This window comes from Alnus glutinosa, chromosome 11 (assembly GCF_958979055.1).
Source record: "Alnus glutinosa chromosome 11, dhAlnGlut1.1, whole genome shotgun sequence".
In the NCBI taxonomy this organism is placed as follows: Eukaryota; Viridiplantae; Streptophyta; class Magnoliopsida; order Fagales; family Betulaceae; genus Alnus; species Alnus glutinosa.
In genome coordinates this window covers 22,983,536-23,052,555 of record NC_084896.1, presented here as the reverse complement: position 1 = coordinate 23,052,555, position 69,020 = coordinate 22,983,536, and the positions used below count along the sequence as shown (strand labels likewise).

General features: G+C 36.0%; 9 protein-coding genes across 11 annotated transcripts in view; 4 read left to right on the top strand and 5 right to left on the bottom strand.

Moving 5' to 3' along the window:
* Nucleotides 1-40, top strand: part of LOC133881236 (F-box protein SKIP22-like) — a 5,041-nt gene extending 5,001 nt beyond the window's left edge. Inside the window, exon 3 of the mRNA XM_062320171.1 lies at nucleotides 1-40. This exon is cut by the window's left edge and continues 434 nt beyond it. The gene's annotated coding sequence lies outside the window, so the exon portion shown is untranslated.
* Nucleotides 41-3,949: 3,909 nt separating this feature from the next.
* LOC133880894 (protein SHORT HYPOCOTYL IN WHITE LIGHT 1) lies at nucleotides 3,950-8,001 on the top strand. Its single transcript, XM_062319851.1, has 4 exons — nucleotides 3,950-4,264; nucleotides 4,355-4,570; nucleotides 4,668-4,733; nucleotides 7,529-8,001. The coding sequence occupies exons 1-4, from the start codon at nucleotides 4,097-4,099 to the stop codon at nucleotides 7,682-7,684; spliced, it is 606 nt and encodes a 201-aa protein (XP_062175835.1). The 5' UTR covers nucleotides 3,950-4,096; the 3' UTR covers nucleotides 7,685-8,001.
* Nucleotides 8,002-19,493: 11,492 nt separating this feature from the next.
* LOC133882625 (tubulin alpha chain) lies at nucleotides 19,494-22,654 on the top strand. Its single transcript, XM_062321834.1, has 4 exons — nucleotides 19,494-19,723; nucleotides 20,573-20,807; nucleotides 20,901-21,271; nucleotides 21,768-22,654. Exons 1-4 carry the CDS (start codon nucleotides 19,631-19,633, stop codon nucleotides 22,419-22,421), a joined length of 1,353 nt encoding a protein of 450 aa, XP_062177818.1. The 5' UTR covers nucleotides 19,494-19,630; the 3' UTR covers nucleotides 22,422-22,654.
* A 209-nt stretch (nucleotides 22,655-22,863) lies between these two features.
* LOC133881235 (F-box protein SKIP22-like) lies at nucleotides 22,864-23,506 on the bottom strand. The gene is made up of 2 exons (XM_062320170.1): nucleotides 23,455-23,506; nucleotides 22,864-23,396 (listed from the first exon to the last, which is right to left on the bottom strand). The coding sequence occupies exons 1-2, from the start codon at nucleotides 23,504-23,506 to the stop codon at nucleotides 22,864-22,866; spliced, it is 585 nt and encodes a 194-aa protein (XP_062176154.1).
* A 2,216-nt stretch (nucleotides 23,507-25,722) lies between these two features.
* LOC133882624 (F-box protein SKIP22-like) lies at nucleotides 25,723-27,659 on the bottom strand. The gene has a single exon (XM_062321833.1). It carries the CDS (start codon nucleotides 27,583-27,585, stop codon nucleotides 26,056-26,058), a length of 1,530 nt encoding a protein of 509 aa, XP_062177817.1. The 5' UTR covers nucleotides 27,586-27,659; the 3' UTR covers nucleotides 25,723-26,055.
* Nucleotides 27,660-28,845: 1,186 nt separating this feature from the next.
* On the bottom strand, nucleotides 28,846-31,041 carry LOC133880981 (uncharacterized). Its single transcript, XM_062319951.1, has 2 exons — nucleotides 30,909-31,041; nucleotides 28,846-29,238 (listed from the first exon to the last, which is right to left on the bottom strand). The coding sequence occupies exons 1-2, from the start codon at nucleotides 30,953-30,955 to the stop codon at nucleotides 28,956-28,958; spliced, it is 330 nt and encodes a 109-aa protein (XP_062175935.1). The 5' UTR covers nucleotides 30,956-31,041; the 3' UTR covers nucleotides 28,846-28,955.
* Nucleotides 31,042-31,455: 414 nt separating this feature from the next.
* Nucleotides 31,456-37,140, bottom strand: LOC133880967 (probable zinc metallopeptidase EGY3, chloroplastic). Its single transcript, XM_062319938.1, has 6 exons — nucleotides 36,438-37,140; nucleotides 35,110-35,307; nucleotides 34,105-34,329; nucleotides 32,822-33,060; nucleotides 32,204-32,358; nucleotides 31,456-31,909 (listed from the first exon to the last, which is right to left on the bottom strand). The coding sequence occupies exons 1-6, from the start codon at nucleotides 36,999-37,001 to the stop codon at nucleotides 31,554-31,556; spliced, it is 1,737 nt and encodes a 578-aa protein (XP_062175922.1). The 5' UTR covers nucleotides 37,002-37,140; the 3' UTR covers nucleotides 31,456-31,553.
* Nucleotides 37,141-38,588: 1,448 nt separating this feature from the next.
* On the top strand, nucleotides 38,589-67,391 carry LOC133881539 (pre-mRNA-processing protein 40A-like). 3 transcript variants are annotated; one of them, XM_062320486.1, is made up of 30 exons: nucleotides 38,589-38,758; nucleotides 41,506-41,572; nucleotides 41,939-42,007; nucleotides 42,104-42,439; nucleotides 42,526-42,717; nucleotides 42,848-42,924; nucleotides 44,207-44,276; nucleotides 47,579-47,631; nucleotides 47,736-47,793; nucleotides 47,901-48,253; nucleotides 48,342-48,414; nucleotides 48,489-48,611; nucleotides 48,703-48,771; nucleotides 48,852-48,929; nucleotides 49,112-49,198; nucleotides 49,298-49,332; nucleotides 49,466-49,571; nucleotides 52,420-52,500; nucleotides 52,593-52,685; nucleotides 52,755-52,808; nucleotides 52,922-53,038; nucleotides 53,144-53,242; nucleotides 57,191-57,238; nucleotides 57,318-57,410; nucleotides 59,803-59,910; nucleotides 60,010-60,074; nucleotides 60,608-60,710; nucleotides 62,821-63,102; nucleotides 63,225-63,344; nucleotides 66,781-67,391. In XM_062320486.1, exons 2-30 carry the CDS (start codon nucleotides 41,540-41,542, stop codon nucleotides 66,790-66,792), a joined length of 3,087 nt encoding a protein of 1,028 aa, XP_062176470.1. In that variant the 5' UTR covers nucleotides 38,589-38,758; nucleotides 41,506-41,539; the 3' UTR covers nucleotides 66,793-67,391. The 3 variants fall into 3 exon arrangements, with proteins under 3 accessions (XP_062176470.1, XP_062176471.1, XP_062176468.1); XM_062320487.1 differs by having other exon boundaries at nucleotides 41,469-41,572; nucleotides 63,225-63,339; XM_062320484.1 differs by having other exon boundaries at nucleotides 41,469-41,572.
* On the bottom strand, nucleotides 65,303-66,936 carry LOC133881540 (uncharacterized). Its single transcript, XM_062320488.1, has 3 exons — nucleotides 66,442-66,936; nucleotides 66,233-66,326; nucleotides 65,303-66,126 (listed from the first exon to the last, which is right to left on the bottom strand). The coding sequence occupies exons 1-3, from the start codon at nucleotides 66,934-66,936 to the stop codon at nucleotides 65,624-65,626; spliced, it is 1,092 nt and encodes a 363-aa protein (XP_062176472.1). The 3' UTR covers nucleotides 65,303-65,623.
* Nucleotides 67,392-69,020: the final 1,629 nt, after the last annotated feature.

Sequence of the window (69,020 nt, the reverse complement as noted above, 5' to 3'; positions counted from 1 at the left end):
GTGCCAACAATGGAGTTGTCAAAAGAAGTTTCACATATGAGCCTCCAAATTGTTTTAGTGTCAAATTATGATTAAGAGAGATGGGAAAGACCTTTAACCTGTTAGCATTGTAGCTCTGCTTTCTATTGGGCCTGACGATTGTGATATATATGGATATGACTGTAGAAATTAGTTGATAGGGGTTCTAGTCGGTTAGTCAATTAAAATAACCCGATTTTAAAAAGTTAAACTGTGATTTAATTAAACACCTAAGGATTACTTTTTTCAATTTAATTTAATTCCCAAGACCTCTTTCCTTTGTTTTACGTTCCTATCCTTATATAATGAATTGAGTTCGAATAGGTATTTTGGATGCCACTATTGAAAGAGCCTTTTTGGGCTACATTTTCTACTACTCTGCCCATTCATAAAGTGTTTTACCCAGTTTAACAACTTTATAAGATAAAATAACATGACATGATGTAACATTGTGATCCTCTGCAAATTATTTGAATAAACAATAAATGTTTTACATGCTAAATGCTTTAGGAATTGGGAATAATATGAGCTATTTTCAATTTAATTTATAGCCATGTTAAATTACTAGTTATCCAAAAATTTTAAATTATATATATATATATATATATATATATATATATATATATATATATATATATATATATATATATATATATATGAATTTATTCATTTAATTAATACTTTAATGAGCCCCCACCAAGCAACGTTCTCTCACTTTTGCACTTTCTTTCCAAGTAAATTAACTTAGATGAGGCAAAAGCTTTAATTGAGGCAATTATGCCTTTTGATCCCGATGCAATGGTGTGGAAGACTTTTCTTGGTGCCTGTAGGAATTTTGCGTGACATTGAATTAGCTAGTCAAGTAGCAAGCCTTTTGCTAGAGCTAGAGCCGGAAGAGCACTGCACAGTCTGCACTTATGCTCTCCTCTAGAGCATGTATGGGAGCCTTACGCAGTGGGATGAAAAGATTTTGATGCATGATTCTGATCATTTGAATAAGTGCAGTGATTTAAGACTAATGTTTATTCAAATCCTATTGTTTGAGTTAGTTGCTGCTCTCAATGGTGGAAAATTTGTCTTTACAAAGATGCAAATTCTTCTTCTGAATGGGAAAAAATATTTCAAGTTCAAATTTAAAAGCTGTAAATCTTGCTTGATTGGGTAATGCAATACTGTGCATGATATCATAATTTTTTTAAGCGTTTCAGGGTGGTAAAAACGTGCATGTTTGAGGAGGATTGCAAATCGTGCTTGAAGCACTAAAAAATGCCCGCACTGTGCCATTCCTTGTCAACTATTGAGCTCCAATTAAATGTTCTCTTATTTCATTGTGGAGCATGAATTGTTTTTACAAATATTGCTCACGAAGGATATATATCCTTCGACGAGATAATATCCCATTGTATAGTCATGACCATTGATTGAGTTAGTTGACCAGAGGAGTACGACCTTCAACCAGATTGGTAAATACATAAGACCGTTCTTACACATTAATGTCATTGTGAGACCCTGGTAACTCAAAAAACGCATGCCATATCCATATATCGTAGGACGCCATGACTTCGAAAAAGCATTTTTTGTCCATAGACCAGATTATATACCTCTCCAAGCATTTGAACAATTCTTCAACTTTCAATGTATGCAATTGATGCTCCCCAACATCTCTGAAAAATTCATGGCTTTCGCCAATTGCTAGCAATCTTGCAACGTCTTCCTAGTTTGGTGACCTCAAGTATTGGTGCGAAAAAATCGAAACTAACGCTTTAGCAAATAGTTTAAAACTCTCCATTACGGTGCTTTCTCCGATCAATTGATATTCATCCATAAAATCTGTTGTTACTCCATAAGCAAGCTTCTTAAGTGCTGCAACTATCTTATGTAGGAAAGAATGCCTAAGCCTTCCAACAACATTTATTCCTTGGAAATTGGACAAAATATGGTTTATGATCTTCTACTGCAAAGTAATTGCTAAGAAAAAGTTCACGACACATACGAACCCTCCTCCGAAATACATTGGAAAGATATACAGGTGGTTCAACAAAATAGGCACGAAAGAGGTTTTTTTGGTCTTGCAAAGAATTACTCCATATAGTGTTGCAGCGTCGATCAGAACCATAACAAGATCTTGATCCTCTTACACAATTCAATCATTCTTTTTTCATAGCAAAAGTTAAAATTATTTTCAACTCCTCATCAATGAGGAGTCATTTAGCAGGTCGTTGAATTCAATAATATGATCTATAGAATGACAACAAATAATGGTGAAAGAAAAATTTGGATTGAGATGGATGAAAATTAGAGAGAAAATAATTCTATCTATATTGAAAGTATATGATCGTTGGAGAATATAGCCGTCGGAAAATACGATCGATGAAAAATATGACTATTAGAAAGGTGACCATTGAAAAAAAAAAATGTTTGAAAAGTAACGGTTTGAAAAATATGATAGTTAGAAAAGAAATAATAAAGTAATTATAAAAAGAAAAAAAAATAAATAAAAAGTAAATAAAAAATATTTAAATGATATATATATATATATGGAGTGCATAATAGAAAAGTATAAAGTAATTTGATTTTTTTTTTTTTTAATTTGGATTGAAATTTACGAGAGTTACTTGAATGCTTATGCTTATATTCCTTTTGTTGTTCGAATTAGAAGTGTCTTAGATAATTATAATTTATTTTGTGTGTTTTAGAGCACTAGAATTTCTGCAAACTACAAACCCTTGTACACCCTACTTCCCAGCCCTAGGCTATATATTCTTGTTACTTGAATGCAGCAATATTTTACGGCTTAATATCTCAAGCACGTACCAGATAGATTAAGGGTAGTCCGAAAAAATTTGTTACTTTCAAAATCAATTTAAGAATTGAATATTAATAATTTTTGCCTTTTATTTTTTATTTTATTAATGAACTTATGGTTGATTTTAAGGAAAAAAAAAATAGTTAGAGTTATACAAAAATTATATTACATATTATGACTAACATTTAAATCCTAAACTTAATCTCAATGTTATCAATAAAGATAACTTATTACCTTTAAGTTATTCTAATTTAAATCCTAAGAAAATACTACTGCAAGACTCCTTCTGTCGTAAGATGGAGACCCGTAACACAACATTGACCGGATTCTTTCAAAAAATCTCCATCGGTAACCCGTGTGACCTTTAATATGAGCCCCTATAGAAATTTTAGTAGATATGTTTTCAAACCCTCCAATCTTGTTCCATGCAAGTTTTGTTAATGTGTTTTTATTTATATTTGAAAGATATCATGACGTGGTAAAAACTATTTTTATATTTTGAGACGTGTTAATTGTGTTCCAAGCGGTGTTTTGTATTTTGGATTTTTTTTTATATAATATTTTTGTTTTAAAAGTAGAAAAATAAAAATAAAATAGTAGTCGTCTGATTCATCGTTACATAATAGAGAAAATTGCACTATTGATCTCTATGGGTGGCCTAAATTACAAATCACTCCCTCTGATATCAAAATGAATTCAGAGATTCATGCGATTGGCTTAATTTATAAATCACTCCCTAAAGTCAAATTCCGTTAAAATTTTTGACTGATTCTGTAAAAGACCACACCATAGCCTCATCAGCGACAATAAAAAAATAAGTTTTATTTATTTATATTTTTAATAGATTTATATCTTTATATTAAGATTAACATGTGTCGTCATTTTATTGGTGCTGAAGTGGCGTTTAACAGAATCTGTCAAATTTTTTAACGAAATTTAACTCTAGGGAATGATTTGTAAATTAAGCTAATTATAAGGATCTCTGAATTCATTTTAATACTAAAATAAATAATTTATAATTTAAATCAACCACATAGACTAATAGATCATTTGTTCCACCGTAATACAATATGTTCTTTTGGTCGGAAATGCCCGGCTGAAATGGGCGCGTGACATGTGGTTTTTGACTTTGCGAGTGTATGTTGTGGGAGAAAGGTCATGTCGTATCTGGGACACCCAGAACTAAACGACATGCCCTTTCTTCGGCGTCACAAACTAACCAGAGCCACCAACCTCTCACTGACCCAGTGAGTGCACAGGTCCGTCACCGTCATGTCATTGTCGGTGACTCTCTCGGCCCCCTCGCTCTCCTCTTTCCCTCGATACCAACGGCGAAACCTTCCAACCAATTTCTCTTTCAAATCCTCCCTCTGTCAATTCCGCTCCTTGGAAACCCTCCCTCGTCTTCACGCTTCTAGACGGAACTCCAATTTCCCGCCGGTTCCTTTCCTTTCCCTCCCTCTCTGAATCCATTCCTTTCTTTCTTTTCTTCTTAATTTGTAACTAATTATCTAAATTTTTGGGTTTTAGGGCAGTGAAGGTCTTGGAGATGATCCTCGCAATTGGAGCCGTTCGATCGTGTCCGAGTTCGACGATGACGAGGATGAAGAGGAAGACGAGGACGAGGACGAAGATAGGAGTTTCGATCTGCTTGTTCGGTTTGTTCAGAACGTCTTCAAGAAGATCTCCAGGCGAGCCCGCAGGGCCGTACGATCAGTTTTGCCCATTGCTATTTCTACCAAACTGGTAAAACTCTCTCGCTTGGCCCCTTTAGCTCCGATTCTGCTCTAAAAGACAGACAAATAGAAATCTAAAGTAGCGATGTGCTTTTTTGTTTACGCAGGTCGGGTTTTCTGTCAATGGAGTCTTAGTTCTGGCATTTCTGTGGGTCTTGAAGGCATTTCTTGAGGTAATGATATCTCTGTATATATATGAATGTATTGCTTCGTTTTGTTGTTTTTAGTTCAGAAGTGGAAATTATGTAATTGGCATTTGGTGCTTGTGATTTGTTCTTATTACAAGTGCTTCTGTAGTCTACATTAGGCAATGGTTCTACTTGGTTTCAAGCTACTTGTGAAAATTTTACTGATTCTAACTTAAGTAGTAATTGCCAATTCTAAAAAGGAATTGAAGTAAGAAAAGTAAACAACTACATATGTGTGTGTGTGTGTGTGTGTGTGTGTGTGTGTGTGTGTTTGTGTTTGGAGAGGGGTTAGTGTTGGCTTCAGGACAAAGTTGTACAAGCTTTGCAAACACTAATGTATCAGTTTTATAGGTTGGATTGATAGATAAAGAGAGAGTTTAAATGCAAATCGGGACTGTGGAGGAATGACTTAGAGTCAGATGTTGCTGAGGTATGCCAAATCTAGATGGAAGGTGCAACTTTTGTAGTAGGAGTATGAGTCTAGAGTAGTGCTATTTATTAGACTATCATACAATTTGATGATATGGCAGTGAAAATCAGCCATTGAATTAGTAGCACTAGTAAAAAACAGAAAAACCAAGGGTTGATTTTCACTATTACGCATCTCAGTTGTATGACAACCGTATAACAGTCTATTAAATAGCATTACTCATGAGTCAAATTTGAGTTATGGTTATGGTTGGTGGGTGGAATAAATTTTTCATATCAACAACATTGTAGTAGCTAGCTTCTTAGAACAAGAGAGAGGTTGCTGGAAGGTTGCCCACATACTAAGCAGGGGTATTGATTTTAATTTTCAGTTTCTGCTCCTCGTGGGTCAGGGAGAGAGTTTACAGTACAGGAAAAAAAAAGTGGTCACTGCCAAATTTTGTTCAATGACCCAAATTGTTCATGTCTTTGATACATTCACTCACGTGCATGTGTATTAGGTTCTAGATTAATCTAGTCCACATTTCTGCGGACATGGGGTTATGACTAAATTTTGGTCTCCTTATCTTGTTCCTAGGGCTATATGGTGACAATGCACCATAAATTCCATTCGTATTTTACTTGTTTTTTTGTTTTTTTTTTTTGTTTTGTTTTTTGTTTTTTTGTTTTTGAAGTTTTTCAAGTGTATTATTTTCTGTGACAGCACCATGTTACGATGTGGCCATAAGCATGATCTACATCTTCGGTATAAAATGCAGAGTTGTCACATATGCCTCCAAATATCATATTTGTTCAAATGCATCAAGAATTTTCTGGCATTGCTATCGGTGGTGTCAATGTTGTTCATCAGCAGAACCAAGAATTTTTGCATGGAAGTCTGAACCTACGTAAATAAATAAATACGTAGATATAAATAGTAGTAGAGTAGAAAGCTAAATCATCTAGCCATCTAGGGGGTGAAAAAGTCATCATTGAGGGGCCAAGGTCTAGAAAATAATACTTTTATGAGGATTTTTTTTTAACAAAAATTGGGATTGCCAAAGACCCCCCCAACTGCTAAGGTAGGTCCGCCCCTTCTTCATGTTTATTTGGCCTATCTTACTTAGGGATTGTTATTTCTATCACTAAAAGGCATTTTTATAATTATTCATGAAGATTTTATTTCTAATTATTTTTTTATAAGTAATAAATTTTATAAGAAACGTAAGGCACCCCTACATGTACAGGGAGTATACACAGGAACATACGAAAACTGCCCACAAAAAACAGCCCACAAGAAAAAATCCAAACAAACCCAAATAAACCTTCATCCCTAAGACCCTCAAACCCGAAGAAAACACGAAACTGCCCGCTAGAGAAAGCCCAAAAAAACCCTCAACCGTAGGACCCTCAAACCTAGAAAACACAAGGAGCATACACGTTACAGTGCGTGAGCCTTGCTTTTCCTTCGCCGAGAAGACACGCTTGCATTACCATAATTAATGGAGCTATTTAGATTCCATAACTCCCTCATAGCTTTGTTCTTTGGACGCCCAAGCTTAACAAGCATCCGTAAACTCCAAGGAGGGATCCTTGACCTCTTCACCTTTCGACACCAGCGGGAATGTCTGAGGAGCTACAGCCCAAATAGGAGTGAGAAACAGCCTTCACTGCAGACACTGCAGACAAGGGAGGATCATCCACAATGGATAGAATAATCTCTAATAAACAATGGTCTGAGAGCTCATGTAAAGTCTTAGTAGTATGTATCTTGCCTGTTGTATAAGGTTGGGAGATTCTTGGCTATGCAGGGGAAATTTTTTTTATTTAATTTATTTATTGTTCCCGGTACTTTTTGTCATTTCCAATCATCTAAATTTGATTATGCATCCATGAATGTCTGGGCTCTCAAGTCCAATGTAGGAAGTAAGCAACTGTTTAATTTTATATCCTCGTCTATGCATATGATGTGGGTAATAGTCAACTGTAGGATAAGCTTAAAGAATAATGAATTTGTTCTTGTGATGCATTCCACATGATAACGGAGGCAGCAATGGGGTTAATGCAAGTATATGGCTTTTGTGGAAAGCTCAGTGGCGCCCTATGGTCTCTAAGATTGTGCTGCATCTAAGTTATGCAAATATTGTCATATTCCTGATGTGGCTTGAGCTGCAGTTATGCATACCGTTAATAAGATAAGAAACATGATATCCAGAGCTTGGTTTGTGGGTGAATGCTGCATTTCCTGTTTTTGGTATTTTTCTTTGAAGTAATCTGTGGTACTTTTTGTTGTTTGAGATTGATTTGGTCCCTGGACTTTTTTTAAAAAAAAATATAATTTGTTATTCATTTTCGCCGTGTGTGAAATCCAGGTTATTTGCACTCTTGGAAGTGTAGTGTTTGTAAGCATCTTACTTATTCGTGGGATATGGACTGGGATAACTTACTTACAAGAAGGCCGCCACCAGAAGGTGAATGAATTTGATGGTGATCACCGTGCATGGACGGGTACACAGCCTTCAACTTGATTTGTCCTTTCTAGGATTAGGAAATGTTAAAAAATGTCACACCGCACAACAATAAAGACATCCTTAATAAGAGGAGCTGTCAAAATCAAGGATGTTGGAAATTACTTTTGTGCTTTTGATGATACAACGATGGCGTTGTGCATGAAGATCTAGAAGAATTCATTCTCATTATCTTGTATCATATAGAGGAGATGAATAAGAGCTAAAATTATAGGTATGGATGCCAGGCAACCCCTGTATCATCACACATCAGATATACATGTATCTCATCAAGCTTGATCCTTGTGATTGGGTATTTATAAAAGAAATTTTGGGTCTGTTTAGTTTCTCAAACTTATTTAGCTACTTGGTCTTCATGTTGACCAGATGTTCTTTTATAATTCTATCCATTCTTAGTTGACTAGAGCAGCAACCCCAATTAAACCAACAAAGTGGCTTTCCAAGTTTTGCTTCATGGTTTGTGCTTTGTTTACTTTCACTCTGCTTTTGACTCTTCCCTGAAAATCAAGTGCTTCAATGTCTATTTTGCTTAGCATTTGACAGTACCACTTGCTTTGTCAGATTTAGCTTAGATGATGTAAAAAAAATTACAGCACATGCAGTTTTTTTAACGATTCAGATTTAATTTTAAGTTTTTTATGAAAAAGAGGAAGAGAATGAAATTAAATATTGACCGTTGAAAAAATTACGCACGTGCTGTAGTTTTTGTTTACAGCACCAAAGCCAGATCTTTCATTGCTCATTTGATGCCACTGCTAATGGGAGCCATCCCATAATTGATTCTCTAGGATAAAATTTCTTTCAAACTATCTATAAAAATGTCATGTGCCTATTTTACATGTAAGAAATTTTATTAAAAAAGTATGTGCCTATTTTAACTTTCTCCTTGCTATTTAAAAAATATGTGAGAGTGATTCTCACATGAAAAATGAACATGTGACATTTTTATAGATTGAGTTGAAGGAAATTTGTCATTTTCGATCGGTTTAAGAATTTACTCAAGTGATTCACCTGCAATATTCTTTCTTTTGTGCTGATTACTTTCTGTTTTGGTAAACGGATTCGTTCGCAAAGATGGGTTTTGCACAGATTGTTGCATCAAACAATATGGAGATTGGAGGGGCTCAGTATACATGAGACGCCCGTTAATTCCTTAATTAGTCATTAATCCTACTAAATGCTAAAATTATTTTAGCTTTTCTATCTGCCAAAAGTTCCACGTTCGCATTTACATAATTTGAAAACTGTTAGATCTATTACAACTCATTTATAACTTGCTGAAGTGTGTTAGCTAATTGTAAAAGAAGTATAGATCAGTTATAAATCTAGCATTATTTTATGTACTTATCAACAACTATCAAATTTAGGACTGATTATTTTTTACATGACTTGCAAATTTGGTACGAACTATATATGAAATTAACGAGTTAAGATTGAGAGGTCTGATCCGTTTAATTAAATAGGCTATGTTATGATTTACATATATAGTTTTGTTACTTTTGTGCGTCTCGGCCCAAATTCGATACGCCATATAATTTTTGATATAATTCACTAAACTAATATAAAATTAGCAGGTTAAGATTGAAGGGTCTGACACATTTAATTAAATACGTTATACTTCGAATTAAAATTGATCTATATAATTTTATATCCATAACTCAAAACACCAAAACGAATTAACACCTGTAAACTTCAGAAATAAACCCTTGGATTAAATTCTGTAAAAAAAAATTTACAGCAATGAACCACCACTGTCGAAATGAGACCCATGATGCAATGGTTTAATTTTTGCGGTGCTGTGAAATGTCATGAACTCATGGTTGCTTGCATTGGTAAAAGTGATGATATCCTGCTTTATCATTTGCACGTAAAACGCACGTCACAATTAGGAGTGTACAAGCGGATGGTTATTAACTAAAAATAACTAGTAATCGCTAATAATTGCTAATAAAAAAATTAAGAAACCAAGAAACTGAAAATAGCTGCAACTGGATAACCGAGTAATCGAGAACCTTGTTGCGGTTTCCAGTTATAATATTTTAAAAAATCGGTTAATAACCAAGTAACTGGTAACCAGTTATATATATATATATAGATTAAAAGTTTCACAAAAAAGGATATGGTTTGTGGTACAAAATAAGAAATAAAAGGAAGAAGATCCGGGCTGCACTGGAACTGACAACAGTAAAATGCAACTTACCAAAACTAAAAAGCTACATACACAACCAAACCTACAAGTATGGCCCTGGGCCAAAATAGACTTTTGCAATTCCAATTTTTTTTTTTTTTTTTTTTTTAAAAAAAAAAAAAAAAAATTGGTTTTTAAATGATGTGTCACACATCATTTGAAAAATTTAGCATTTCTCATCACAGAAATGGCCTTCATTAGTAAACATGAATAAGGTCTTACAAGGTGAGATATGAGATCTCCATTTGAAGTAGGTAATGAAGCAACTCTTGAATCTAGTAGGGTAGTAAATTGTAGGTCGTTGCTCTGTTTACTTGGGCGACAACAATAATGGGTTATATACTAACCGTTACTAGACATCATGATGTCTTTCTTAGAATGGTTTGATATGGTACGCTTCTCCGTCCAAGTGTATTTGCATGAGGGATTTTTTCTTTTTTTTTTACGTGAGGGTTAATATATTACTGGTTTTCAATAACCGGATAACTGGTGATAGACCAGTTAATATATAGCCAGTAGACCAGTTGTGATTATTGAAATGGATATAAACGGGCACCCCGGTTGTGGTTTGACCAAATAACCGCAACCGGCCAACCGCAACCAGTTGTAACTGCAACCAGGTGTGCTTGGTTTTAAATTTCTACAATCTTATCTTTAAACAACAAGAGCTTGCCTTGCTTGATCACGAACCAACGGTGAAAAAATCAAACCATGACATTCTTTAAATTTAATGTTAGAATTAAAACGTTTTGAATTTGAAAAAATTGTGACCCCTTGTGTGCGTGTGAACAATTAACCAAACACCAAAATATGTAAATATGTGGAATATAGAAGACACAGATATTTTGGTAATGAAGTGGAAATTCAATTAAGAGAAAAACCACTTCAGAACAGTCAAATCCAGGAAATCCACTATTAGAAAACAAAGCTAGTAATAAGACAGTAACACTCACATACGCCCAATGCAGTGGTCGTATCTTGCACTCTAACATGTATCTATACACGAATGCTTCCCAACCAGGTCTCCTACCTGAAGGGGTCTTCTATGGATTCCTTTACATTAAGGCTCCTCCCTAAGATAGACTTCAAAGGTTGATAACACAACACACAAAATAAACTCTAAGAAAGCTAGCACATAACACTGTTTCTGCCTAAACATCATCTCTTAGCACACTGGAGTTTATATGATATTCCTTACAAATAAACACCCCTTAAGCCTCTATATTTAGGCTTCAAAAATCCTAGTTCTAAAAGAATTCGGAATTCCACGGGTGGCGTTCGAACGGACTGCTGATGTGTCCGGACTGAGAACAGCAACCGACTTCAATAATGAAAATCTGGAGAAGCACGTGTCAATTCTGGAGAAGCGTGTCCGGACAGAGCAACATAGCGTCCGAACGGTTGCTTTGGGAAGTCCCACCGTTTGCACCTATAGCATTAGCGTCCGATCTCCTTGGTGATGGGAACTCACTGACTTTAGCGTCTGCTGATCGGTCTGGACGCCTTCTGGACCCTGAGCTACTGACTTCATCGTCTGGTGTAGCATTCGAACCGTTTGGGGACTCTGAGTTTTCTGAACTTGGCATCCGGACAGCTTCTAAGGCAAACTAACTCTCTGAATTGTAAAGTCTCCAAAATCTTTCTTTCAGCATGAACTTGCCTTCTTGAAAGATATTCTGTACAGATATTTGTCACCATCAATCATTTCCATAAAGGAGAATATATTCTATAAATATTCTTCTAAAAGCTTCTTTGTAATTACGGTGTCCCTGTTAAGTCAGTGTCTAGAAAAAGAATCTTTTTGTCAACAAAATAAGAACCAATTAGGAACAATTAAATATGCATAATATTTTTCACATCTCATATATTCTGCAATATTTTTTCTTACTCGGCTATTTCCTTTCTTAAAATAACCAAATAAATTTTGACACCGAATTTGCCAATATTAAAAAACCAACGGAATTCATCCTTGAAATTCTTAATTTTAATCATAGTACCATTCAAAGTAATTATCTTATATTTTAGAAACTAAAAATATATATTGTTCAGCCAAAAATTAAAATGTGATAAGAATACCATCAAGAGTAATAGTGAGAACAAATACGAGGAAGGCTTCTAGTGAATCAAGGAACGTACTACTAATGATGAAGGTGTTGCGACGAGAGAGCTGGAGAGGTGCCTCTAAAGAAATTACGCCCCCCTTGAAAATGCTCCAATTGGTGTTAGCGTGGCCACATGAATTTTAACACATGCCCACATTGCCAAGGAAAAACCTGAACTTGATGCGTTGCACGCGTGCTGCTTGAGAAAAGATCCAAATGAAATTTGGTTTCGGGAAATGGAAGTCCTTTGAGGTTGCACAAAGAAAGAATAAGAAGAATTGGGCTCAGAAAATAATAGCTCCTCGTTATTATGATGTGAACCAATTAATACAAAATACATAAAAGAATAGATTGGCTCATTCGAGGGAATCGTAACTTCCAATTAAAGGTTGTTTCAGGTGAACAAGGAACTCTAAAAAACACAATAAACTGTATTTACCAAACAATATTCAACCTGCTTATTATTTCATTGTTTGCTTCCTTAAATAAACAAATAGGCTAGCAAAGATAGAATTCCACTGCTTCTACCAGTCAACTAGAATCCTACTGATCTTTCAAGAGAGCTTGAATTGAAACTAATCGCAACTCGTCTTCTTTTGTTAGAAGAGATAAGACTCTTATTCAAACTCTACTCTTATTAGATATATCTCCAACTTAGATATATCTCCTACTTAAATATAGATGTAATCCTTACATATTAGAATCACATCATATTCTCATAATTTTGGTGCATTGCTATATGCTTAAATACATGTTTGTAGGAAGAGATATTGTCTTAATTAAACACGTAGATCAGTTTGATTTATTCCAACAAAATACATATATACTCGCACAAACTGCCAAAGCCAATGCTCAACAGGGGCATCACAAATGAGACTTTTTTGGAATCTGATCATTTCTTCACAAAGCTCCATTTTCCTACAAAAGTAGAAGTTGAGTATATTTGCCAATGTTGAAAATTTTAGAAAATTCCAAAGATATAAGAAACAAAACAACTTTTGCTCTAAAAACATTGTTGGGGATTCCTAGGAAAGTCATTTTTTAGTAAGCTCATAACGTATACCATGTTGACACCGCTTAACCCAAAAGCTTAAGCCTATAGATTTGGGTCCAACTATGTTATATAAACCACTGACTCTTTTTACATCTTAGTAAAGCATGCCTTCATCTTGTGGTTGGTGTCTAGAGATGCTCTTGTCACCAAGGAGAAACTTTGTACTTGGGGTTTCACAGGTTCCTCCTTGTGCCTTTCCTGTTTTGCCTGCCAGGAGAGCCGTGATCATCTCTTTTTCAGCTGTGGCTTCAGTCGAAGGGTGTGGAGGAGTATTATGGCTGAATGTTGTGTTTATAATCCTCCTGTTGAATGGTCTTCTATTGGTAGCTGGGGTGCTGCGTGCTGGTCCTGCTAGAAGGGCAGAAGCCTTCAAGTTACTATATGTAGACTCTGTTTTGGTGCCACAATTTACCATTTGTGGAGGCATCGAAATGATCTTTTACATGGCAATGTTCCCCGTTCTGAAGAGAAGCTGATTCAACAAATTCAGTGGGATGTTCGGTCGAGACTGGTTGCTAGATGCTCGGCCAAGAATATTGTGAAGAACCTTCTGCTGGTGCAGAAATGGAATCTGCAACAGATTTTGAAATAATCTGGATATTTCCTGTTTGGGGAGATTGACTCTTGTCTTTCTGAGTTGAGTCTTCCAGCTTGTTGCTTAGCCTTGTTGATTTGCAGTTTCTTTCTCTTCTGAGGTTGGATTCTGCAGATTTGTTGTCGGGTATTGAATTGGCTTTTTTTGCTGGTTCTGGAAGCTGTTGCTCTTAAGGGTTGTTGTGTCCCTTTGGCACTTTCCAGTTTTGTTGGTTTGTTTTGCCCAAATGTATTTCTTTGTGTTGCTTGTTTGAGTCGGTGATCAGTCTGTGCTGATGGGGTTGATTGTTTGGCTGATGGCTTTCTTTGTTCGCTGCTGCTCTTGTTAGCAGCTGGTTTCCAGATTTCCTGGAGTGTTTGTAGACTCTTGTTTTGGTTTTATAAAGCATTTATGCATCCAAAAAAAAAAATGCATGTTTCGCATTCAACAATGGCGTGGTTATTTAGAGGGGATGAACTCGAAGTTTGCAGCAAACAAGATGGGTTTGTGGGTTCCTACTATGCAGCAACCGTGATCCGAGAACTTGGGGACAACTCATACGCAGTGCTGTACAATAACCTGTTTGAAGAAGATGAATCCAGGCCATTGATTGAGGTGGTCGATGCTGAAGAGACCAGGCCTGTGCCACCAAAAGTTTGGGCAGCTGGGTTTGCTTTATATGAAGAGGTTGATGCCTTTAACAACGATGTGTCATGCGTTCTTTGATGCGTATGGGGTTGAGATTGCATATCCATGCTCTCAGTTAAGGGCTCATCTTGATTCTTGAATGGGTCGGTGGCAAGTGGGTTTTTCCCAAGAAAAGGGCCTTTTGAAGCATTTCTTTATTAGTTTTCTGGTACTATTCTTGTGGTGAATGCGACTACTTGAGATGACAATATCTCAATGTTATTATATAACTGCTATTCTAGTTTGGCTTTGTTTAGTTTTGCTTGAAAATTTGTAATTCTTTTGATTGAATCTCGATGATCTCTCTTCATTGAAATCTTGCTCAAATCTTGTAATTCTTTTGCTTTATCTCTAAGGATTCGTGTGATTGCAGTGCTGTTTCCATGATCCCGCAAAGAATGCGAAGCAATTGTCTTTTCTCAATTTTAGTTGGCTTGTATATTCTCTTGCCAAAACTAAATTCTCCTTGTCAATGCCAAAGAAAAAGTACTTTTTGCGAAACAAGGAAAAGTACTCTTGCCAAAACTATCTGTGGACAGGGACTGCTAGTGTTTCTACATCACATTCCTGAGCCTATAGTGTTGATTGGCTCATCAATGTTCTTTCTAGGCATTCAGTTGGTATATCATAGTCAGGTGATAAAGAAACCGAAACTGTTAATTTTTTTTATTTTATTTAAAAAAAAACTACCTTAGTTTAGTTTCCGTACAGTACTTGGTAAAAATAAAACCAGAAAATAAAATGGTACTTGACATCCTTTTCACCTTTTTGTTCAATCCCTTCTCACTAATATATGCATATATAACCAGTGAAACCACCAGTACTCGGTAGTTGTCCAAACTCCAACCAAAATGATTGAGATTAATGACCTTAAAATGGACAACTATATAATCGCATACTCATATTTTGATAGGACTTGAACCAAACATACAACATAATAGCAGTCAATTTTTGACATGATCCGCTAACTCAACACCAAGTCAATACAAAATTAGAGGGTTAGAGTTGAGAGGTTGATCACATTTAATTAAAACGATCGAGCTAGAGTTGACATATATAGTCTTATACTCATATCCCAACAGTTGGGCCAACCTTAAATAAATAAATAGACGGTCGATTTGAATTAGTGTTTGGTGTTCTATATAAATTCTATAATTTTTTTAAGAAAAACTTATTTATCATTAAAGAAAAGGAAAAAAAAAAAATCTACATGAAAAGTGATTGAGATTGACACACACTGTTGCAAATTAACCCTGTGTCTCAGTTTGATTGAGACAAACTGTGTTTCAAATTTATAATTTTTTTAAAACTAACCAATCACAAGTGAAATTATTGTAAAAGAAAAAGAGGATTTTTTTTTTTTTTTTTTTTTTTAAAGTTATAGATAATTTCACTGCAGATTGCACGGCTTGGACTTTGGACAATGCAGATGGAGCAAACTCGTATATCGGTATATGGGTATCGGTATATGGGAGACAGCTATAGCATCTAGTGTCATATGTGATAACAGTGTTGTACTGTTGTTGCCTTTCAATTATTTTCCTACTACTATGTCTCTGCACACTGCTCAAGTTCAAAGTTCAACATTCTTAATAGGCTAGCCTAAAGCCTAAAACTATAAAAAAAAAAAAAAAATTTAAGGCCTAAAAGTTAAAAGAAGAAAGAAGAAATAATGAATAAAATAACTAAAGAATGAATAAAAGAACAAGTTTTAGACTTTTAGTTGTTTACCTTATTGAGTTTCAAAATTTAGACTTTAGAGTTTGACGATGGCGACGATGGCAACAGCAAGAGGGTAAGAGCGAATCGACAGGTTAAGTTAGGTTTTTTTTGTTATTTCATTGTGATGAATATATATGATGAAAGAAGTTGAACGAAGAAGGCGTCTCTGACTTCGAGTTTGTTTCTAACTTTCTGTTGTGACAAAACGGCATAGTTTTTTGCTTTTTGTTGTTGTTTTTTTTTTAAAAAAAAAAAAAAAATTTATGGAAATATCGGTTCGGGTTAGTGCGAAAACCGATTTGGCAAAACTTATTTCGCCTACCAACCGTACCGACATCGATAGGCGAAATCCGTACCGCCTACCGACAGCCTGTTGTCGGTGGCGGCGAGGGGTCAACGCGGTGACGGCCGGTGGACGGCAGGCGGCCAATCTGCATAGTGCTACTCCCAACAAATGAAAAATCAACTATTGTACATTATTTTCGTTGTAACTTGCGCCTATACCCAGGCGGCGGGGGTGGCCCCTTATTTTCCCATTTATCTAATGCACAATATTGGTTGCATTGCATACTTGCATGGTTGTTGAGGGCGAGTAACGCGCGGAGGTAGTTGTGGACCCAATTTTGTGAATATGGGAGCCAAAATTAAGAAAAATAAAAAAGAAGGTAAAACTAAAAAAATAAAAAAATTAGGGGGGTGATTGCTGCATTTCAAGTGCAGCAAACATTTCCCAAAAAATTAAGAATAAAATTTAATTTTTTTTTTTTAAAAAAAAAAATGGAAGAAAATTTTGGGGTTTGGGGGCTAGGCCCCTGGTGCCTATGTAGGTTTGCCACTGGATGGAGGGACCATGCCCCCCACCCCCACTCCCCAAAACAAATTTTTGACTTTTAAATTTTTTTAAAGGGTTAACGTACTGATTGCCCTGCAAAAAATAATTTAACCCCTAAAATTACTCTACTAATTACTACTATAATCTTTTTCTTAAAAAAAAAAAAAAAAATTGCATCCGCCCTCCGTATTGCACAACATGTACTTGAATGTTAAAAAAGAAAAATAAAAATAAAAAAACCAAAAGGCACACAAGAGACCAAAAAATAAAAAATAAAAAAACCACTCATAGAGGCTACATAGTAGATAGGGCAAAAAAAAAAAATTAATTAATTAATTAATTAATTTCAACAATATCAACATATCCTCTCCAACATGGATATCAGTGTGAAAAACATAGGATTTTTAAGCCTAAACCATATATCGGCAAAAAAATAAGAATCCTTTTTCTCCTATTTGTTCTGATCACACCCTATCCACCGTAAATTTACTTGGCTGATCACCGAATGACCAGTTGATGGCGTAGATCACTGACAACAAATATGAAATTTTGGGTGGAGGTAGGGACACCACTTCATGTGCAGTGGTGGATTGTAGTGTGGGGAGGGGTTTATAGGTTTTCTATTTTTGGGTTTTGCGATTTAGGTATATATCAACGATGGTTGAGATTTGGGTATTGACAGCAGTTGTGGAACAAGTTTTAGTGGTTTTTAGGGTTTGGGTATTTGTTTGATTTGTTTGGATTGGAGGTGGTGGATTGATTGGCAGATTGAAGGCTTGGTTGTTCGTCAGTGGTTGTTTGGATGGGTCGTATGGTTGTATTGGCAGTGGTTGGGTGTTGATTTCTTTTGATTGTTGAATGGCAGTGGTTGCCGAATGGGTTGTATGGGGTTGGGTATCACAAGGAAGGCAGCCCAACAAGGTAGTTCGGTGGATTGACGGACTGGTGTGACTAAGTATGGCCATTGTGCATTGGTATAGTAGGGGCTCTCTTACGAATTTACTAAGTGATGCATCTGCAGTATTCTTTCTTTTGTACTGATTACTGTCTACTTTGGTAACGAATTCGTTTGCAAAGATTGGTTTTGCACGTATTGTTGCATCAAACAATATGGAGGGGCTCAGTATACATGAGACGCCCATTAATTCCTTAATCCTACTAAATGCTAAAATTATTTTAGCTTTTCTATCTGCCAAAAGTTCTAAGATAGCATTTACTTAATTGGAAAAATGTTAGATCTACTGCAACTCATTTATGACCCTCTTTTATAACTTTGTTGGCACGTATTAACTAATTGTAAAGTAATTATAAATCTAGTACTATTTTACGTACTGATCAACAACTATCAAATTTAGGACTCATAATTTTTTTTTATTATAAATTCTAACGAATTTAATATGAAATTATCAAGTTAAAATTGAAGAGTCTTACTCATTAAATTAAATGAGTTGAGCTATGGTTAACATATACAGTCTTATACATGTTTCCAGAGGTAGAGCTAAAAATTTTTTGGTGGGGTCTGAACCTCTACATATATATATATAGTCCCTTTATATGTGCGCGCATGTAAAATAAAAGCAAAAAAAGTCTTAATTTAATTTAATATTAAGTCATAAGTCATAAGTATTGTATACAAAAGTTACATATCTATAAAATCATCTTTAAAAATAAATTTTCTTCGGAATATAAAAGTGTTCTAATTTGCTATAGACATGTACAAAAAAAGATAAAAAAAAAAATCTAAAAAAGAAATTTGTATCTCTTTCAAATTGTGCTCAACGACGGTCTTTCATGGAATAAAATTCATCATTATCATTTCTGTAGTAAAATCCTTAGCAATTTATTTCTCAATACAAACTAAAAAATGATTTGTTAGAATCTCATCTCCCATTATACTACGGAATCTAGTTTTTATTACTAGAATAAAATTTTTGGGAGGGTTGAATTTCATTTTTGTTGGGGCATCATATGATTAACCCTTAAAAAATAATTTTTTTTCCAAGAGTTTTAAAAATTTTTAGAGGGGTCATGGACCCCACCCTTGAAGGTGGTTCCGCCTCTGCATGTCTTGACTCAAACTCGACAAACGACATAATTTTTGACATGACTCACTAATCCTAATATAAAATTAACAAATTAAAATTAAAAAATCTAACTTATTTAATTAAAATTAATTTATATAGTTTTATACCCATCTTGACACAATAAAAAGAATGACACCTACTCAACCTGGAACCACCGCACTTCGAAATAGGACCCATGATGCTATGGTCTAATTTTTGTGGTGCTGTGGAATGTCAAGGACTCATGGTTGCTTGCATCGGTAAAAAGTGATGATAACCTGCATAATCATTTACACTTAAAACGCACGTCACAACCAAACACCAACAGTGTAAGATGGTGTGTGGAAAACCTAAGGCTGGTTGAGGAATAACCCCAGCCTTGTAGCCAAACAGAGCGGTATCTCCTCGTAGGCCGTCGGGCGGCAATATTAAAATAATTCAAAAATTCAAAAAAAAAATGACAAACCATGGTTAGAAAGTTGGTTACACTATCGGCCAATCACAGGGAGCCAACTCATTCTCTCTGGCCTAACCAACACCCCCAGTTATATCTGTGGCTTCGTCTTGCCTACTGTATATATATACCAAAGAGGCTCTCTCAGATCCATCACCCAGGGTTTTCACAAGAGGGCGTCTTGATAAACGCCTTCGTTTAGCAGTGAAAGCCGGTGGTTTCTTTGTTTCTACACATTCCTTTTAGATTTTCTTTCACTTTCCTGCGAAAATGAGAGAGTGCATCTCAATCCACATTGGTCAGGCTGGTATTCAGGTCGGCAATGCCTGCTGGGAACTTTACTGCCTCGAGCACGGCATCCAGGTCTTCTTTTTTTCCTTCGCCTCTGTATTTGTATAAAACTGTATATGTGTGGTTCTTTGTTTGGTAGGATCTGTGATTTTCTGCCGTTTTTTCTTTCATTTTTCGTTAGATCTGGACTTAGTGAACTTCATTTTGGTGCTGACTGGCTTGTCTCGAATTTCATGCTTCATTTTTGTTGTTTTTTCATCAGATCCTTTTCTATTAGAACTCAATTTTCCTTCAGATCTTTGTTTTTTTACCACAGGCTTTTGAATTCTGCGCGGTTAATCTGATACTTTGCTTCACTCTATCTGACTTTCCATCAGATCTGTGTTTTTATCAGAATTTTTTTGATTTCGAGTGGGATTTTTTTTTTATTATTATTATTATTATTATTGCAAATGTTTTCAATTCGTTAGATCTCTCTGTTTTTGTTATCAGATCTCGCTTTTTTATTTTCTTAAAATTGCTCACAATTGGTTTTATTTCCAAGCTTCTGGATTTCAATAAGTGCGATTTTAAACCAAATCGTAGAATATAAATCGTTTGAAAACTACGTTTTTAAAACTTGTGAGTGATGTTTTTTTGAAAACGTAGAATTTTAAAGGCTAATTTGCGATTTTAAATGTTAAACTGCGTTTTTAAAAATTAATTTTTTCAAATTGCACATTTTAAAATTATGATTTTAAATTGCACTTTTTTAAATCGCAAATTCAAACGGACTTATGTAACTGAGTGGGCATAGTGTATGAAAGGCTGTGGATAAGTTCTCTTTATATCCTTTAAAGAATATTGTAGGCTGAATGTTTTATTAGTCCTTTGATCCATGAGTCACTAAAATGGAATATAAATGGAGTATGATTTGTGCAGCCTGATGGCCAAATGCCAGGTGACAAGACTGTTGGCGGAGGTGACGATGCCTTCAACACCTTTTTCAGTGAAACTGGTGCTGGGAAGCACGTCCCTCGTGCTGTCTTTGTTGACCTTGAGCCCACTGTCATTGATGAAGTGAGGACCGGAACTTACCGCCAGCTCTTCCACCCTGAGCAGCTCATCAGTGGCAAGGAAGATGCTGCCAACAACTTTGCCCGTGGTCATTATACCAGTAAGGATTTCACTCTTCTCAGTTTTTCCTTATTTTGTGCTATTTGATGTGCTATTTTTCATTACGTAATCTGGTTTCTTTTTCCTTGGTCAGTTGGCAAGGAGATTGTTGATCTGTGTTTGGACCGTATCAGAAAGCTTGCTGACAACTGCACTGGCCTCCAAGGATTCCTCGTCTTCAATGCTGTTGGTGGAGGCACTGGTTCTGGGCTTGGATCCCTTCTCCTGGAACGTTTGTCCGTTGACTACGGCAAGAAATCAAAGTTGGGTTTCACTGTCTACCCTTCTCCACAGGTTTCCACATCTGTTGTTGAGCCTTACAACAGTGTCCTGTCTACCCATTCCCTCCTGGAACACACTGATGTGGCTGTACTTTTGGACAATGAGGCCATCTATGACATATGTAGGCGGTCCCTTGACATTGAGCGACCCACCTACACCAACCTCAATCGCCTTGTCTCTCAGGTTAATATTTGCATGGGTCTCGTTAAAATTTGTAGAGTGATGTGTTTGGTATTTGCCAATTTATTTTTTTGCCTCTGACTGTGATAGAAATTGGTAAAATACTGTTATGAATCTGGGTGGAGTAAAAACATTATTATGGATACTAGTGTTTGTGAAATAATTGTTTAAATTAATTCATCAAGCGTAGATGCTTTCAGAAAATAATTACTTTGATATGTTCAGTAGTTGTATCATGATTGGATTAAGTAGGATGATAGAACTGAGGTGCATGTGCTTTATGAATAGAGAAATGTTACTTGTACTTAGGGGCAGTGAAAATCACTATTGATATATCATATACAGACAAATTTGTCCAAAATCCAATGGTAATTTTCAATATCAAGTTCATTTAGCATTTCATGCATGAATATGTTGGATGTATATTGATAAGCTGGGAATATATTTTTGGTAGTATCACCCATGTTTCTCCTAATATGCCTTTTTGTTTGGAATTCAGGTGATATCTTCTTTGACTGCCTCTCTGAGGTTTGATGGTGCCTTGAATGTGGATGTGACTGAATTTCAGACCAACTTGGTCCCCTACCCCAGAATCCACTTCATGCTTTCCTCTTATGCACCAGTCATCTCTGCTGAGAAGGCATATCACGAACAACTCTCAGTAGCTGAAATAACCAACAGTGCATTCGAGCCATCATCTATGATGGCCAAGTGTGATCCTCGCCATGGCAAGTACATGGCTTGCTGCCTGATGTACCGTGGTGATGTTGTGCCTAAGGATGTCAATGCTGCTGTTGCTACTATCAAGACGAAGCGCACCATTCAGTTTGTTGACTGGTGCCCCACTGGATTCAAGTGCGGTATCAACTACCAGCCCCCCACTGTCGTTCCAGGAGGTGACCTTGCCAAGGTGCAGAGGGCTGTTTGCATGATCTCCAACTCTACCAGTGTGGCGGAGGTGTTCTCCCGCATTGATCACAAGTTTGACCTCATGTATGCCAAGCGTGCCTTCGTGCATTGGTATGTGGGTGAGGGTATGGAGGAAGGAGAATTCTCCGAGGCTCGCGAGGACCTTGCTGCCCTGGAAAAGGATTATGAGGAGGTTGGTGCAGAGTCTGCTGAGGGCGAGGATGATGAAGGTGATGAGTACTAAGAAGATTGATGTTGGTGTGGGTGGTTTAGTTCTGGTCTATTTGCCTTTCTGATGTTGTTGTGTATGTGTGCAACAAAACCCTGTTGTTTGTGTTAATTCTGGTCTAGTTATGGTTTTAGGTTTTCTTTTCTCTTCAGTCTTCATTTTCCATGTATGGCTGGTGGTTCACATCCAAATCTCCAAATTTCTTTTCTTTTCTTATTTTTATGGTAATACAATCTTCTCCTTCATAATTTTTTTTTTCTTTTAGGTTAGAGTGAATATCAAATTTGGTATTGTGATTCTATAGTCCCCACTCATTTTATAGTTCCTGACAATTTACGCTCTCCCAAACGGGCCAAAACAAAGCAAACCTATCCTTCCATTGATCAAATACCTGCACTCCCGGTGCTCCTCGAAACTCCTCATCAAATTTCCGTTTCCACAACTCATTATTTGAAGACTAATACCTCAATTCGGAGCACACGCATCCCACCTTTGCGAGATCGACACTGTGAAGAGATTCCAAAATCTTAAGTTTAAGCTCTGCCGGGAGGCGCATAAAGCACGGTGGAAGGCCGAGACCAGTCCTTTCACAAAGATCAATCAAAAGTGGCAATACGAGCCCATCCTTCACCATCTTCCAAAACTCAAAAATCTCACTTTCATTTTTTTCTTCACTATTATTAGCTAAACTGATCGCCGGCACAAACCGATTCTCATTCAAACACACCTGATACAACCCCGACCCGCCCTTAGCCAAAGACCCGTAGATAGTGACCAAGCGCCCTAAACTCTGAAACTTCAAAACAACACTTTCAACCACATTACCGAAATTATAATGGCCCCCATATCCTAGAAGCTCAGGTAGAGTGTACTTGAGCGACACTGTGAAAGCGTTCGAAGGCCATTCTTCCGCAAGATGAATCCGGTCAACCTGCATGCCCGAGACTGAATCGAATCCGATGAAACCGGACTCCAAAAGAACCGCGTGAACTGCGATCACCAAAAGCTTGTGGTCACCATCAGTCACCCAGCACCCTCCTCAGAAAACGATGCTCCGAAAACTTCTTCACCATTGGAACCGACCCATCATCCACCCCCATCGTTTCAGCACCGGAAAATTCTAGGGACCCGTCGTACTCAAAGAAATAACTCTAAGATAGAGATTGGCGGAATAATTGCCTCTGATTCATTCTCATTAATTTATAGAGAAAAAGTTAAACAAGTTTACGTCAAACTATAATTCCAAACCAAAACATAACTCCTGCTACATATTTACTACTAATGAAAAACAAAGCAGCAATCCTATTACACGTTTACTGCTGTTTTAATGCTAATACAATTTCTTTATCTGCAGGAGTCCTACTCTGATGATGCAAGTCTTCTAAAGTACATCAACAACAACTCTGTTAGCAGTCTTGAAGAAGTAGAGCTCGATGACAATTCCTCTGCAGACTTCTTTGACAATAACCCTGCTTCTGAATCCTGATGTTGTAGTATAACTGCAACTCTTTCTGTTGATCTGAACTGGAAGAGTCGAAGAGACACTGTCACTGTATGATGCTGAGATATTTATTTATTTTTAAAAAATAAAAATAAAAAATCCTTGATCGTGAATATTTTTTTTTTACCCAAATGTGCGTATTATATATGCACATGCACTTGAAGGTGAAGCGCATATATTATTCAAGTTCTTGATTTTATTTTATTTTATTTATTTTTTTTTTTTTATATAAAAAATCAGTTAATATATAGATAATATCTGCAACTCTTAAATAGTTATCCAGAATAGAGATGGATTTAATCTTAAATTTCTTCCACAATGCAAGGAGATTTTTAATCACCTTTATCTTTAGCCAATTAGTTTTTCTTTTCTTTTCTTTTCGTGCTAATCAATTTAAATGTTTAAATTCATTTGAATTTATCATTCAACTTGAAAATTGCTTCTCCATTTGCTTGCGGAAAGATGACCAGCTCAATTGCCAACTCAATGGTTATTTACCATGCTCTATTATATTAGTGTTATCGAGTACGAGACTCCATCTATTAAGGAGCTAGAAATATTAATTAAATAATTACGTTTAATTTTTTTTTATTAATTTAAACTTTTAATTTTTTTATTAATTTAAACTTTTATTAATTTAAACTTTTAAAATAAACAACAATTTAACATATTTATATATAAAAAGATATTAATTAAATAATTAAATTCACATTTTCTCTCAAGTTAAACTTTTTTTTTGTTTTTTCTTCATATTCGAGATATTCAGAGCTTCACCCCGACTATATAGTTAATGAGTAATGTTTTTTACACAATTTTTGTATAACTTTTACACAACTCTAACAACTTTCTTTTAAAATCAGCCATTGAATATTTAGGACCCACATGTTGGAAAACAAATCCAATGGTTGATCATAACAAAAAGTAGTTAAAGTTGTGCAAAAGTTGTGTGAGAGTTGTGTAAGAAACATTACTCTATGACGCTTCTTTTGCCTTGATTTATTCTCAAAATTAGATTGGTGGTCAGATTTGAATAAAATTTTGTTTCAAAGAATTGTACGAGGCAGATGACCTCTGGGTGTGTTTTATAAAAAAGAATGAGAATGAAGTTAGATATTAAATATTGAAAAAAATACGTCACCTATATTTTAGGTCTTTTACCTCACCTAAAAGCCTAATCAATCCCACATTCTCAAAATTCCCACAGTTTTTATACCCGTCTATCATTGTATTATTCAAAGACAATGTCTCGGGGGACAATTCGCCGAACAATTTTTTTTTTTTTTTTTTTTTTTGATAAGTAAAAAGCATTTCGTTGAATAATTTGTGAGCAACACATAAATCTCTACACTTTGTATAAGTACTCTCTCACAATTACCTCAAATTCTCTCAAATTCAGTCAAATAATTTGAAGATCCTGATACCATAAAATATTATTGCCAGTGTAGATGTCAACGGAGAAACCTAATTTGGTCGCCGGACCATACAATCTTGCCAATTCGACCATACCCATTGGGTGAAACCTTCTAGTTTAATAGAAACAAGTTCAATAATCAATTTGATAGCAGTAAAACAAGAAAAATTATGACAAAAAATCACCACACACCAAATGTACCTATCAAATTAGAACCAAACTGTACTTAAAATTACCACTACAAAGAAACTCAACTTCAATTCATCCAAAAGTCGTATACACTACCCACAATGAGAAATAATTTTTACACATCACTTGTACATTTTTTGTACATTAATTTTCTAAATCAACCATTGAATTTGTAGGACCTCTACAGATCTAATAATTGATTTTAAAAAGTGATGTACAAAAAATGTATAAGTGATGTGCATATAACATGTTTCACCCACAATAACCAATTGCACAACAAGATTACAACTTGTGCACAATACAGCCACTCACATTGTGCAATATTGTTGTGCAAGAATCACTTCTCTCTCGAATGAAACCTAAAGAAAAGTTCTTTCATTCTATTGGTATGTCGAACGTGAGACTTATTTATATACCCAAAAAAAAAAAAAAAAAGAAGGCTTTTTGTTATCCCAGGATTCAGCACCGGACCACTAGACATCGGGTCCTCCTTGACGACGATGGGACGTTAAGTACAGCCGCGGCTGTACTTAACGCCCCATCGTCGTCTAGAAGCCGCTGGAACCCCCTGGATGTTCCGAAATGAGGAAACGCGGCGGTCGAAGCTGCTGAAGCGGTACTCGGTCACGATTTCCGCCCACCAAAGTAGCGCCATATAGATTCTCATTGCGGAAGAGAAGACGCCACCGACGAAGCAGTGTCTGCGGGCTAACTTCAATCTTCCTCTTCTTCTTGCTCTCCCAAGACGAAGCAAACCTAGCCTTCCAATGAACAAATCCCTCCGCTCCCGCCGCTCGTCCAAACTCATCATCAAATTTCCGTTTCCACAACCCATTAGTTGAAGACAAATACTTCAATTCGGAACACACACATTCCACCCTCGCGAGATCGACACCGTGAAGAGATTCCAAAATCTTAAGTTTAAGATCCGCGGGAAGGCGCATAAAGCACGGTGGAGGGCAGAGACCAGTCTTTTCACAAAGATCAATCAAAAGTGGCAATACGAGCCCATCCTTCACCGTCTTCCAAAACTCAAAAATCTCACTTTCCGGGCACCCACTTTCTTCGCTAATGCTATCAACCGAGTCACTATTAGCTAAAGTGATCGCCGGCACAAACCGATTCTCATTCAAACACACTCGATACAACCCCGACCCGCCCTTAGCCAAAGACCCATAGATCACGACAAAGTGCCCTAAACTCTTAAACTTCAAAACAACATTTTCAACCACATTACCAAAAGTACTATAGCCATGTCCTAGAAGCTCAGGCAGAGTATACCAGAGCGACACCGTGAAAGCCTTCGAAGGCCACTCGTCCGCAAGGTGAAACCGGTCGACCCGCATGCCCGAGACCGAATCGAATCCGACAAAACCGGACTCCAAAAAAACCGCGTGAACCGCGATCACCAACAGCGCGTGGTCACCACCAAAGTCGCCTAGCTCCTTGCTCAGCACCCTTCTCAGAAAACAACGCTCCGAAAACTTCTTCCCCATTGAAACCGACCCATCATCCACCCCCATCGTTTCAGCACCGGAAAATTCTAGGGTTCCTTCGTTTTCCGCATTCCAAACAACCACAGACTCGTCCTGTTCCTGAAAACTCCTCGAATCGCTCATATCGGAGTCTGCAATCTCAGGCCCTTGTACGGACAAATATCCAACTGGGGTGTCTTGATTTAAAGGAATTTGTTCTATGGTTTGAGATTCTGGAGGAATTTCAGATGGGTTTTCTAGATTTGAGAAATTTGGAGGCAAGGTTTGAGGTGGTTGTTGTACGGAATTGGAATTGGGCGCTAGGATTTGAGAAGAGGAGGAGAAGCCAGTGGGGTTGAGGGTGAAGAAGATAAGGTCACCAGAGGTGATACCGAGGGACTGGAGGGACGCTTCGGGTGAGGACGCGTGGAGCTCGTCCTTGCGATTGAGGGAGAGATAGATAGAAGAAGAAGAGGAAGAGGAAGACGAGATTGATTGAGATAGGGTTTGCTTGAGTTGTTGGAGAGTAGAGGGAGTGGGGATTTCGATTTTCAGGGTCTGTTTGGATTCGAGGGATCTTATTCTCAGTTTCATGGTTGCCATGGGAAACAAGCAAAAAGAGGATTTGATTAACGGGGGAGGTGAAGCGGATAAGTATTTATTCTCGATTTTAAAAAATTCAGTTAACAGATAATATCTGCAACTCTTAATTATCCACAATAGAGATGGATTTAATCTTAATTTTCTTCCACAAATGCAAGGTGGTTTTTACTCACCTTTATCTTTAGCCAATTAGGTTTTAATAAAAAATTATTGAATTAGTGTTAAATTATTTAAATGATTAAATTCATTTGAATTCATCATTTCTATTTGAATTTTTAGACAAGTTGAAAGTTGCTTCTCCTTTTTTGCTTGCCTACCGATCGATCACCAGCTTAATTGCCCACTCAATGGTTATTTACCATGTCATCAGAGTATTTCCAGCACCTACTTAACAATTTTTTTTAAATAAAACTACTTTTTACTTACTTATCGAAATATACCTCGTGAACTTATAAATAGCTTTCTTTATTTATCTCTATATCAATTAAATATTATTATTTTTTATTTTAATATGTATTAGATATGCGACGGTCCTACCATGAATACTCTTATATAGTGTTATTCAGTACGAGACTCCATCTCTTAAGGAGCTAGAAATATTAATTAAAGAATTAAGTTTACACTTTTTATTAATTTAATCTTTTAAAATAAATAATATTTTAACATATTCTACCAAAAAAAAAATTAATTAAATTCATATTTTCTCTCAACTAGAAATACTATACTTTTAGAAAATTCTGATTATTTTTTGCAATTAAATTAGTATGAAATTAACCATTCTCCTTAATTTGCTAGTCCTCGAAGGTAGCTAGGTTGGTTTTCTTTACTTTTTTTTATTTTTGAATTTATTTTTATTTTACGGTGTTAAAGTATATCAAGAGTTCAAGAATTCAATCTACAGTTGAAGATTATGACTTAACTACAGTTGAAAATTGTTACATAATTACATTTGAAGACTTTGACCTAACTACAGCAATTGTGATCTAGCTAGCTACGATTAAAGTCTAGCACGTAGTCATATAGCTGAAGACTATTACGTAGTTGTAGACTTGTAGTTGAAGTCTATTAATTGTATTATCGATCTAATTCTCCTATAAATAGATCACTAAAAAAAATAAGAATAAAATGTAGCTATTTGCGCTTTACCATGTACGTGAACATAAGTCATAGATCGAACCACTTAATTTTTTTTATTTCTTTATTTCTTTATTTTATTATTCCAAATTATATTATCTTTTCACTTGTGTTTGTAACAAACGGTAGTACCAAATGTGTTCATCTTATTATATTGGTGTTTATTTAGAGCAAACCATTGAGTTGTTTGCTTTTGATGAGTATATATATATATATATATATATAATTACAAGCTACTATATATGAAAGCAATGATCCTCTTGGGGAGAATTTGGTTCCGCTTTGTCCACACCATCAACGTTCCTTAGCCAGCAAGTCTGCTTTAAAGAAGCTGCATGCTCCGGAATGCCGTCCATCACCCACTCATGGCCCTTCGGAAAGTATGCACCGCTACGTGGATGAGGAACCCAGCACGACGACTCGCTCATCTTCTCGCCGCCGATTGAATTTCCTGACTTTTTCTGCGCATCAGCTGATCCTGCGTGCTTGCTGAACCCACGCTCATCTCGCAGGGCTTGCCTGCACGCATGTCACATGCATTTCCCTTCGATCAATATATATATATATATATATATATATATATATGACACTAGCTCTTTTCCTTTTTCTTTTTTCTTTTTGGTTAAAAATGTTATAACTGAATTGACCTATTCTTGATTTTTATTTTTTTACAAGCTCTTGCAGATCAAAATGCTGATTTTCATTAACACGTCATTTTAATTATATAGCAATCGTATAACAGTCTATTAAATAACATTACTCTAATAAAAACATACTCTTATATTATGTAATAACTAATATACCAAAACTACATCTGCTTATAATATTTACATTAGCTAGGCTTCATTTGTTTCGACGTATGCTCCGTTTGTTTCGGTGTAAAATGATTTCTGGAAAACGATTTCGGCATTTTTCGGTGTTTGGTAGGGGTGAAAATAATGGTCAACGAAAATCATTTTCGGTTTGACCGTAAAAGTTTCTTTAATTTTCGGAAAACGATTTACGATTTTTAAAACCGTAAATCGTTTTCCGAAATGAAACTCTTCGTTCTTACATGCATGTTTGATATCCGATCGTCAGAATTTAACAATTATCGGTCGTCGGAATTCGGTTGGCGTCGGAGTCCAACAACATCTGGTCGCTGGAATTCTGCCGGCGCCGGAATCAGGTCACCGGAATTGTACCGGCGCCGGAATCCGGCCACGGGATGACCAAATTCCAGCCGGAATTTATCGGTTTCCGACCAAGCTGGCCGGATCTGGACGGATCCGGCTATTGATCCAGTCGGATCTGGCCAAAACGGCCAGAATCCGGTCGGATATGATCGGATCCGGCCGGATCTGGCCAAAATGGCCGGGATCTGGTCAAACTTTTCGCCGGAATCCGGCGATGGCGACCGGACGTTGCCGGATTCCGGCGATATTTGCCAAACTCTGATTTTTGCATTTCGTAATTTTTTCATGCGAACCAAACCCCGAAAAATATTTTTAAGAAAATCAATTTTTCTGAAAATAATTTCGTCGAAATCATTTTACGACGGAAATCATTTTACGTCGAAACAAACGGAGCAGTAATGGAAAATGTTTTCAGTGGAAAACATTTTTTCTTAAAAACGATTTCTCTAAAAATATTTTTCGGTGTTTGGCGCGTACGGAAAATCACAAATATATATATATATATATATATATATATATATATATATATATATATATATATATATATATATATATATTAACCTATAAAAATAAATTTTTATTCGCAACATAAAAATAATAATAATAAATTAACCTAAAAATTTGAGTTTCAGGACACTGCCATGACTCCGTCAAGACCCGCCATAAACACAAACACATGTCCCGGCGGGTCCCCATGACTTCCTGGCAGGTATCGGCTGACCGAGTTCTGGAGAAGTCTCAGCCAGGCCCTGGCGATGGCCCAGTTGGGTCGTGGTGGCCGGTATCCCGACGATTTGAGAATGAGAAGTTCAAACTCGGAAATGATTTACGAAATTTAAAAATGAAAATCATTTTTTGATCAAACTGAAAATATTTCGGTTTGACTATTATTTTCAGTCGTACCAAACACCGGTCTAAAAAAAAATATTTTACGCAGAAACAAAAAGAGCCTTAATAATTTCAAAAGTAAACCAATCAAGTAGAATAGAAGTCAAGATAAATGGAAATGATCACCTTAGCATTAACATGTTTGCTTTTGCAACCCTCCCTCCTCTCGCCATGATTCTCAGAAAGAACTAGTGCAAAATATCAAACTGAATATATGGGCAGGCCGCAGGAAGATATTGCGTGTGCATGAAAGATTTCAGAGGGGATGATATACAATATATAGATGCATGTACTTGAAAGTCCCATGCCCTGAATTAGTTAATGTACGCAGACATATGTGTCTGGAATATTTTTCAAAGAATAAGTTCGATCTGGAATATTAATCTACGCCTTTGTTTAGATTTTATAAAAGCAAACTAAAGTGAAGCCGAAATCTTTCTGCGGCTCTAAGACTCTGCTTAGACATCATCATGGTGGAATACTATACTATCTATAAATGGAATTAAATATGGTGCTTCTTTTGCTTTTGTTTATTCTCCGAAGACTGAAGAGCGGTGATCAGATTGAATAAAGCTTTATACGTGGCAGAACATTGGGTTTATTGTATCAAATCCTAGTCAAATTTCATGCAAATTTGCAAAAGAAAGAAACAATGGACTGACTTCTAGCTAGCTACACAAACAACAGTGCATCATTTACTTGTCTGTGAATGAGAATACAGCAGTCTGTGAACAACTTGGACACGATATAATTAAACCCATTTACGTACAATTAGAAGCCACCTCTAAAAAATGGCGCACCGAAGTACGAGGTGGAAAATGTCCCTCCCCCATTGGGGAAAAGAGTTAGGAAACAGATAAGGCCAAGAACGATACCCCATGCATACCTTTCATCTCCCAAAGGGGTGATCTCATCTTTTGCAGGTATTTCCTCTCCACCCCGGAAGAACGTTGCAAATAACCCCCATGCCAAGCACAGGACACTTCCACTCAGGCCGCCGATACCGAGCAAAAGCGATGTGGCAAAAGATAGCAAGGTAGCAGTGCTCCTCCCGAACATAGCTTGCGCAATGCGGCCTCCTTCAAGTCTTCCACAAGGCAACAAGTTCAAAGAAGTCACCACCATTCCTGCATAATTATGAAGTAGTCAACACTTTCTTCTTACTGCCTCCATTACCTATGGCATCCCAATGAAATATAGAGAGGTCCAACAACCACCCACACAAAAAGTGCGTGAAAAGATCAATTGATTGTGGCTCAATCCCTCCAAGTTTAGGCCAAGTAAATTTGTTTGAGCTTAATGTGCATTGTAAAATAATTATGGCTTCCATTGGGTTGGCGTGACTGAATATCGTGCCGTAAATATATAATATGAGATAAGCAGTAAATATAAATTGAGGCCGAAGAGAGTGAGTCACCTACCTAAAAGTCCAGCAAAAGCAAGGGGATCAACAGGAACTCCAACACCTTCCACTGCATAAGGCAGTACATTTCCAAGGTCATCTGTATAAGGTCCAATAACAAATTGGATGAAAGAAAGCAAGGGATTGTTGTAGAAAAATTGCGGCCTTATATACCTGTGTAGAAAGGACAGAAGAAAGTAATGACATGAGCTGCTGTGACCATATTTGGCATAAAAACCATTTGGGTGTGCTAAACAAAATCACAACTAAAGTGAGCAATGTGCCATCATTTGTACCAGATGAAAGTTCTCAAGATAAAGAATTTACAAAGGGGCCGCGTTGTTGTTAAAGGTCTTTCACATCTCTCTTAACCATGATTTACTAAAACAATGGTCTCACCCGATGTTGCAACTTTTGGAGGTTGAAATGTCGTACTTCTTTGACAACTACATGGTTGGCACCCAATTAATGTAAGCATGGTACAATGCTAACAGCCTAACAGGTTAGAACCCCTACCAACTAATTTCTACAGCCATATCCATATTATATCCCAAAAGAAAGCAGAGCTACAAAGATTGCTTGTGCATAATAAATTATGTCTTCTAATTAGAAAGGAAAGGCACTTTAGAAAACTTACAAAGCATTGCCGCCTCCATTGAAGCTGCCATCAGCTACAAATGCAGCAATAGCAAGCACGAGTGATGTCAAATACGCACTAGCTGTGCGTGCCACAGGAATATCAAAAAGAGCTTTCTTATTTGGAAGCAAAGATTCATAGTTATTAATCACTCCCAGGCACCCTGTCCAATTAGACGGGACAAGAAAAGATGGGCTGAGTTTGACACCATAACGAGCTGCTGTTACCCTTGTGGCTATCTGCAAAACAGAACATATGGCCTTCAATACATTGGACATAGAAAGAGGTGTTACCACAAAAAAATAAATAAAAATAAAAAATAAAACCCATCTTAAGATTATGAATGACTACTGCCAATGATTTTCAGATTAATTGCAGTAACCGCATATAAGTGCAAATATTCAAGAGAGCACATGCTTCTTTTGATGAGACATTGCAACCCCACCACAACAAGGTTATCTTACCTTATTCTCCCTGTCTCTGTTCTGCATTATTAGAAGTTTCACCTCATGAGACCCTTATTAACAATTTTTAGCATATTCAACTTTCTTGCCAAACTGTTGTAGTTACTATTATAGTCCCTAGACTTTCACAGGTTTTCGAACATTCGGACCTGAACTATGAAGTATCAAGCTCCAAACAGTGTCAGTCCCAAATTTTCCAGCATGCCCAAAACAAGTAGGAGAGATACTTACACATTCAGAGCATCTACAACTTGTAATGCATATCCCTAGACCCTACACGTTGTGAATGGGTTTATCCTAAATATAGACATGGATGTCTCACTTATTAAAGAATCCCTTAATAAAAATTACTTCATTAAACAAAAGGAAGAGAGGATAACATTCCATTCCGATCCAAGACATATAACTCCTCAAATTGAACATATTGAAACATTCATAATGTCCTGAAAAATCTAAAAACATGCCAAATTTTCATTCTTCTTCAGTGTTTGGGCACCTCTTTTAGCAAGATACAACATGAAAGTAGTGGAAGAACGATGCAATAGCAAGTACCATATCTTTCTCTCTGATTTTTTTTTTTTTTTTTATAAGTTATCTTTAATCTCTCTTATTATGTGGGCACCTTTTCAATATTGGATCTGCAGTCACCGGGTTAGAATACGAATTATTGAGACCTCCATGATACAAGTAGTTATTCATCCAAGCAAACAGGATAAATTGAAAGTACCAGTTAAAACCACAATAATTCTGAATCATTCGATCACACAGCAACATAAGATATGTATAGTAAAGTTTGATGAGAAAGTACAGAAAGCATACCTCAGAAACTCCCAAAATGGAAATGAAGCCAGCAAAGAGAGGCACAACATCAGCTAGGTAATCATCAAATGTAGCATCAGGCTTTAAGAAGAATCCACTTGTCAGAGCTATTGTTCCAAAGGTTGTAACACATAAGGCTATCGCACTAACATAACCCCAAGGGGTGCTCAGCTTGATTGATTCGAACTGGAGGTCGATTTCTGCTTTGGGTTCCACCACACAAGCCTTAAAAGAACAAGCATTATAACATTAAGTCTAAATGACAACTGTGACAGCTTAAAAGAAATAAAAAACAATATATAAGACATAATATTTTTTTCCCCACTGATAAGAAGCTAATGGGCTAATCTAAACAGCCACGGAAAAACTCAAAAAAATCCCTTGAATAAGACATAGACAGTCCAAGAGGAGCTTTAGCCTCCAAAAATGTAGGCTTTAGACCTCATAGCTACCAAAACAATGGCTTTAGACCACTTCAGGACTCAAGCAGACAGCCACAATACAGCACCGCAGACCATTACAATATGATGTTGAGCCCAAAATTTACTGCTATATGTCTGTAATGAAAAAAAATTTGAACTGAGAATGGCCATCTGCTATATCTTCACAATTATCAAGCAGTCACGCCAGTATTCCAGAACGGAGTTTTAAGAATTACTCTTTATACAGCTACAAAGAATGGCCAGGAACAGAGAATATGTAAACGATACAATAAATTCAACGGGTAGAAATTCTTGACAAAAATATGTGGGAACATAAATCATACATCCAAAATGCAATGTTAAAAAGATCAATGCAATAATAATTTCGATAGCATACTAGATACTATATTTTTATTCTATAATTGTCTAACAATGCAGATGTATCACTTCAAATCAACCATTAGATCATTTTTTTATTCAACAATGATTAATCCAAAGGTTAATTAGAAGTGTCATGTTGGCTTTGTTGGATGAATGTTAGATAAAATTAAAGTATCTAGCATTTCTCCAGATATATATGTACCTGTTTTATAATGTCATTTGTTTTTTCTTCCATGAACCATACAACCACATCCCTCCCTGCCACTTCAGATAGCTTCTTCTCCAGTTTGGGAATGACTTCTTCAATGGGTTTCCTCAAATTTCCAATAAAAATGCCCCCATCTCCAAAACGCCGAACATCAGTGGCAAAAAATGTGTCAAACCCGAAACAGGTCTTCAACTGCCGCATCGAATTTGGCCCAAAAAGAAACACATTATTCAAGATTTTTGAATAAACTAAAAGAAACAAATGCAACTCAGTGTATGATTGGATCAATATACTACTGACCAACAATATATAATGGTATAGATAGCTCGCTTTTAAACATAAGTCATTATTATAAATTAACTGAAAACAAGAAATAAGACAATACGATATTACTTAATCTGTAAATTACGAAGCAGTAAATCCTCCTCAAGCTATCACCTTTAATATTAAAGGCGCTAAGAATAACACTTTTTGACATTGATCTAATATACCACAACGCATGGAGACAACAACGTTAGAATATAAATTCAATGATTAAATTAATCATTTCTATAGATTTAAGCTTTTGGGATAAATGGTGATTAACATAATATGGTATTAACTCTTAAGTTTAAACCCTTTTTTCGAACTTTCTCCTCGTCATTCACTTTTCAATTAAATATTTTATGTATTAAGCCTCATCTATTAAAGGAGAACTTCAATATATGTAAGGAGAGTGTTATAGTATAGAAAAAACTTCATTTATCACTCCTGATCTTTTATTACTATTGCAATCATATCCTTAAACTTTACAAAGTGTCAATTTAGTTACTTATCAAAAAATAAAATGTCAATTTAGTCAATCCATCTTTCCATTTTTTTTCAATTTCACCCATCCGTTATGATTTTCTGTTAAATTCTATCAAAATTCTCAAAATACCCATGTGTATTTTTTTTATATATATAATTTTTAAAAAATTCAACATCCATATTTTTGAAAATTCCATTAAATTTAATATTGGTATTTTAGAAATATTGATACCCCTATTATGATTTAACGAAAAATTTTAATGTATTGTTGAAATTGAAAATAAATAAATAAATAAATACACCAAATTAAAATTTTTTAAAGTGCAAGGGTATGATTATAAAAATAATGAAAAATCGAAAGGGGTAAGTGTTCTCTATAATATAACTAAATTAATTATCAAATTCATCTATTTTTATACGCGCTTAAGCACTTGAGATAAATTATGATTTAATCGTGACACGCTTGAAGTTGATGATAATAGATATCCATCAAAAGCTGTAACTAATGAAAAAGGGGTAAGCTAAAGAAAAACCTTGTTGAGATCAAGAGCCTTGAAGGCCTCCTCAGCTTTCTCCAACCTCTCCTTCTCTCTAGTCAAATTATCACGCACCACTCTATTGAAAAACGCCACAACTGGGTTATCACTATTATCCCTGTCAAGCTCCTTGAGCTTCCTATCTGCCCTCTTCTTCTCCAGCTTTATCGCCGCCTCGATCGAAGGATTGCCCATGAATTTCTTGAAATCCTCGTCCGTCTTCCAGTCTATCTCTTGCCGTTTCTCTTTCTCCTCAGTGTCGCCCTCTTTGCCCAAGTCAGTCTTCTGGGTATCATTGCCTTCACTTGGCTTTTCAGAGACTACGGCAACCGATGAAGGAGTAGAAGAGGTGGGTTCGCTTTCTTGCTCATCTTTATTAATGGAGAACCTAAGAGGTTTTCTTGAACTGGGTTTAGAGTTGAGAGAAAATGAGAGGTGGGTCTTTTCGCCAATTGGTTTTTTGTTGAAAGCTGAGACTATGGTACCTGAATTGTTTTTGTTTTTGTTCCTTGGGGGCCATGAAGACAATGAAGAATGTGAAGTAATGGAAAGAGTGGCCATTGGGGAGCTTGAAGAATGATGAGGTCATGGTGTGGTGGCTTGCTAGCTGAAGAAAAAGAGTAGGGTTGGAGAGGGAGAGACTGGTCTAGAAAGTTGGAGTAGTTTCGCAGGTGCGTCTTATTACGGGGACGATGACAGAGGAGAAGACCCCACCGTAATCTATATGGCAAGGAAACTAATTCGTGTGGCTCATAAGCATTATAGTATTAAAATTGTTTAAGATGTCTTAACGTTACTGTCCACATTATTTATTTAATTTTGGCCTTGACACAAGTCTCAGATAATTTATTATTTTATAAAATGATACTTGCCAAGTATGTTGCCAGTTTGGTTCTGACCCCATATCAAAACATGGACCTCGTTCCATGAGAGTTATGTATATATATATATATTGTCGAATAATTCCATTCAAATCGGCCTTCGGGTTAGTACTGACCTAATAAGAATCAAAAGTAGGACTTTCAAAAAAGTTATATATAGGAAGACATACACCAAGCAGCTATTCCCGATAATATGCGACATGAGATATACTATGATTGGGTCTCGGGAATGCAAATTACCCCGGACTAGGAGCTGACTCAGTCAGCCAAGGTCCGGGACAAGCACGTCGCATGAAATCAGGAGTTGAGATCTGGATCAATTTCAAAAAATCCTGGTTTGAAGCTAATTCCGGATTTACCGCCAAATATCTCACCCAGATGTTTATCAGGAAAGAATCCCGAAATTGGAGGATAGAAGAGTTTGAGTCTATGTCAGACTTTGACGGTGCTCTAAAGCCAAAGAACACAAAACCATAGCAGGACGGGTGCTTATCACACAACCTATAAATAGTTCCATACCTTGGGTATAAAAGGGGACTGGATTTTTGAGAATGAAGCGAACTCTTTCTCTCATATATTAACTTAAGCATCGTAGTGAGACCTTCGGAAGAGTTTCATAACTTTAACTGTTTTGTAGGATTATTGAGAAAGCTTGAAGAACTTAAGAAGACGTGCTCTGTTTACATCATATCGAAAACTGACTCAACATATATATATATACATACATACACACATATACTGTTTTTAGAATAAAAAATATATATTTTAAAAATTATTAACAAACAAATTGAAACACAAAATATTTTTTAAATATGAATCCCCACTAAAAAAATACTTATCAACTCTATGTCATATAAAAACAATTTATCAAACTAGAAAACCAAAAAATATTTTTCAAAACAGCTATCAAACATTGATTTTTACTATGATAAAACCTCTTAAATTTTTAACTATTTTTAAATGAAGAAAAAAATAAATAAATAAGAGGAGCAAAAGACCAAAAAGGATAAAGTTTTCTATTAAATTAGGTATATATTTTTTTTTATCTAACTTAATCTATTGAATTGACGTCTCTACAAAATGCATGTCAAAATGCATATTAGAATCATATATTTTTATTAAAATTACATATAATTTTTTTATATATATTTTGAACACATTAATTTAATAAATTGGATTCACAAAACTAAAACAAACTTAAATTAAAACGAAAAAGTAGCTACGAGGACAAGAAACAAACCATTTTTTTTTTTTTTTTTAAAAAAAAACCCAGCAATTTCAAAGGGCTTCTCAGTTATATATACGTTCCTGAGCAAACTTATTTTCCTTTCAGTTGAAGCTTTGAATCAATAACGTGCCGACTGTTGAGCCAATAGCTTCGTGCCCTCGGTAGCACCCACCTCACGCGCGCCTCTTTCAAATACCCTTCGGAGACTGGTAAACATTCTATCTCTTCCGTTGCCAAATTCGTATTCTCAGCGCATCTCAAGAATGACTACTATTTTCACTGTTAGATTCACAATTATGGATTTTTTTTGTTCATTAGGGTACAATTGGGCTAGGTTTTTGTTTGTCTGGGTTTCTGGGTCGTGCACTTTATGGCTTTTGTTTGAGTTTATTTGTAAAGAATGTGGCTGTTCTTCTCATAGTTAGGTATAAAATTGTGGACTTTTTATTAAATTACAGTTAGCGGTAGGCTTTTGTTTATTTGGGTTACTGGGATTATTGAATTTGTGACTGTTGATTGAGATTTTGAGTTAGAGCTCATTGGCTGGAGGCTATCTAGGAACTTTGCAAAGGCAAAAAGGAATCAAATATGGTATGAACTGAAACCCATTGGTACTCTCTCGAAGAGATTACATTTTATGCTTATCCTTATGCATAAAAATTTGTTTCCCTTCAAAGGCTCACTATCTTGTGCAGTCCAAATACATTACATTTGGCACAAAAGCTTGCACAACTATTGTCATTGCCACCATCATGCAATCTGCTTCCCCTCTTCACACTCCCTCCGTGTGTTTGCCTCAATAGTGATTATGTAGGCTAAGAATGACTTGAAGGTGTAACACATTATTTCTCTCTCTTTTTTTTTTTTTTGGTTAGAAAAAAAAAGTGATTTACACAATTAAGTTTGTAGAGCTTCTTAAAGGTTATTCCAGGAGGGAGGTTTTTTAATGAACTTCTTTACATTTTTGGAGTTTTGTGGAATGGTGAGATTTTTTTATTTTTTTTTGTTTGCGGAAAGAGATCCCAGGAGCCAACGTTTTGAGGTTTGAGTCTTTTTATAGCATGTTGAGGAGCATAGTTGTGGACATGTCAAAGTGGTTATCATGTGGGTTTTGTCATATCTTTGTTCCATTTAAAGTGGCCTGCTTTTGTATGTGTTGGCTTGTGATGATATTTAACCGTTAATCAACTGGTGAGTGGAGGAAAGATATTGAACTGAAATTGTTAAAAAGTAATTTTAAATTTTGGCGGTCTCACAGAAATATTTTTAAAAGTTGTGATTCTAAGTGAATGTTAAATTTTACAGAAATAAGAAATTAAAGCTAGGGGCAACATAGTTTATACTTGGATAACTGCCCATCATAGTTTGCTTATTTCTAGTTTTGCAGATTTTTTGAACCTATGTTCTTCTTTTTCATCTAATTAGGGGTTCTCTTTGTATACTCTCTGTGTACTAGGATTGCGCCCCTTTACGCTTTAATGATAATGAAATTACTTATTAAAAAAAAAAGCTAGGGGCAAAACAGGATACCTGTTAAGTGTGCTTTAAACAATGCTAGCCTACTTTAAACCTTGTATGGTAGCAAACAAAATATATGTAGTTCAGATGCCTGCATTCGTCAAATATTGGAGCCTACAAATTGAGAACCTTAGGACTAAAGTTTCAATACTGGGAAATTCAAATCCTCATACATTCTCTATCTATCTCCCTCTCGATGCCACATAATACCAAGAGTTGCTGATTCCTTACGAGTTGCAAGCTCTATCACCGGAAAACGTGTTTTTCTGCTTTCAATATTTGTGTTGAGAGATTTTTTCCTTCACATTTGGAAACTGTTTAACTTTTATCAGCAATTTTTCTTCTGTCTACATTTCAATCTGATTCGATGACACTATTTGGAACCTTTATTTTTTATTTTTTAATATTCTAAAGAACTGAACAAGATGAATCTACATCTCCACTCTTTTCAGTCTCCTTAAAATATTTATGTGAAGTATCAATTATAGCATTGATAATGGGTTTTAGTAAGGTGAAAGATGCTTGGAGAGATTGCACCACAACTTTCAATGGACTGAAACTGATGCTCAACTGAACCAAATTCTTCTTGGCGCCTTTGTACTCTTCATTGTTGGTTTCAAACTTTAGATTGATTTGAAGTTCATTGCTATTCCATAAAAAAATAATGATGTCTTATGTTTTTTAATTTTTATTATTTACTTGGAAAGCTCATGAGTACAATATTGACATTTGCTCTCAATTGTGGTTAAGGCTTTTGGTAGCAGTACTTATACCCAATAAAATTACTATTTCATCAGTATAATTAGTATTCTTGTTTAACATGGGCCATCTTAATTCTAAACATTTCTTCCAATTAGTTGATGTCATCTACATTGACTTACCGCTGCCTAAAGCCATATTTTCTATCAAATCTTTAAACGTTGTCTCCTTTATCACTATTATCCAAGCCCATTTTTGGCCTTCCATTTGTCTTTTTACTCCTTAAATTAAGTCGAACCCCTCTCTCACACTCTTACAGCTGGATGTGTTTATTTTCACATTGCTGGATCATTGAAATGCCCTTTTGTTATCCTATCATCAATTAATGCCGCCTCTACCTTTTTTTTTTGGATAAGTGAATGCCACCTCTACCTTCTTATAAATGTCTTTGTTTCTTATTTCATCTTCTCTCTTATTTCTGCTGATTCATCTTAACATTCATATGTCGACTACTTTTATGTTATGAACATGTTTCTCAATTGCCCACCATGATAATAAAGCAATAAAGCGTAACTCTCCACTTATTCAGTTCACTCCATTAAATCATATTTTTATGTATGTTTGTTGAAATTCACATATTATCATTTGGTGTTGCAATACATGCTTATTCAGACCTTGTGTCTTACCATGTCATATCTTCAGAGTTTTAAGGTGCTAGTGGCGATTGCTGGTTTTGCAGTTGTTTGCTTTCGAGAGCCTTGTCACTTTGCTAAATGGCCAATAATCCTCGATTTTCGGGTGCACAGGTAGTTTGTCCATTAAACTGTTTCTTATAACATTTATATCTTGCGAAACTGTTAGTTCTAAAGAAAGACAAGGTTTTCTGGTCTTTTAGTTTCAAGAAATGTAGGTTGCTTATAACATAAGGATTTTATCCCTGATAATAACATCAGTCCTGAAGGTATCATCTATGGGACTCCCTTTAAAACTTATGTTTCCAGGCTCATGCCTTAAAAGGTTAAGGTACTGAAGGGGTTTAAGCCTTGTTTGTGGAGGCTTAACCTTAGTTATAATATTTTCTGATGGCACCAAACGCTAGAATTTTTATTGCTAAAATTGGGGTATTGCTTCTTTTCTTTTCTTTTGCTAATTGATTTCTCTTGTTGACAAAGCCTCATCAGCCTCCTATAGTAGGTTCAATGGAACCTCCTCGAACTTTCCTTCCACCAATGTCTTCTCAAGTAATGCTTCCCTTCTTGCTAAGTTTTTATTGCCTAATGTATATTATTATCATCAATTTAGATAAAACCTCCTTACATCATTTTTTTTTTCTGCAGTTCCGACAGGTGGGTCCGGCACAGCAGTCACAGCAGTTCAATCCTGTGCCTTCTCAACATTTTTATCCTGTTGGCCGAGGCGTTCCGCTAATGAATGTTGGATTGCCTCCTCAATCTCTGCAACCCCAATTTTCTCAACCAATGCAGCAGTTTCCTCCACGAGCTGGTCAGCCAGGACATGCTACACTACCATCACAGGCAATTCCATTGCCAATTGCTCAGCCAAACATGCACATTATATCTGAAAATTTGATGCCTCAGATTAATGCTCAAACTCCAAATAACTATTCACCTGGTTTGGGTGGCCCAGAAAGACCTCTCAGTTCATCATATACTGTAAGATTCTGGAGTGTTCCTATTTCTGAATTCATTATTTACTCCAATTTATTAGGTCTTGACTTCCTATAATTACACTTTTGCAGTTTGCATCATCTTCTTACGGCCAACCACAAATGAATTTTAATACCTCCACCCATTATCAGTCTACATCTCAAATGCATGCACCCAATATTTCTTCTGGGAGACAACTTAGTTTATCATCTGAAAGCCAGAGCACTGCCTCTGCCGCACAGCACATTGCTGAACAACCTTCAGTTCCCGCTGCCATTGCATCGGTTAGATGTCTTTCTTTTTCTCCTCTACACATTTATTTGCTGAGTTGTTCAACGTCATTGTCAAATATTTCGTACTCCTTTGCTATCTGAAATGCTATCTATATGTTGTTGATATATTAAAAAATTTCAGGCAGCAAGCATCCAGCATAATTCCACTAGAGAGGCCCCAACAGATTGGATAGAGCATACTTCTGCTGATGGAAGAAGGTATATGGTTATAATGAATGCAGAGGATCCTAGTTTTTCAATCTTTGTCTAGGTTAAAATGTTCTTTTGCTTCTTCTTTTTCCTATTTTTTTTTTTTGAATGATGATTTTTTTTTTGATAGATGTGAACTTTCTTTAAATAAAATACTAGTAGAAACAGAAAATTCTGCCACAAGAAAGAAATAAAAAACTAACAGCATTATTGAGTAAACATCTAAAAACCATTGCATTGAAAAACCATGTCTACTCCTCTGTACTTAAGTTGTTCCCCTTTGTCTTTAATTAAACTTTTAATTATAAAAAAAAATTCTCACCTAAGTCTAAGGAAGGCTGTTTTTCAGTGAAGGTCTATTATCTTGATGAATCCAGAAGGCAACCTATCCCAAGGGATGTTGAGATTTCAATTGTCTGAATTTTTGTCATACATGGGATGAACACTTTTCTTATTATTCTATTTTTTTCCCCTTTTCCCTTGAACATCCTTTTCTCCTTCCTTTCTTGTAATCCATAGCACAACCAGCTTTTGGAAGGACTTGCTTTTTTTTTTTTTTTTTTGTGCGTGTGTGTGTGTGTGTGTTCTTAATATTCCAACTCCTGGAGGCATATGTCTTTATTATGGTGAGCCGTTTCTTGCAACTAGGTTTTATTGCATGCTTTCTTCTGTTGGTGCTCTATCGTGCTCTTATTCTTTTGCATTTAGACATATGCCCTTCGGATCTTTCAAAACCTTAAAAAAATAATCCACTTGAATGTTGGATGGAATGGATAAGATGTTTCAGTCTTTGCCACCGTCTTTTATGATTTGTTGTGATTGATTAGATATCGTTATAAATCGTGACTACATGCTTAAAACTTTCATTTTGGCATTTCTACAATTTATGGGGAAAAATTGAAATTGTGTCTTTGCTTAGAGGCGCCACATTCTTCTTCTCTCATCTTTAATGTACCAAAATGGTGTGCTTATTACATTTGTTTTTAACTCATTATAGACATATACGCTCTGCTTGTTAATGTGTTTTGGGGAGTTTTTTTTTGTTTTTAGTTTGAAAAAATGTTTTGATGTGACTGATCAAAAAAGTGTTTTTATGTGACATAAAAGTGAAAACTGTTTTTGTGTTTTTAGGAGTGTTTTGTGTTTGGGTTGTTTGTTAATTTTTTATTTTGAGAAGAGAACAAAAGACAGAAAACAAAATTTTTAACAAATGGAGCCATAGTTTTTGATTGTTTTCATTTGTTATTTTTACATCTTCTGGCTAAAATTCTTCTCCACATTAATCATTCAGGTACTATTATAACAAGAAAACACGACTATCTAGTTGGGAGAAGCCCTCAGAATTGATGACGCCACTTGAGGTGAGTCATGCCTTTTCCTCTTACTTCTTCATAATTTATGATGTATTAGTCATGCTGTTGAATAGTGATAAAGTATATGGTGGATATGCATGCTGGTGCACGTCTCTCCTGTGATTTAAACTCCTAACCTGGCTCAGTATGGGCAAACTTGTTTCAGTTGCATTTCTTGTTATTCCATATGCTATATTTTTTCTAGACTGGTGAAAAAAATCTCCATTAGTTCAAATTGCAGGATTCTTTTGTCTCATTGTAAGGACGATTATATCCAATTGGTGTTTGGAACTGTCAGATAATATACTTTTAGCTCTCTTTTGCATGAAATTCTGGAAGAATTCTCATTTCATATAAATTTGTTTTTCTCAATCTTGTTTATGTACAGAAGTTCTGTCCTATGAAATGGACACAAGTTGCTTATCATTCTGACAATTACTTCCACAAGTATCTCTGTCAATAATAAAAGAAACATATATCTTGTGTTCCAGTTTTTATGTTTTTGTTTGAGGCTGGGTGCTTAAAGTAACTGTTTTGTTCACTTATTACTTTTGTTGGAAAACATGTCTCTTCATCTCTCTCTCTCTTGTGTGTGCCTTCCCAATTCTGATTTTTCTTGGAAAAAGTTACTGTATAATGTGCCTTTTGGAATTAAACAAAACTGGTCGTATCATTTCTCTACTGGTGTATTGCATAGTCTGGTCACAATATGGATGAATACAAACGTAATTGTTTATTCCACACTTCATATCATTTCTCTACTACAATGTTGCCATGTACTACATCTAAAGAATTGCTAAGATATTAAGACGATTGTCTGCTAGTGGCATTATTTTGCCTCGGGACCTATAAAGTTAATGGTGTTTTCAATTCCTTTGGAAGTTTGTTTCTTATTCTCACTCTTTTATTATCCTTGTATACACTGCGGGACTTGCGTAGCTTTAAAGATGGTTACAGGTACCTGCTGTGCTACTCTATTGAGAGGTAGGATATGCTGTGGGTCTTTGCTGCCTGCTCTACCTACTATATAGCTTGAATGTTAGTAAATTTTGTCATTTGTTTTATCTCCTTGCTTGTTATAATTTCATTTGCTCAAACTTGTTGATTCTTTAATAAAGAAGTAATAGTTTATCTCTTGCCATGTTTCCACAATAGGATGTGCATCTTTCTGGGTCTACGTACCCCATACTTTCCTCATTTATTTCAATCTTAGATTCTTGCTTTGACCAAGCATTTGAATGTCAATGTAGGATATGTAATGCTCCCATTATATGATTTTACTGCACATTTGATTTGAGTTGATAAGAAAACAAAATTTGTATAAGGTTTCCTTGGATTTTTGTAGGTTGTTGTTTGAAAACCTATAACTTTGCACCACTTGACTCATTATGATAAAGTTGTGGTTTAATATTTACAGGCTCTGGAATATAGACTTATCAAAAATATTTTTATTGGGCATTTTGAAAGTAGTTTCATGTAATTCCAGGATGTTAGAGTGAATTGAGTGGACAATAAGGCATGAAAGTTAGTGGTGGTGCCAATGTTACATGGACTTGGCTGTGGTTACATGTCCAAGTGTTAATTTTGTTTGCTTCCAAAGTGTCAAGTAGGGTAGTTTTCTGTTGCCAAAATAGTATGCCAGAGAAGTGAAGGGTCGGGTCTTACAGAGAAGACGGTGGGGATGATGAGGACGCGATGAGAGAACATTGGCTGAGATGGATTAGACATGTCCAATGTAGGTAAGGATTGAGTGGGAATGCTATGAGGATGAGGTCAGCTAGTACGGCATGGCTGGAACAGCATCACTCCCAATGATCTAAAAATGTCCTCAGTAGAGCAGAATGGTTAAATAAGATTTATGTGGTGAATGCATTGTCTATGGTAGCCGTATTTGCTTGGATTTTTTAACCTCCAAATAACTACTTCTCTCAAATTGTAAATTGGGGAGTTTTATATAGTCTCTTGAACTAAAATATGGAAGTGGCATATTCTTAATCCAATCGAATCCAAATTGTTGGAATAGTTCCATAAAAAAGGAACCCGATATAAGTAAGGTTTGACATTTCATTATTACCTAATGAGGTGCCAGAGATGGCTTTTTTGAAGAGGTTTGCCTGTCCTTTACAATTTTTGAACCATTATATACTTAAAAATAACTTATCAGAATGCCTAGAGTACCACTTTCCGATTCTTCTTGATTGTGGTGACATTTCTAGGGGGAGTAGGCCTTTCAAATTTGACAACAAGTGGCTTAAGGCGGATGGTTTTGTGGGGTTGATGAAACAATGGTGGGATTCGTGTTCGTTTCAAGGTACTCCCAGTTATGTCTTAGCTTGCAAACTCAAGGCCTTGAAACAGAATTTGAAGATATGGAATGAAGAGGTTTTTGGTAATGTAGAGAGGAACAAGAGGAAGCTTTTTGAAGAGCTTCAGGCTTTTGATACTATTGAAGGTGGTAGGGCTTTAGTTGAGCAGCTTCTAAAAAAGACAGAGATTGTCAGCGAGTTAGAGAGGTGTTTACTTTTGGAGGAGGTGAGTTGGAGACACAAATTGAGGGTGATGTGGTTAAAGGAAGGGGATAAGTGTACTAAATTCTTCCATTCCATTTCAGTGTACTTAAGGATGCCTTACGCTTTCAATAAGACTAAATTTACTTCTAAAAAAAAAGTGTATAACCTTTCCCAGATTCATTGGCGAGAGAGAGAGAGAGAGAGAGAGAGAGAGAGAGAGAGAGTATGTCATCTCTTGAAAGGTTCCAAGCCTCTTAACAGTGGGCTTCAACCCGCTTGAAGGGTTTTTTTTTTTTTTCAAAGATGAAAAAAAGAATTGATACAAGTTAGAAGGGACCTTTGATTACAGTTAAATTGATACCAATCACCCCGTTTTCCCCTTTTGTTAATGTTATTATTGTTTCAGTTTTGACCCCAAAGGGGTTGGCTCAAGTGGTGAAGGCTTTAGACTTTGGTGGCATAATCATCAGGTTTAAATTTTGAATCCCCTTGGGTGCAAACTACTCCTTAAGGTCACACCCCTGGTGAAAGCCAGATTTAACCTATCCGTGTGGTGGGGGTGCATTATACAGGTTTGGGGTTTATTCTTCAAGGGTGGGTACATGCAGTGACCCTACCTTGGGGGGTTCCGCGTCATAAAAAAAAAAAAAAAATTTGTTTCAGTCTTTTTTCCTTACTGGATTCTGGTTACTTAACTATTATCATTTGGAATGAGCTCTTTATATCTTAAGAATTCTTATTTGGTGAATTGTTTTTATGCTAAAGAATTTCTATTTATTTTAGTTTTTATCACTGTGACAGAGGGCTGATGCATCAACTAACTGGAAAGAATTTACAAGTCCTGATGGAAGGAAGTGTGTGATCCAATATTTGTTCCTTAAAGCTATTCCTTTATTGGCTCTGCACCCTCTGAAGTCATTGGTGACTTACTTCTTTCCTGTGCGTGATTGTGTTTCAGGTACTACTACAACAAGGTTTCGAAGGAATCCAAATGGTCGATCCCCGAGGAGCTGAAGGTTTCTTCCCATATCAACAAATTTATTCTCATACTTCTTTTTTGATTTTTTTCCCTCCTTATTTACCTTTCTATGTTACACTGCTTTGCGTATGCTCTTGCTTCAAGTTGGCTCGCGAGCAAGTAGAAAAGTCATCTTTCTTGGGAACACAGCAGGAAACATTTGGGAATCCTCCTGTCTCATATACTGTTCCTCCCTCCGTGGTTGAAGCACCATCTGGTGCAGATACCTTATCTTCCCCAGCTCAAGGGATACCATCAAGCCCAGTTTCAGCGGGACCTGATGTTGCTGTTAGCCCTGTGTTGGTTTCTGGATCACCTGCTTCAACTGTTATAGCTTCTACTAAAGATGAAAAGGCAGATGGAGTGCAGACACTTGTAAATGTTGTTACAAGTTTGGCATCTGTACCAGAAAGTGTTGAAGCCTCTGTATCCATCGCCAGTACCATTCCTGCATCCATGTATAGTCAATCTTGCTAGTTTTGAGTGTTCTGATTGTAGTTTACAAATGGCATGTTGTTTGAATTTAATTCTGCTCGAGTTTTACAGGGACGATGTTGACAACCTTTCGGCTCAAGATATTCATAGCTCTGCAGATGGAATTCCTGCAAAAGTCTTAGAGGTATGACTTGATTTTTTATTTTTATTTTAATTGTTGTTATTTATGTTCTTGTGATGAAAAAAATGCTTTTCTAGGGAGTTGATGCGGTTAAAGCGTTGGAGGAAGTCAAGACAGATGAAATAGGGGAGAAAATGACCGATAGTGCATTGGTTGCAAAATCAATTGATCCTGAACCCTTGATATATGCCAATAAGCTGGTATGATATAGAACTTGCCACATTCGAGTCTGTCTTATTGTTGCTTTTCTGGGCATAGACTAGTGATATCACTGGCCTTTTCTCTTTTTAGGAGGCTAAAAATGCATTCAAAGCACTTTTGGAGTCTACCAATGTTGGGTCTGACTGGACCTGGGATCGGGTACTTTAATCATGTCAATTTCACTATTTTTTTTTTAAAAAATTTATTTTAGTACCTGACAGCAAAAATGTATGTATCAGGCGATGAGAGTAATAATTAATGACAGAAGGTATGGTGCTCTGAAAACACTTGGAGAGCGGAAGCAAGCCTTCACTGAGGTAAACTATTATAAGGATGTATTTTTAAGTTGAGTATTTAATGTGTTGGGTTGGTCTGATTTTGGCTGTGAATTGGAACACATTCTTTGTTTGGCAATTCTGGAAGACTGGAAGTATTATCTAGCCATTTGTTAAGTGCAAGTCCTGTTTCATTATCGTATAATCCATTCTTTTTGTTTCAGTTCTTAAGTCAAAGAAAAAAACAGGAAGCTGAGGAAAGGCGCAGTAAACTGAAAAACGCACGGGAAGAATTTAAACAAATGTTAGAAGTATGTTGCTTGCTGCTTGTGGAAATTTCTACCATCTCTATTCATATTATATACTTTTTCTTCTTGTCCTTTTCTTATCTTCAGTTGACTTTTTTACAGGAGTGCACAGACCTGACATCATCCACAAGATGGAGGTTTGCTTTTCCCTAAATGGTTTCACACACATTGAATTTTTTCTTCTTATATACCTGGTTTATGTTTTGCATATATCTTGGTCAGTTTCATGATAGTTTTCCTTGCTACTTGGATTTTTGAACAATCATTCAGCAAAGCAGTGAGTGTGTTTGAGAATGATGAACGTTTTAAAGCTGTTGAACGAGATAGAGATCGCAGAGAATTGTTTGATAACTACTTGGTGGAACTCAAAAACAAGGTAAGTTTCTGCTGCTTCTACTGCTCCCATTTATTATAAGGATTTGCATGCATACATATTGATGTGTATGTTCCCACCTCTTTCCTTTTTTCAGTAAAAATGAATCTATGTTTTGTTCAAGAAGAAATAAAGTCCCTCATATCTATGAAAGCCATATTCACAATCAGTTCCATTTTATGGCAAAAGTGGAAAAGAAGTCGAAGTTTTGACTTTTTGATTGAATTGAAGGCCTTTATTTGTTAACTTCCTTGACAATCAGTTTACTTATCAAAAAAAAAAAACAAACTTCCTTGACTATCAGTACTTCTTTTTCATATATGGTCAAAATTGACCTGTTTAATATGTCATCCTTGTTTTGATGCGTTGTACTCAATTCACTATGAATTAAGAAGCTATTGGGATTCATCCAAATTTCCACAGAAAATCATTAGCAGAGTTTGTGTGGATTCAAAAATAAGGCTGAGAGCAATTTAGTAGTTTACTTGTTATTTTACTGTTGTTTTTGTTTTTGTTGTTATTGGCAATTATGATTAGTAGATCCTTTCTGGGGCAAGTATGTCCCGCTACTTAGGTGAGATGAACACTGGGTGATGATCCCTTTTTTATTTTATATCTCCAAACTTGTTTGTGATTTAGTAAAAAACCAGTGAGCTCCCAAAATCATTTGCATGTACTGATAGAAACATGTTTACATCTAGTGAAGATAATGTAAGTGATTACTGAAGTGTGGAATATGAATAAAAGGTTTCTTAGCATAAATCAATTTCTTTTAAAGTTGATATCCTATGAAGGTATTGCTTAGAATCCCTTCATTTAAACAAATAATTCCAATGATTTACAAATATAACAACTCAAGAAAATTTTGTATCTGAAATTTATTTGGGACTGATATAAATAGCAAGAGATGTGAGCATGGAAGTTGTTTCTCCGTGAGCTTTCCAGTGTATATGGGTTGATGGAAAGAGTTGCGCCTTTGCGCTTTTTGCTTGGGGTGGCAATTTCCCGGCTTAATCACAGTTTTCGACCTGGAAATCTGTGTTTCTCTTGTTGACTTGAAAATTTTACTCACCCACAGGGAGTTGAACCCTTGACTCACCCTCTGCCATTTGGCCCAAAGATTGTTGTTCTACATGCCAGTTCTGGTACTGAAAAACATTACCGTTTTATTTTATTTTATTTTTCTTTGAATTCTCCATCTTCTAATTTTTCTTGGGCTGTGTTCTTAAAGTAGCTGGTAGACACCCAAGCTTTAGGTTTTCAAGGTTTATGAGGGCTTTATTAATGCTCATTTTGGAGGGTTCTTGGTGTGGAAGGGGTTAGAGAGGGATAAAACCCAGCCAATTGGGTTGTTATGGGGTGGGTTCAGGATAGCATATCTGTGAATGCACCGAAGATCTAGCATTGCAGCCATGGAAGAAAGATGAAGCTATGGTCTTTAAAGTAATTTTCAGTTTTGACAACTTGAAACTTCTCGTGTGGGGGATGTATAAGTAAAATTGGACTGAGATGAATTGATCTGGTTTTGTAGATCAAGCCATTAGGAGGTAGACCTTTTCGCATGCTGGAGAGGGCAAGTTGGTAGGCTTCAGTTTGATGCAGTATGGAAGATGATACCATCCTGCCTTATGTGGTGTCTTTGGAGGGAAAGAAATGGTTGAAACTTTAAGGACCATGAGCGGACATCGGTGGAATCAAAAGCTTTTTTCTTTAAGACACTTTACCATTAGGTTGCTGCTTTTGATTTTAATATATCTAGCTCTCAGGTTCTTCTAGATATTTTCTCTTCTTCTAATTAGGTGGGCTCTCTTGTATACTTCCTGTGTACTTGGATTGTGCCTTTGCGCTTTTTTAATGAACTTGTGATTAATTTAAAAAAAAAAAAAAGATCAAGCCATTAAGAGTCTAAGGTTAAATCAGTTTTTTATTTGGGTATTGGTATTACTGTTTGGTGCCCCTGAACAACCACAAATTCTCTCTTTATGTCCTTCTTTACAACCCTATAGCACACTCTTTCCCTTGTTACACTTGGAAACCTAAAGTATTTAGCCACCAAATAGCCTATCAAACCAGCCTTAAATTTTTCAAACACAGCCCTGTCTGGAATTTTTCTGCAATCTGTTTGCTTCAAGAAATAGTGCCATTGTCCTTCTTCCCCATTGTTTCAAAGCCCTAGTTAGTCTTCAAATCCTAACCTTTCTCTTAATTCTAAACCCTAGATCCAAATTCTCATATTCCTAACCCACCACAAGGACATGTCAATAGATTTCCCTACTTTGTCCTGCATCATTTAGGTTGTCCAAGATTTCATGTCTGGCTATTACTTTTACTGCCATTTTATTTTCTGACTTTGGAATTTTTTGGATTGCAAGTGTTTGCTTCTTGTTTATGCCTCTTATGCATCTTGTTGACTAAGGTTGCACCACCTTACCTCCTTAATATTTTCAAATTTTCGTTTTTCAAAAAATAATTTCCTAAGTGAATTGTTGTATGCCAATGGTAGCATACTTGCTGGAAGTTCTTGCATCGTTTTTAGTAAGATTGGAGTTGTTAGCATATTGAGATCCAGTCAAAATGTTGTAAACTTATGCTAATAGTAGTTCTTTATTATTTTTACTTATAAAAAAAGTAGTTATTTGTCATTTTTGTCTTTTGGTACTTCAGACTCAATAGAATATCATGATTGTATTGGTAAACTAGAGATAAGAATTTTGCTGTGTCTATTACCATATTGTTCTTTGGTTGGAGGCCTCATATTTAAAGCCATTATAGCAATATTTGAAGCTATGTTTTGAAGGTTTTTGATTCCAAACATCTATGCTTTTAGTGTTTATAATTTGGGATTTGTTAGGAACGAGCAAGGGCAGATGAGGAACGCAAGCGGAATATAATGGAATACAGGCAATTCTTGGAATCTTGTGATTTTATTAAGGTACCTTTTGGCAATGTTCTGCTCTTTTCTTCTCCTTTTGCAGATTTTCTTTTACGATCAAATTGTACTTATGCATTGCCTTCCGGCTTCAGGCAGACAGCCAATGGCGAAAACTTCAAGACCGCTTAGAAGCCGATGAAAGATGTGCACGTCTTGAAAAAATTGATCGCTTGGATGTTTTTCTGGTAATTTTCTATTTCCATCTCTGGAGAGTTTCTATGAGGCTTTATTCTAAATTCAAGATGTTGTCACAGGAACACATACGTGATTTAGAGAAGGAAGAGGAAGAGCGGAGGAAGATACATAAGGTGCTTGAATATTTAGCCTTTTTTTGTTAGCGATTTAACCTACTTTCCTACCCCTCTCCCTTTATTTTATTTATTTATTTCATGATATTCTGATCTTTGTTTGATCAAAATAGGAAGAATTGAGAAAGGTGGAGCGTAAAAACCGTGACGAGTTCCGCAAATTGATGGAAGAGCATGTTACTGCAGGCATTCTTACAGCCAAAACCCACTGGCGTGATTATTGTGTGAAGGTTAGCCGCCCAGTATTGTTCTTAATTTTTTCCTCTCTTTATATGAGCACAGCATATGGGTTGTCTTGCTCTGTGATGGTTGTCTAATTTCACTTCCCTCTCTAGATTAAAGATTTACCTGCATATTTGGCGGTTGCGTCAAACACTTCAGGTTCAACTGCAAAAGAGTTGTTTGAGGATGTTCTCGAGGAGCTAGAGAAACAGGTAACTAAACTATTTTGTGTCTTTGTAATTCTTGTAGGTTTCAGCTTTTGGTACAATGTTCCAAAGGTTATTGTTGCATTGCAAGATCTTAATGATTTGAGTTTGTATGTTATTGTTACCTTGTAAATCATGTAAATTTGATTTTTTATTCACATGACGTTAAATTTTCTAATCCCTAGCATCAAGTTTTTTCGTATTATATGTGAACTGTATTCTATTTCTTTTAATCGACACAAAACTCTCAAGCTAAATATTGGTAATCACAGATGACCTAGATTTCATAATAGAACTGTCCGACCAGTTTGACATGATGAACTTTGACCTAGGTCTTCTATTAGAATCATCTATGTAACTAATGAGATGGAGCATCAGTATGTAACTCCTTCAATGATTGAAGATATGGTCCTAGATAGAGATGAATGATGAACAGGAGCTTCTGTAGCACATTCCTAATAGTTGGAATACTCTGTTTAATTGAGTTAAATAAAAAGTAGAAATATTTTTGCTTGACAGAAATTTGCATTTGGATTAGCTAAGGGTTTTTTTTTTAGCTTCTTAGCATGATTTTTCATGGTAATTATCTTATTTTTTGATATATGGTCATTCAAAAATTTTCAAAATAGTTCCCCATGATAGCACTCCTTTCCCTTGGAGGAGTATTTGGTGGAATAAGGCTCCCTTGAGAGTGGTGTTCTTTTCTTGGTCGGTTGCCTTACAGTAGATACTCACCATGGATAACCTAAGAAAGTGACATATCATCGTGATTGATTGGTGCTGTATGTGTCAGAAGAGTGAGGAGTCAATGGACCACCTTTTACTCTGTGAGATGGCTAATGTTCAAGGAATAGTATTTTCAGCCTTGTAACTTATCCAAAAAAAAATAATCTATATTTAGCCTTGTAGGGTTAGCTTGGATTATGCCTAGTCGAGTGTTAGCCGCTTTTGGAAGGAGAGTCTTTGACTTGTTGGCCTATTGGTGGACGTATGGAACGTCGAGGAGTGCTGCGATTTGGAAGATGGTGCCTATTTGCCTTTTTTGGTGTGTTTGGAAGGAAAGAAATAATAGGTGTTTCGAGGACTTGGAGAGGTCTTTGGAAGATATTTTAGCTTCGTTTTTTCGTACTTTGTATCTTTGGACCATGGCTTTTGTGCTCCCTTTGTCGCTTAGTTTTGGCGATTTTCCTGTTTGTTTTTCGCTTTCTAGTTAGGTGTTTCCTCTTGTATACTTTCGATGTACTTAGAGGCGCCTTACGCTTTTAATAAGACTAGTTTACTTATAAAAAGAAAAAGAAAAAAAAGAAAGAGCAATTTGGTAGGCTTTAGAATGTTGCAATGTGGAAGATGGTTCTGTCCTGCCTTATGTGGTGTTTTTGGAGGAAAAGAAATGATCGGAGTTTTGAAGACCACGAACGGATGGTGGTGGAATTAAAGGAATTTTTCTTCAAGACACTTTACCACTAAATATTTGCCTTTGATTTAAATATTTCTAGCTTTAATGTTTTTCTTGATATTTTTTCTTCTCCTAGCTAGGTGTATCTCATGTATACTTGGGTTGTATTCTTTGTGCTTTTTTGATAAATTTTCGATTAGTTATAAAAAAAATCAATAATCCAAATTCTTCCAACTATCATGACTTGGTATCTTTTTTTTTTTGGTAAGTAATTTCAAATTCATCAATAAAGCGTAGAGGGACGCAACCCTAATACACGGGAAGTATACAAGAGCGCCCCTAAAAGGGAGGAACATGTAATAAATTTAGAAAGTCTACAAAAGTAAAAACACCTAGGTGGCAAAGGCGGGATGCTAACCAAAGAAATAGCGTGTTAAGCACACGCTTCCTTAACACTACCATTACTTTTTTTTTTTTTGATAAGTAATTGCAATTTTATTAAAAAACAGTGTAAGGCGCCCCTAGTACACACGGAGTATACAAGAAGCAACAGCCTTACCACCGACCCAACAAGGAACAACCCCCAAAACAACCGACACTACCATTACAGTCTCTACATCTTCAAAAAGCTTCGCATTCTGCTCCCGCCAAATGCTCCACAAAACACAGTAAGGAACTAACCGCCAAGCTTTTTTAATTAGGCCATGCCCAAAAGACGCACCCCAAGTAGTCAACAAATCTAGCACCGTTTGTGGCATGACCCACTTAACTCCAAATAAAGAAAACATAAAGCTACTGTTAGCTAGAAGTATATAAAGTAGGACAGTCTTTTCTGAATTAAAATAGCTCTTTATGGAGATGGAATAAATACTGAAGACCTTAGTTTTTTGGAATGACGGAGGAAGAACCTTTCTTTTTTCAACATTTTGTATCTTTGGACAGTTGCTTATGTTTTTCCTTTGGTGATTAGCTGTCATGATTTTCTTTTTCTTTTTGCTTCTACTAATTAGGTGGCTTCTCTTGTATACTTGTTGTGTATATGGCGGCGCCTTACGCTTTTAATGATATCTCAATTACTTTAAAAAAAAAAAAAACCTCTCTTATACTCTAATCAAGCCAACTTTAAAGTTCTTAAAGCAACTTAAAATCCAAAGGAAATTTTTTCCCAACATCCATAGGATTAAACATGGCCAATATTGTTTCTTATATCTTAGGCTTGAGCTTCCCCATCATGTCTCCATTGTGCTTCTTTCTACAATGTTATGCTGTTTGTAAAAAATATATGGTATGCTTGTTAAGTGTTTTAAAAAGTGTTTATTTGTGTTTTGATTTGAAAAAGTTTTTTGATGTGATATAAAGTTAAAAAGTGCTTTTAGTGGGGTCCACTTTTGATTTTTTTTTTTTTTTTTTTGTGGGGTCTACTTGAGAAAATTGTTTTGTTGGACTTGATAAATAAAGCTAGGCTCTAACCCTTGCTTACAACGTAAATAATCATCACTCTTTCTCCAAACTTTTTGGAAAGTGTTTTTTGTTTTCCAAGAAACTAATACTAAACATTTATATTTTGAGAAAACACAAACAAGTGTGGTGTTGACTTTTTACTTGAATTTTTTTTTTTTAAAAAAAAGTAGCCAATGTGGCCCCAGTTAGCAGAGGAGAGGGGTGGCTGCATAGACACCCTTGAGGTGTCGACGGCCACCCCTGTCCTGTTGTGGTGGTCGCACAACCACCTCTAACCATAACAAAGGTGGTAGGGCCACCCCTTTCCTCTGTTGAGGCTGGCCATGCGGCCACCTTTCTCGTTTGTTTGTTTTTTATTTATTGATTTATTTATAAGCAATAAGTTGGCCTCTACACCTGAAAAAATAAGAACCTGTTTTTTCAAACTATTCCTGTAAGGTGTGAAATTTTTATGACAAGTGAATAGTTTGTTAAATGTTTTGAGAAAAAGTGTGCTTTTGTTTTTGAAACACAACAAAGACTTTTTGAAACCATTAACAAACATAGTCATAATAACCACTCACCACATCACTACTCTCTCTGTCCATAGAGATAGTCATCCTTTGTTATTCGTCTCTCCCAAATTTTTTTCCATGTGAATAGTCAATGTGAATTTTACATAATTACCAATTTTTCCTTCTACTACAAGTCCATAATTAAGCTAAATGAGCAAACAAGAATGCATTCATTTTGGTCTCCTGAATTTTCTAATTTTCTAAGAGGACAACATTTTTGGGACCGATGGACAAATTGCATCTTCTGGCATCAGCTTGTTTTCTTGCTGAGCTTCTGGTTTATGATTATGGGATGAAAAAGAGACTGGAACCACTAAGTGCTGGTAAAAAGTTGTACTTCTGCAAATCATCAATAATGACAACATCAAACAACTACTGTTTACAAAATTATATGGTTTTTGCATAGCTGGTTTTGAAATTGATGCCACTGGGGCTTCCGGTTCTTTTCTTTATCTTACAGTATCATATACATCCTGTGTTGATAACAATGTCACTTCCAATGATAACTTGTTACTTATCAAAAAGGAAAACTTTATTTTACAGTATCATGAAGACAAAACTCGAATAAAAGATGCAGTGAAGCTGGGAAAGGTATGGTGTATCTGTGTTTTCTTGTTTCTATTTGATTTTCTTTCTTTTTTTAGGTTGCTAATGTTCAGGTAATCTTCAGATCCTGCTGTCATCTACCTGGACGCTTGAGGACTTTAAGGGTTCTGTTTTGAAGGATTTTAATTCTCCACCAGTATCAGATGTCAACCTAAAGGTATGTATTTTACTCTCAATAGTTGATTATTCTTTATATTGTATGTTTACTTGCCTGTAGCACCATAGGGCATGCTCGTTTGTATTATCAGAATGCTTGGTTGCTCCAAAACTCCCTTCTGGATCCATATTCCTTAATTCATTTTTGCTAGGAAACGTTAATAGATTGCTTTGGTATCACAGTTCTAAGAACGTCTTCTGTTTACTAATTGATTTGGCACCTCCTTCTCCCATAAGATTGGGCTAGAGTGTGAGCTCGTTTGCCTAAGATAACTGTGTGTGTGTAACTTACAGGGGGAAAAAAATTTATTGGGACTTATCTTCTGTAATTGAATTTTTTGGGTTAGAACAGAAATCTCCTTTCTTGAAATCTAGGTATGGGTTTATCCAGAAAATCCTTTTGACCTCTCACCTACCCCAATTCTGGGAAAAAGGTGAATTTTTGGTTTTGTTCAGATTGAATTGTTTGGGTAAGGTAAAACCCGCATAATATAGATTTGGGCTTGTCTTGAAAAGCTCCAAGCTCTCACCCACCTGGAATTTTAGCTGAAGGTGAATTATTTTTTTAAATATCAAATGGCCATGGTTATTGAAATCCTGATTGGGATCTTGAAATCTTACGGTTATACAATTTTAGAAAGCCATAATGATCCAGATCTTTAATAAAGTCTTAAATTATAATCTCAATTCAGATTGCGAGATCTAGTAAAATTCTGGTCTTTTTTTTAACAATTTTAAGGACCCCAAATTATAACAATTATTTATTTATTTATTTATTTTTACTTTTATTTGGATCTACATGTATATAGAGAATTTTAAGGTATAACAACCATTTAAACATTTTAAATTTAGCACTAGGCTAAGATTATTGGGAAACGTTGTAATAACTATATTTACTAATATTAGTGGGAAGAGTAGTAGGCCCGATCTTTAAGTTGCAATGCCAATATTTACAGCTAAAATATAATCTTATGTGCAAAACTTACTAGTTTCAACCTAAAGATGTTTTTATCATACATATAGTTACTAGTTGTTATCATTATAGTTTGTAAAATCGTGATCCACCATTCGATCCTATGATATGATCTTGAAGACTCTACCTCCGATCTTAGAAAGGAACGGATTTTAACAACCTTGGATATGAATTTATTATCGGGTGACTATCTGTTGGCAATAATCAATGTTAATTTCCGAAGCACCAGCTTAATCATCTTGGAATGTTGGAACTGCTTTTCCCATAAGAGTAATACACACGTAAAGTACATGCATTTAAGCACTACACACAGAGACATGTGACTGTACGGACAGTAGTACAGTCCAAGATATCCAATGGAAAAAAGGGATAACTTACAATAACCATAAAGAAAATACAGAGGTATGGGTATAAATGACAATCCAGCTGATCCTACTTCTGAGCCTCAACATTATCCCTCTTTCATTGCTTGCTGGTGTCCCAAACTGCTAAAGAAAGTGTAGTGGTTCTTTCCCCATGTTTTTTCACTCTCAGTGACGTCTCTGCCAATCCTGTTAGAGTCTCATAGGCTTATAGGTTTCATAAATCTCTACGAACAATGATGAAATAAAAATTAGGAATTTGAGACATTTGAGCAGTAATTTACTACAACCAATGACTTTTTTGTTTCAATTTTTAAGTGAGGCTCAAGATGCTTGAAGAACTGGGTTGGAGCCAAGAGCTTGCTGAAAAGCAAACTCAGAGAAGGAATTTCCTAAAACAAACTCTACAAATAGTTACAAAGATCACAGTTAAGAATTTGAAACATCCCACCATTTATTTACTACAACCATGCCTTTCTGGTTTCAATTTTAAGTGGCAAGGGTCAGAAATGGCTTTAAGCGCTCTTCTACAGACAGCCTTTATGATAGACCGCTCCAAAGTTTTTCATGGAAGTGCTTGTTTCATGCCTGGATGCTGTCTAAGGTTAGGTCAACATACTTTAGCTTTTGTACGATTCTAAAAGACCACAATGCTTACACGCAAGGCCTTGTTGATGCCTTCATATATCCTTGATTATCTGGAACTTATAGAAGATGCCATCCAATGCAAGGTATGCCCATATCACCTATCTAGATTGCTTATTGTTGAGCTTGTAGTAATTAGACGATACCTATCCTATTGTATGTTAATGTGTCAATGTTATTCTTTCATATCATGGCTTTGAAATTTTAGGAGTGTTTGTTCAATGTGGTGAGTTCTCTTCTTCTGAGAAGTAGTCATGTTACAGTAAAGTAATTCAATGGTTAAAAGCTTGTGTCCATCTGTTAAGAAAATAGATTTTTCAATGAGCCTATTCTTTAGAAAATTCCTTGTTGCACATTACCCCTGTACCATGTCGTGCCGTATTGATCTGATGTGATGCTCTACTACACTGCAGTTGGTATTTGATGAGTTACTTGAGCGAGTTAGGGAGAAGGAAGAGAAAGAAGCAAAAAAGCGTAAACGCCTTGCGGATGACTTTGTTCATCTACTTTGTTCAATGAAGGTGTAGCATCCTTTGCAGCACTAATAGATGCACCCATTTTGCAATGGTTCAGTGGCAAAGCAATTTTGTCTGACTATTTGATTATTTACTTTGTTGCAGGAAATAACTGCATCATCAAAGTGGGAGGACTGCAAACCACAGTTTGAAGGGAGTCGAGAGTTCAGGTATCATTTGTTTGTAATTGGAAGATTGGTACTTTGTCCTAACTCCTTTTGTATTATCATTTTTGGAAATTGATTGTTGTTCATCACATGGATGGTTTTACACTCCTTAAATATCTGCTGTAAGCTTTTTGTAGTGCCAAATTCTATAATTTTAATCACTTTTCACTTTTGAATTGCAAAGAATGGTAAATAGTCTTTTAAGAGAGATTTTTTTTGGGGGGAGAGGGAGGGATATTTTGATACATACGAGAAAGTCATTCTTTACTTTTAGTGTTCCACAAGGAATAATGTATTGATGTCCTTGAATATCTGTTTTATTTTTCATTTAATGGCTGATAATGCTATTTTATCAGAAAAGAGGAATAAAAACTGAAAAAAAATAACTAAGAAATGATTCCCTAGTTTTAATGGACATTGAATTTTGAATTGTATTCTTCCTATTCCTGATGTGTTGGTTTAATTTTCTTTTTTCTTTTTTCTTTAGACTTCTGTAAACTATTATATCCTTTCTTTGGTGACTGTTGCTTTTGTAGTTCGATAGGAGAAGAGAGCCTTTGCAGTGAAATATTTGAGCAATATATAGCACAACTAAAGGAACAGGAAAAAGAACACGAGCAAAAACGGAAGGAGGAAAAGGTATTTAACTAGTTACAATGTCTATACCATGACAATTCATCTTCTAATCATTAATATATGTTTATTGACAATATCTGATAATAGAGCCTTTCTCGAAGTTTTCATTATGAGAAATGCAGAGGCTTTGTATGTTTACATTAGACCCAAAAAAAAGTATGTTCTAGATATGAATTTTTAGTAAGTTTTTATCTGGCACATGACTATATGTGGGTGTTTATTTGAATATGACCCGCATGGGGGTAACCGAGTTGGCTTGGGGTACCACTTCCCAGTTGGGATGCCCAGATTCGACTCCTTACATAAACACCCGGTCTTAAGCGATACTTGTCTTTTGCGGGAGGGGGCAGGTTTCCGAGGTTTACCCCAGTCCCACCGAAGGTGGGGTTAGGGGGGGGGGGGGTTCCAGGTTATAAAAAAGAAGAAATATGTTTTGGAATATGACTATTATTACCTGCTAATGGTTACATGCAATTGTATCTTCTGAATCTATTGCTGAATGCATCATGCCACCCTAACTTTGCTAGAGTGATGCTCATTTCATGGTGCAAACCAGGGTATAGAATCTAGACTTCAACCTTAACTTTGTTTCTTCTTTTAGTGGTTTTAGGATTAGAGAAAAGGGCTTTGTGGAGAGTGGTAGTGGATTGTATAGCAACTTGCGGGTGGGTGGTATTCTAGTGAGGTTAATTGATCGTATGGGGTTGATTTATTTAAATTTATCAGGAAGGGTTGAGGGGAATTCTTTAAATATAGTAGATTTGAGGTGGGGGATGGTTCTGATATTAGATTTTGGCATGCCGTGTGGTGTGGGGAGCAAACCCTTAAGGTAGCGTTTCCAGAGTTATTCAGTTTAGCTCGCTTCAAAGATGCTTATGTGGCAAATTATTTATAGCTTTCTAGTGACTCTCATCAAGAACATTGATTTTATCAGAGTGACGTGGGATTGGGAGGTAGATGTCTTCACCATGTTTCTCAATTTGTTGTATTCGTTCAGATTGAGATGGGGTGGTGAGGATAAGTTATGTTAGGCCCCTTCCAAGAGAGCGTTATTTGATGTCAGATTGCCCAATAATGTCCTTGTTCCCATGACAGTGACCCCTTCCCTTGGAGGAGTATTTGACGAAATAAGGTTCTGTCATGAGTTGCATTCTTTGTTTGGTTGGCCGCTTTGGTGCTGCATATGCAAGAAGAATGTGGAAGCTGTAGATCACCTCCTACTCCATTGCGAGACTACTTATGCCTTATGGAGTTCTATCTTTGGACTTTATGGGTTAAAGTGAGTCATGCTTAGATGTGGTGAATCTCTTCGCTTGTTGGAGTGGGTAGTGTGGCTCTTCTCAAAAGGTAGCAACGTGGAAGATGATCCAATCTTACTTAATGTGGTGTATTTGGAGAGAAAGAGCACCATTTTCAATTTGCCTACGTATTTCATATCTCTTTTCTCTCTCCCTGCTAGTGTTGCAAACCGCATAGAGAAGATGTTGTATGTGCAAAAGGAGCCGAGAGTATGTGGATCATCTTCTTCTCTATTGTAAGGTTGCTTGTGCCTAATGGAGTGTTATCTTCGGTCGTGTTGGACTGTCTTGGGTTATGCCTTGACAAGTAGTAGACTTGTTTGCTTGTTGAAGGAGATTATTTGGTAGCCCTTAGAGTGCAATTGTGTAGAAGATGGTGCCTTAAAGCTTTTGTGGTGTCTTTGGAGGGGAAGAAAATTATAGAAGTTTTGAGGTCTACGAGAGGACGATGATGGAGCTTCAGTCTTTTTTCTTCAATACTCTTTACCTTTGGGCATCTATGTTTGACTATCCTAATTTGGTTAGTTTTCATGATTTTCTTGTTCTTTTTTTTTTTTTCCTTTTATTCAGGTGTTTTTCTTGTACATTTTTTATGTATCTGGGTTGTGCCTTTTGCTTTTTAATGATATTTCAATTACTTGTAAAAAAAAAAAAATTATCGTGAAAACCTAAACATAAGAAACTTCCATGTATTACACAATTCATGTGTAGTAAAGCTGAGGTAATTTGAACTTCATTCCCACGTATCTCACAGATCTTGTGTATACAAGGCTCATATATGAAGCTATCAGTCTCTGATTCCTTATATTCTGCAGGCAAAGAAGGAAAAAGAGAGGAGAAAGGTCAAGCAGAGAAGGGAAAACGAGGAAGGACGTGAAAGAGAAAAAGATGAGCAATTTAAAAAGGATTTAGCAGACAGTAAATATGCTGATGAAACAGAACTTCATGCCTGGAAAGAGAACAAAAGATCGGGAGAAGACAATATTAAGAAGCAAAGGAAGCGGCATCAAAGTTCTGAGGATATTGTAGATGGAAATGAGAAAGATCGTTCTAGGAAATCCCATGGATCTACCAGTGACCACAAGAAATCGAGACGTGTGAGTTGATTATTTCCTTTGTTATGTTTGGAGATAGTTTTGATGTTTCTCTTTGGTTCACTTGGTTTATTACTTTGAACATTTATGTAACATGTAACTCTTTTTGCTGATAAATGGTGCAGCATGCATCTGCTCCTGAATCAGATAATGAAAGCAAGCATAAAAGACATAAGAGAGACCGCCGAAATGGTTCTCGTAGATATGGAGAACATGGCGAACTTGAAGATGGGGAATTTGGTGAGGTTAGGCAAACTTGTTAGCTACTTAATCCTACATATCATTAATTCTTCTCTCTCTCTCTCTCTCTCTCTCTCTCTCCCCCCCCCCCCCCTCTCCTTCCTTTCTTAACAAGTTTGATATATTGTTATCATTTCCAATATATTTGTTTCCAAAGCAAGCTTAATTATATTTGCAATCAGTGTAAATATTGTTTTTGAGCTTAATCAGCCACATTTTTGTCATATGCTGACTTTTGGGCTTTTCTAACTAATTTTAATCAGATGTAATCCTGTAATATTTCTAAAATTTAAATGACAATTGAAGAGTTCTAATTCCGAGCTTTTAAAATTAATAAATGTTGGTATCTGTACTAATTTGAGCAGTTCTTTGAATAGCGACTTGCTTATTTTTTAAGATAAAATATCATTATGTTTGAATTTTTTTGCTGTCTTCTTGGCAACCAATAAATAATTATTAAGGTTAGTGGATTTTTTCCCTCCCAGTAAGAAGATATGTTTATTTATTTATTTATTTATGTGCATGAAGTGCATGGAACTCTGCAAAATACTTAATAATCTCTCTGCGAATTGCAAATGTAATTGTACTCCACTAGGCAAATCATTAAATGCCAAAAGTCATCATCCTTCTGTATTTCTTTTTTGTGAAGAACTGAGTATGTAGAGATGGGCCATATTATATGTAAAAGTATATTGTACAAATCTGTGCATAAAACTTTGCTTTTAAAAAAACATAAATATGCATTTCAAAATCTTATAAAACATTTGCAAAATGTATATATTTATAAAGTAGTTAGCAGATTGATGTGTTTGACACGTAGCCCAGCTTCTGGTTTGGTTAGTGGCTCCATTGAGGCACTGTCTCTGCCTTGTCTGAAGTCTGCATTACATGTAAAATTAGTAAGGGTTAAGATAGAACCGTAAGCATTCTTCCTCACTTGAAAAAAGCTAGAAGAATAATCCATGGCTAGCACTTTGGTGGGCGTCGACGTCGTACAAGAAAATTTATTTATCTGGAATAAAAACTGCCCCAAAATGGGGCATTTCTTTGACAATTGACTGCACTGTTTAGTGCACTGCTTTGGTTTTTATAACTCTATCCTATATTTCTTTATGATGATTAATTGATCAAATTGTATTAAACTAAAAAGAAGTAGCGATCTGGATTCATTATATATGCTTATACAACTCAGCGATGTTGACCTTCAATTTTTAAGGGATTTATGACCAAGAGGATAGACTCGACTCATATCTGAACTGAATAAAAGTATTGAGACAGCTTGGTCCACTTCTTTGTGTAGGTGTTCGAACTTTTTCTGCTAGACTAAGGGTTTGTTGACTAAACAGCCACCTTCTGATAATTTTATGCACAATTCGGCTCTAAAAGCATTTAGCTTGAAGCGGTATAGTAGATGTTGCAATCAACATATACTTAGAGATCAACTGTGGAATAAGGAGGAGTCATGTTCAGTTTTTTGCTTTGCTGTTGGTGATTGTTGCATAAGATAACACATTGAAATGATTAGGGTCTAGAATTTATATTACCCAGTATCTCCAGATGAAATCTGCGGTTTGATTGAAACTTATAATTTTATTTTATTTTTTTTAAAAAAAATCAGAGGCAGAATGCTTCCATAATACAACTATTCCCTCTTGATACTAAAGATACTTCTCCGATCTCCCCCTTCTAGGTGGGATGCAGGAAGACCCTCAAATAACTATAGACTTGTCATTACGTGGCTTTTACTTCTAGATCTACATCCTGTATCCATTATGGTAAATTTATGGTGACAATCATCATTACCATTACTTGTCATCATTGATAGGCCATAGTTAATAATGTGTTATCCTCTAGGCCCTAGCTAATAAAATCCTGTTTGCAAGTCCTGCTTATCATATATGTATCATCTACTTTGTTGTTTTAAAGCATGAGACCAAAACTCTTCTTTGCTTTCTGTATATAGTTATGTCATTATCTTTTCATTTTTCCCAATGACAACTACTATCTGCTTAAAGTTAACCATGAAGGAGCATAAAGCAATAGCTTTCCATCTTCCTAACTCGCTCACAAGATAGAGGGGGGAAAAGAAGTAAAGATTAGGGGCTGTTAACTTGGTCAGTTGAGGACAAGTTGATTGATTTTCAGTTCCTCTAAATTTGTTCAAGGCATGCTTGCTGTGTATCACATAAAGTCCTTGTGTCAAACCTGCCTGTTCAGTTCTGGAATTCCTGAACAAGCCCTAGGTGGTTGATCAAGTATCTATTCCTGTGGATAGAACATCTGTTTACTGCAAAAATAAGTCAACCATCTCTTTGAGAATCTCATCCATGATAGCATCTCCTATCTTCATGCCTATCTTCCTTTCTAGTTGCTGAAAATCACTCCAGTCTTCTATTGTGCTGGAGAAATCAAAATTCATCTTGTGGGTAATGTTTGTAAAGTCTCCAGTCTGCTTATAGATGATTTTCTTCATATCTTCTGGATGTGCGACGGCTTGAGCATACTTGTCTCTTTCACCCTTCCTTCCATGGGTTTCTAAAGCCTCCTTAACAGAATCAAACAGAAGTTGCTTCCTTTGCTGCAAAAGCCTTTTGTTTCTCAGGTGCTGAGAAGAAGCAGTCCAAGTTATCCCCTTTAGTTTAGCAAAACCTACATGGCTCTTTTTCACAATTGATGAATTTATTAGTGATTCCCATAGAGAAGCCGAGACTATGGAGTCTCCTGCATCTATTTTGCATGGAATGGAGGATTGACTTGATGGGGCTTCTTTTGTTTCGAAATCATACACTGTCTACAGCAAAGTATTATACACGTTAATAATTGGAGACATGGAGTTGTATTGTTATGTTTTATGGCATATTTATTAGATAAAAGACTTATGAAACTGGTGAACCTTGGTTGGATGGTGCTTCGCTAATTTGTGATGCTTTGGTGAGTAGTATGCTATCTTCCATGCTTATCCAATGGAGTGTTGTATCTGCAGCAGTCTGTTAGCTTTGTAAGTGAGCTTATTCTTGAAACTACAACGAAGTAATGCTGAATTGAAAATGAAATCTGGAACACGTCCTTGCAACCATGGTTAATAATTAGAAGCTTTTGTACCTTTACTTTTAAATTCTCGAATTTGAAAGTCATTGAAGTACTTGCATGAGTAAAGCGATGATGCCTTGTAGAATGCAGAGAGAGTTCTTCAACATTGCTGTCATTAGAAAGATATGCATTTAAACATTCTGTTGGGAAAAAACTATTTGTTTCTGCAATCCGTTGGGTCCTTCTGATGCTCTGAGAAATGTCTTCATCATCCTTGTTGCCTTTTATGCCATTTGCTAGCTCCTGGCTGTTAGTGGGAATGAGCTTTGATATTACTGATGCTAAGATTTTTGTACCATATAAGATCCTCTTTCTTCCCTTATTTAATTCATAACTCCATGATCTGAATAGGTTGTTAGTTGAACCGACAGAGTGGCCATTGGGACTCGATCTCTTCATGTACCTTCTTTCGGAAAGGTAATTGTCTAGGCTGAAAGGCTCTTGTTGGTCCTGGAGATGTTCTCTTAGCTTTTTGGCAGGTGCTGACTTGGATGCAGAGGAGGCCATTAAACCTGCAAACTTGAAAGGGCTCAAGTAGAAGAGAATACAGGTTCTAGTTTAAGAAGTTGAGAGAAAACAGAGGCTGTAGGCTTACAATTGGAATTGAAAGAGCATCTGCTGCTGAGATTGAGCAGTAGAATCTGATAGGATAGTAAGAAATATATATAAGTAAGTGTGATGGGGAATGAAAGTGTGTGAGGGATGGCCCCTACTACACTCAGCAATCCTGCAGTTAATTGGGGACAACCAAAAGTTTAGACAAGGCAATCTTGTAATGATTGGTAACACTACCATGTCAGAACAATAGAATCTAATGATTGTTGTGGTACCTCTCTCTCCCTATCTCTCTCATTGCAAAGATTATTTCCTAAAATATATTGTTCCCCTCTGGTTTTGTCATGTTTTGAATCACTCATAATAACATTACTGATGGGAGTAGAAATCTACTATTCTTTAATCTATTGCTGAATGTTTATATAAAATTCTGCAGAAAGAATAACATATGCTGCTATGTTAGGCCTCAAATCACTCTTCCATGTTCCTCTTTCCTGGACACTATGTACTATACCAGGTGTTTAAAATACATGGGATGATATATTCTCATAAAATTCGAATTCATCAAAAATATTCTCATAATATTCGTCATGTCGGAGGGCCCCATTATGGCCTCATTCATGTTTCTGGGATAAACTTTGTTGTGTCATAACTTGTAAAGGAAGCCCTTAGCCTTTGAAGGCAAGCAAAGCGTCTCATAATGTAGGTCAGCTGCATCCCAATGGGGATCATTCTCAGGAAAATCTTATTATTAAAGGGAAAAATCAACTTTACTCGTGCATACCAATGGTGATTAGTCTAAGGAAAATCTTATTATTAAAGGGAAAAATCAACTTTACTCGTGCATCCCAATGGTGATTATTCTCAGGAAAATCTTAATATTAATGGGAAAAATCAACTTTACTCCTTAGGTTTTCATGCGATTTCAATTTAGACCCTAAATTTTCAATTTTCACATTCAGGTTCTTAAGTTTTTATCTTATTTCAAATAGGCTACTATGCTCACTTATTGTCCAATTAATTAACAATGTTATGTCAAACCGACCGATTAAAGCCAAGTGGCTCTCGTTTGACATGTCATGTGCCAACTGTCCATACAATGTGACATAATTACTTTTAAATTACAAATATACTCTAAATAAAGAATTTGGTTTAAACTTTTTAAAATTAATTTATTTCAAATATATTTGTAATACTCCGTTTGTTCCGACGTAAAATGTTTTTCATCGTAAAATATTTTTAACGAAAATAATTTGTCAGAAAATAATATACTCTAAATAAAGAATTTGTATTAGACTTTTTTTTTTTAAATGGATTTATTTCAAATATATTTGTAATTTATGCTCAATTTGTTTCAACCTAAAATGTTTTCCGTCGTAAAATATTTTCAACGAAACTATTTTTTTTAAAATTTGATTTTCTTGGAAATATTTTTCAGCTTTTGGCTCGTAGGAAAAAAATCATCAACGGTGTAAAACAGAATTAGGTAACTGCTGCTGGAATCCGGTGATGTCTGACCGCCATCGCCGAATTCTGACGAACCAACTGGTCGAAATCTGATCAGTATAGCAGAAATTCGACAAAATTCCTAGATTCTGGCAGCGGTTGTCGGCATTTGGCGACTATCGCCGAAATCTGGCTATCGGATACCAAAATTTAGAGATCTTTGGTAGTAGAGCGGGCTACCATCAAACTCCAGTGCTCGACAGTAGCTGATTCTCATAAACATACATGTAAGAATGAAGAGTTTAAATTAAGAAAATTATTTATGGTTTTCAAAATCATAAATCATTTTTTAAAAATTAAAGAAGTTTTTACGGTCAAGTTGAAGATGATTTCTGTTTTGACCATTATTTTTGCCCCTACCAAATACAGAAAAATGCCAAAAATATTTTTCAAAAACCATTTTATACCGAAACAAACATAGCACTAAAGTATTGGCATAATGAGAGACACGAGGCATTAATCGATTGGTCAGGATTATGTTTGATTTTAGTTGTATAAATCAAATGGGTAGGTTGGCCCAAGCATCAAGT

What these genes read in the sequence shown, in the direction of transcription:
- LOC133881539 (XM_062320486.1), top strand. Translation starts at nt 41,540, where the DNA reads ATGGCCAATAATCCTCGATTTTCGGGTGCACAG. An exon ending in ACTTCTGCTGATGGAAGAAG is followed by an intron (nt 42,925 to 44,206) that starts GTATATGGTTAT and finishes TTAATCATTCAG; the next exon opens with GTACTATTATAACAAGAAAA. An exon ending in ATGCAGTGAAGCTGGGAAAG is followed by an intron (nt 57,239 to 57,317) that starts GTATGGTGTATC and finishes GGTAATCTTCAG; the next exon opens with ATCCTGCTGTCATCTACCTG.
- LOC133881235 (XM_062320170.1), bottom strand. Translation starts at nt 23,506, where the DNA reads ATGGGGGTGGATGATGGGTCGGTTCCAATGGTGAAGAAGTTTTCGGAG. An exon ending in GAAGAAGTTTTCGGAGCATC is followed by an intron (nt 23,397 to 23,454) that starts GTTTTCTGAGGA and finishes TGGTGATCGCAG; the next exon opens with TTCACGCGGTTCTTTTGGAG.
- LOC133882624 (XM_062321833.1), bottom strand. Translation starts at nt 27,585, where the DNA reads ATGGCAACCATGAAACTGAGAATAAGATCCCTCGAATCCAAACAGACC.
- LOC133880894 (XM_062319851.1), top strand. Translation starts at nt 4,097, where the DNA reads ATGTCATTGTCGGTGACTCTCTCGGCCCCCTCGCTCTCCTCTTTCCCT. An exon ending in GGAACTCCAATTTCCCGCCG is followed by an intron (nt 4,265 to 4,354) that starts GTTCCTTTCCTT and finishes TTTGGGTTTTAG; the next exon opens with GGCAGTGAAGGTCTTGGAGA. An exon ending in TCTTGAAGGCATTTCTTGAG is followed by an intron (nt 4,734 to 7,528) that starts GTAATGATATCT and finishes TGTGAAATCCAG; the next exon opens with GTTATTTGCACTCTTGGAAG.
- LOC133880967 (XM_062319938.1), bottom strand. Translation starts at nt 37,001, where the DNA reads ATGGCCACTCTTTCCATTACTTCACATTCTTCATTGTCTTCATGGCCC. An exon ending in CCATTTTGGGAGTTTCTGAG is followed by an intron (nt 33,061 to 34,104) that starts GTATGCTTTCTG and finishes TCTGTTTTGCAG; the next exon opens with ATAGCCACAAGGGTAACAGC. An exon ending in TGCTTTTGCTGGACTTTTAG is followed by an intron (nt 31,910 to 32,203) that starts GTAGGTGACTCA and finishes ATAATTATGCAG; the next exon opens with GAATGGTGGTGACTTCTTTG.
- LOC133881540 (XM_062320488.1), bottom strand. Translation starts at nt 66,936, where the DNA reads ATGGCCTCCTCTGCATCCAAGTCAGCACCTGCCAAAAAGCTAAGAGAA. An exon ending in TCGAGAATTTAAAAGTAAAG is followed by an intron (nt 66,327 to 66,441) that starts GTACAAAAGCTT and finishes CAAAGCTAACAG; the next exon opens with ACTGCTGCAGATACAACACT. An exon ending in CGAAGCACCATCCAACCAAG is followed by an intron (nt 66,127 to 66,232) that starts GTTCACCAGTTT and finishes TGCTGTAGACAG; the next exon opens with TGTATGATTTCGAAACAAAA.
- LOC133882625 (XM_062321834.1), top strand. Translation starts at nt 19,631, where the DNA reads ATGAGAGAGTGCATCTCAATCCACATTGGTCAGGCTGGTATTCAGGTC. An exon ending in GCCTCGAGCACGGCATCCAG is followed by an intron (nt 19,724 to 20,572) that starts GTCTTCTTTTTT and finishes TGATTTGTGCAG; the next exon opens with CCTGATGGCCAAATGCCAGG. An exon ending in TGCCCGTGGTCATTATACCA is followed by an intron (nt 20,808 to 20,900) that starts GTAAGGATTTCA and finishes TTCCTTGGTCAG; the next exon opens with TTGGCAAGGAGATTGTTGAT.
- LOC133880981 (XM_062319951.1), bottom strand. Translation starts at nt 30,955, where the DNA reads ATGGCGAGAGGAGGGAGGGTTGCAAAAGCAAACATGTTAATGCTAAG. An exon ending in GCAAACATGTTAATGCTAAG is followed by an intron (nt 29,239 to 30,908) that starts GTGATCATTTCC and finishes ACATGCGTGCAG; the next exon opens with GCAAGCCCTGCGAGATGAGC.